Source organism: Lactuca sativa, chromosome 6 (assembly GCF_002870075.4).
Source record: "Lactuca sativa cultivar Salinas chromosome 6, Lsat_Salinas_v11, whole genome shotgun sequence".
Lineage (NCBI taxonomy): Eukaryota > Viridiplantae > Streptophyta > Magnoliopsida > Asterales > Asteraceae > Lactuca > Lactuca sativa.
The window spans coordinates 168123454-168195542 of NC_056628.2; the positions used below are offsets into that span (position 1 = coordinate 168123454).

A 72089-nucleotide genomic window follows, 5' to 3' on the forward strand; every position below is an offset into this window, starting at 1 on the left:
TGAAAAGGTTAAATTAAATTAAGTAGGATTCAAAACATCAAAAACTTACGAAATTCATAAACAAATGGTTGAATCAAGGGTTACCTGCTCCTACCCATGAGACTATCTACAACAGGAAAACATGCCAAGTATAAAATTAAAAATTATAAAGATATGATGTTTCTGTGAATTTAGATACACACACAGACATACCTTCTGTTTGACTACCCCATAACTTGGAAGATGAATGTGAGAGGTAATTTATATAAGCTTGAGCTACATGCCCAAATAGAGATACCCTTCTCTCAAACACCACCAAACATCAACCAACTTGTTAAAAACACACTTCCCTCAACATCAATATTGGCAAAAAGAAAGAATTTCTGCAACTTGGAAGCAACAACAATAGAAAGGCATTCAAGTTCTCCAGCTGCAGCTTCTATTATATTCACTACTTGCTGCACCACCGCATGAACATTGTTGTTATCTAAGTCTTTAACATCTGTTTCTTTCCGAAGAAGCTCTGAAACAACATGTTTGACTCTTGAGACCTCTTCTTCAGTTAACCTAAACCTATCTGGTACAAGTTCTGAATCAAGAATTGGAGAAAACGAGCAGGATTTAAATAGAAATGTGCTAAAAAAGAATATATACACAAGAAAATTAGTTAATTTATAAACTCAGCCTTATTTAATTCAAGAAAAACAAAGAAACTTACTCATACAGCTTCAAAATGCTTTTCAAGCATACCCAGTTCCTCCTCGTGCTTTGATTCCCACCCTCAGTGCTAGCTCAAGCATCCGATTTCTGATTCAAATTTAAAAAAAAAATCAAAATATTAGAAAAAGAAAAAGATGAGAAGGCGTTGGATTTACTGTAGTTTCTGCCTTGGTTAGAAGTACTGGTAACATAATCGAGACCCAAAAGACATCAGCATCAGAACTAAAAGACATTAGTACGATCGAGAAAACCCTTTTCCCAATTCTAGGGCTTCACATTTTCAAAGGATCCTTGACCAAATAACAAATAAATGAATTCTAAAATCAAGCATGTAATAAAAAAGATAGAAAAGGGGAATCAGATTCACATACGGCGGAAGAATGACCGGCGGCTCCAAGGGTACAATCGACAAATCTGAAGTTTGCGGGAATCAATAACCTCCAATACCTCACCGAGCATCACCGGAATATGACTCTCGGTGTCACCAAATTGACGAAAGCTCTCCTCATCGAACTTTTTATCCGATCGAGTCCTCCTCTTCACTACAAAATCTATTAGAACTCGACGACTATTAGCAATAATGGAATTATCTTTTCAGTTTAGCTTTTTCTTGTTACGAGTAGAAGCAGATAAGGTAGTGGAATAACTAGCAACTGCGAGAAGGGAAGAGGAAATTTGGCGGCGATAGCAATGCAACGACGATAATGTGAATGAAGGATGAAATAACAGTTGCTTAAGGCGATAAGCTGAATACATATGCAAGGTTTTGACTCTCGATTCACTATAGGGAATGAACCAAACAAGAGCCATCAAATAACCCTAGGAGTGAAATTAAAGAACCCGTGAAGATTTTAGTTGTGTGAGAAAAGAGAGCGGTGAAGATATTAGGGTTTTTTTGGGTATTGATGAGTGAGAGAGAACAGCGATGGAAACAAGGTAGAGGATAAAATGGTGGACTTTCAAACTTTTGTGATTTTCATTTCCCCCCAAGTTGCAAAAGAAGAAAACGCGTGTTTCATTAAATAAAATATAAAGCGACATCTCTACACGACACCCATATTAACATAGGTGCCCTCCGTGTTTTTTTTTATTTTTTTTATTGGACATTAATTTTAGGGCACGCAAAAAATGCGTGACCTCTATCTTTCATTATTTTTAAAAACGGACGTTATTTTTAGGATGCCCACAAATGCGTATCGTAAATCACTGCGTGTCATTGTTTGCGTGTCATTAAAGGGCAGTTTTCTAGTAGTGTTTCTTTATATTTAGTTTATCATTTAATCGTTATATGTGATTTGTATGTATTATTCAATATTGAATGTGACTCTCCAAACATCAATGTTTTGCTTGGTATATCTTTCTGATTCTTCTTTTTCAAGAAAAATATTTTGATTGCAGGTTAGTGAAGAATTGTCATCAAGTTTCTATGGTTGAATGATGTTAAATGAAGAAAGAAGATTCAGAAAACGGATATAGGTTTTTTTTGTTTGAGCAAAGTTGATGCATATTAGTTTTGTCTTTTGATTTAAATGTATGTTTATATAACATCTTTATTTATATATTCAACCACCCAATGCTCTTATTTATTTGATTGTAGTTTTTCTATTTTGATTATGTTTATTCTATTATTTTTTTGTTAGGTTATCCTACATAACATATTTAAAAGATAATATTTAAAAGATAACATAATTTTTAACATTTAATATGTAATTATGATGGACTTATCATGATATGTTCTTCATATGAAAGTAATTTATCCATATTACTACGACAATAATTACATATGACATTTACGAATATATATATATATATATATATATATATATATATATATATATATATATATATATATATATATATATATATTATGTGATTTGTTTAATATGTATATACACCTATGGATGTTATAAATTTATAATTAAATATTTTTATGATTAATAATTGAAGGGATTAAAATGATGCATCAAAACTGATTATTTAGACGAATATAATAATAATAATAATAATAATAATAATAATAATAATAATAATAATAATAAATACACATTTCCAAGTACCCAATTCATTTGAAACTCACACTACAACTCAAAAATTTTCTAATTTATGTATGTTTATTAGTTACAACTCAAGAGTTTTTAATTTATGATTATTAGTTAGTAATCACTAATAGGGTTGGCAATTGTTGACACGACACGACAAAAATACACGACACGAAACGAAATTGGGACGAAATTGAAATTTAAATTCGTGTTCGTGTCAAGTGTAAAAAACACGATGTCATGTCGTGTTCGTGTTCAAAAATCGACACGATTTAACATTTATTTGTCGTGTTTTCGTGTTTGCCGTGTTATGTGTGATTAAATATTAATTAAATAAACTAATTGTTATATTATGTTATCTTTGTCGTTTCGTGTCGTGTTTTTTGTTTTATTATTGGTTCGTTTTCGTGTTAGCTAAAAAAAACACGACATCGTGTCGTGTCATATTCGTGTTACAAAAAAATTTTGTTGTGTAGTGTTGTGTCAGACAGAAACACGACACGATGACTCGATTTGCAACCCCTAATCACTAATAACTTTTTATTTTCTTTTCTTTTATAAGGTTGTAAAGTTTTGCTCATTAAAAACATTAATGTATTTGAAGAGATTTGTGATTTAAATATGAAAATTTAATATAAATATTATAATAGATCTTTTTGTGTTTTTATGTTATTAAAAATTATAGTGTTTATTTATCATATTTTTTATTATTCGTTGTATATATATATATATATATATATATATATATATATATATATACATACATATATATATATATATATATATATATATATATATATATATATATATATATATATATATATATATATATATATATATGTTTTTTAATACAAATGTTATAATATATGTTTTTCTATTTTTATGTTTTTAAAAGTTGCAGTTCATATTTTTGTTCATACGTTTTGTTACTCGTTATATTATCATTCATTTGATATATAATTAAACAATTTTAAACGGTTTATAAAATTATCAAATAGTTGTATATATTACAATGACTTAAAAAAATTAAACTATAATGTTTAATAAAACTAATATGGTAACTATATGTTTGCTTTACTACTAACATTTTGTTTCAAAGTAGAAATATTAAATAATAATTTGGTAAAAGTTATTATTTTAACTATATAATTCTATTCTCGCGCAACGCGCGAGGATTCGCCTAGTATCTTATAAAGCTAACATTTTTTCTTTCACCACATTCATTTGAAACTCTCATGCATTTTTCCTTACACTACATTCATTTGAAACTCCCATGACTTTTCAATTTCTTCCTAATAATGGTTATAAGTTGGTTAATAAGATTAAATAAATATCAAACATAAAGTATAATCATATACAAACTAAATTTCAATATTAAAAGAATATCTTTACTTCTACTTATAAAGTTATATTTTTTAACTGTTAACATATTATACTTAATTTAGTAGTTTTAATATATTGTTTGGTGTAAACCATTATTATTTTAAAGCTACAACTTTTGAACAATTTGTATAATATACTTAAATTATAAATTTAAATATAACAATACATGATCAATTTAAATATAAATTTTAGTTTAACTTAAATAACCCAAATAACATTTTGTAAATAGTTAAAACTAATAAATTGTAGTGTCTTTCTAATAATTATTATAAGTTGGTTAATAGGTTAAATAAATATCAAACCTAAAATGTAATCATAAATAAACTAAATTTCAATATTAAAATAACATCTTTACTTCTACTTATAAAGTTATGTATTTAATTTTTAACAAATTATACTTAATTTATTAGATTAAGATGTTGTTGTATGTAAACCATTATCAATTTAAGGCTACAACTTTTGAACATTTTGGACAATATACTTAAATTATTAATTTATAATATAACATTATAGTGTCAACTTAAATAAAAATTTTAGTTCCACTTAAAAAACTCAATGAATATTTTGTGAATAGTTAATAGTGATAAATTGTAGTGCTAAATGTACAAACTGAATTATAATCTCAATTTAACTAAAATATTTCCTAAAGATATTTGTATAATCGTTAAAAGTTTTCAAATAAGTAGCTTAAATTAACTTACAATAACAATAGTTAAATATAACTCTATATAAACGATTATATTGTTACCTTTAAAAAAAAAATGTCTCATGTTTTAAATAATATTAACTAGGAAAGAGCCCATGCGTTGCATGGGTTAGAAATAATTTAGTGTTTTCTAAAAATAAAATTGGCCAAAAAGCGACAGTTTCAAAGTTTTCAAAAACATGTAATAGCGAAGACTAACTCTAAAAGTGTATAGTAGGGTTTACTATTCATTGACCGAGGAATGAACAAATTTGTAATAACGCGAAAAAAAGTATTGAAATAGAACAATGTAACAAAAGCCAGAGATCAATTTGACAAATGGATATACTTCTAGTGGAGACTGCACAATTGGATATACTTTTGGGTGGAGATTGCATGGTTAAAATATTGAAGGGACCAAAATTATGAAACCCCCATAGAATGGTGTCAAAAACCTAAAGTTCTAAACATTCCTATTGTTACATCCCATGCGCTTTAATATATATATATATATATATATATATATATATATATATATATATATATAATGATAGAAATTAAAACGTTAAATAAATAAATTTCAAAAAATTAATTAAGAATAACAACAACTATAAATAAACATTAAACCATGTATTATATTTAGTTTTATTCATGAGTAACTCGCGGGTGGAAGTCACTTGTTAGGCGAGTCAAACCCAACAACTAAAAGGGTACAACTGACTCCAAATACACTGCTTTAATGCACTAAAAAGTAGTACAAGGCAAGCAGGATCGAACCACAGAGACACATGACAAAAGTCTATACCTCTTTACGCAAGGTACTTTGGTCACAAAGGGGGATTTTTTTTTGCAAAAGTAAATAACTAAATAACAATCTACTTTAAAAGCATGCACAAAATGAAATAGATTTGTAAACAAATTGATTAAATGGTTCTAGTTCTAGTTCTCTATGTTGTTGTTCAACTTGATTATGACTTGATGTAATTCAAGATTGCTATTCTAGGTTGGTACTGAAAGATATTAACACGCTCTAATAACTCTCGCTTGCCAAATTATCTAACCAAAACACGCTCTTTGATTAGACCTAGCTTTACTAATTCAACCTAAACACGCTCTTAGATTGTATTGAAAAACTGCATTAAGTTTTGTACAAGCTTCCCAACAATGTTCATTTCTTCTCATACGCTCGGAAGTGTGAAAACATGTGATATATGTTTTACAATAAGAAAACTTATTGCTTGTTACCAATTATTAACTCAATAGAACGATTAGGTGTCCTAAAAGTTAATTAACTGCACAAAAATTCAATTCATGAAAGTGGCCAATCAAACACAAATCAAATTCAAGGATTCTAGTTTAAACAAAAACATAATCACTAGAATAGAATCACAAATCAAACATCAAATCATATGCTTCAAGCCAAGCAATCAACATTTTTTGAACAAGAACTAGAAACTAAGGTTTCTTAGCCACACATGGCTATGAACAAATCAAACAAGAATAAAGATGGAATTGGAATGTTTAATCCTTACAAAAATGAAATCCAAATGTTTGCAATGATTAAGTCTTCTCAAAAGCTCCAAGAATTCTCCCAAAATTGCCCTGGATCGCCAGAAACTGCTCCCAAAACCGTTCTCTCTTCAAATGACGTTCTTCTGCTCTTTTAATTAAAGTTCACGTGACTTGCCATAAGGCCATGCATTTTTAGCATGGCCATGCCTTTTGCCCATGTGTTTTTGGCATGGCCATTTGTCATGACCATGTGTTTTTGGCATGGCCCATGCTTTTTGCTAAAAATCAAATACATATTCACTGTGGCTCCCTCTTCAGTCTAGCTTCACCACGCGTCATGTTGCTCAAATATGAGATGATAAAGGACAAACACGACCCGTGTCAATGTGACAAGAACCGCATTTCAAACGTAAACCTTTGCTATGATGACAATGCAACAATGACTCGAGTTAATGCTTTCATGTATTCTGCCATGGAATGACCGGTTCATCTTCTCTTCATGTTCCAAAGCTCCAAGCATCCATGCTCCACGTTCTATGCTCCATAATGCCTGCAAAATAAATCAAAAATAGTGAAGTACCAGGCATTCTTAATGAAATATGCAATTGCCCTAATAATCAACTAAATGCAAGAATTATGAAGTAGAATGCTATAAAAAGACAGAAATAAACATGCAAAATAGGTGCATAAAATGCACCTATCATCACTCGCGGGTAGAAGTCATTCAAACGGTTGAGATTATGCAGTTATAATAGATGTATATATTATCATATAATTCAAAATAATCAATATATTATATCAATTTAGTATACGAATTATTATATCAAATTTAACAACAACGTTATTGTTATATATAAAAAAAACATATATTTGTAAAAATTTCAACTATATAGGTGTTTCTACGCAACGCACGAGCATTCGCTTAGTTATATTATAAAGGAAACATTTTTCCTTCCATCACATTCATTTGAAACTCCTTTGACTTTTCAATTTCTTTCTAATAATAATTATAAGTTGGATAATAAGGTTAAATAAATATCAAACCTTAAGTGTAATCATATATAAACTAAATTTCAATATTAAAATAATATATTTATTTCTACTTATAAAGTTATGTTTTTTAACTTTTAACATACATAAGCAAACTCAGGAAAGTAAAAGAATAAGAAAAACTTAGATTTTGTCATCTTGCTCCACATTTTATTTCAAAAAGAAGTTCGTAGTAGATGCAAAATGAGAAAGTACAAAAATGAGCAAATGGTTTTTTTAAGAGAAAATGACATACCAATGTAATTTTTTTTTTATTTTGTTCATATTTAGGTAATTTATTATTATTTTTTTGGTGTATATTTGAACATTTAACTTGTTAAATGTGTTTACATATTACAATTGTCACCTCCATATAAAGATAACAATGGTTATATGTGAACATATTTAACAAGTTAAATGGTTAATTGTATACAAAAAAAGTTGTCTAAAGATTAACAATTTGTTTTTTACAAATTTCTTAATACCTTTTATAAATTTTTACAACATTTATATGATATATTTTTTCCTATAGTTTTTTCTAATACAATATCGATCAGTTCTAAACTCTATGTTTTAATTAATAAATGATATTTTGTAAAATATTTTATATATCTTCTTAGATTTTTTTCTTTTGTTTTTAAGCATATGCCATATTTTTAAAGTAAATAGTATCTAACAATAAAATTAAATATGTAATAATAAGTATGTATGATCTTTTAAAAAAAATAAAAAGAAAATATAACATAGCAAATAAAAAAACTATATAATGTAAATGTTTTAAAATTATTACAACTTTTTATACATTTTAATTAGAAGTTTATAAACTTTTTAATTGTTTAATACAATGTTTTAAACTGGTATTTAACAAAAGTGTTCTAAATGTTATAAAAAAAAGGTATTAAATTGTCATATGAAATCTATGAAAGGCTTTAAAAATGTTGTAAAAGAAAGTTTAGAAATAGTTGTAGGAAAGTTATAAAAAAATTATATGAAAATGTAAAAAAAAAATTAAAAACTTGTAAATTTTTTTAAAAATATTTGTATGAAAATTTTATGAAAGTATAAAAAATGTTAAAAAAAATTATAAGCAAAGTTTAAAATATTGTATCAAAAAAAACTATAGAAAAAAAAATCATAAAACTGTTGTAAGAAATTATAAAAATTGTTAAGAAATTAAAAAAAAAAAATTGTTTATATTTAGATAATTTTTTTTATACATTTAACCTGATGATAATGATAATATGTGAATACATTTAACAAATTAAATAGCAGTTATTTAATTTGTTAAATGCATTCACATATTATCATTATCATTTGCTATAGCAGATGACAATGATAATATGTGAATACATTTAACAAGTTAAATAATCAAATATGTAAAAACAAATTATCTAAACATGAACAAAACGAAAAAAATAATTTCTCTCATAAATTATTTTCTATTTTTTTACCCGATAACCTATTCTTTGCCTATTTTCCGGCCTATTTCGCATCCCACTTTATCCATCAAGCCGAAGCCAACTTCTTACCCATTGCAATCTTTGGAGCTCATTTACCGATTTCGAAGATGACAACTATTTTGGTGATTTGATTAACGTTACTATTTTTTTAAAAATAACAAATAAGATTATCTTTTTCTTATATAATTATATATGCCTAAAAACATTTCAGTTCTAGAAAAAATAGAATTAATCATCTTGTTTAATTCAACCTTTGACAACTTTACGTCAAATATGATCAAAGGTATATTCTCATTTGTTCGAAGAAAATCAACAGACTTCTACTTCCACCATTACAACTTTTCAGCATCACGTGCTACTCACGTGATTCACACCCACCTCTAAATCCAGATAAATGCAAATTGAGGCTTCTTTCTCTTCTCACTTCTCACCGCGTCTTTTCTCTCTTTTCTCACTCTGTGTGTGTAGACAAAGCTGCGGAAAATCTTTAGAGCTTTCCTCGATCAAATCCCTTTAGATTCAATCGCAATCGACATACACTATAAACCACTTCGTAATCTCCAAAAAACTCTGTGTATTACAGCTCCCTGCATCTGCAAAATTCATCTCTCTCCGATGGGGTGGATCTTCTCCTTCCTCTGGTATGCAATCTCTAGATTTCAGTTTAGTATGATCAAATTGAGTATGCGGTTGATTATTCATGTTTATTTAGGGAATTATTGTATTTTTCATTTTTTTTATTTGGAAGAGGATTTAAACTTGAAGGGGTTGGTGGGGAGAGTACAAGTGATGTTTTTGAACTGGATTTGTCTTCAAATTCGGTGTTGATCATTTTTGTATGATTTTTTAGCATTTGTTTCCTTGATTTTTTAATAATATGTGAATTTTTCGGGCCGGGTGCTTTAGCCTTGGTAGCTCCGAGTAGAAACTGTCCGAGGTTAATTTTCAGATCTAGGGTTTTGTTAGCTTGTTCTATTGAAGTATATAAACTCTAATCTCTATTTATTTTTTGTTATAGCATGATTGAAAGAGATAAATGGGAGTTCATCTTCATTTTATACTATTACTTGTTCTGAATTTGGGAATGAAATGGCTCATATTGCCCTAGATGAAAATATCCTAAACCAGTCATTATACTGTAGTAATGATAACAGTAAAATTAAAAATGATCGATTATGTGACGCATGTTATTAACAACCTATGGAATTCTGATATACATATACTCCTCTTTTAGCTCCCATTCTGTTGATTTTCGTATTGATGCTTATTGAAAGTAGTTCAATTCTCTCAAGAAAATCTATCTGTTTGTAATACATATTATTGTAGCGAATTGGTTTATAAACTCTTTAACTCTTATGATTTGTAAAGGTGGTGTTTTTTTCTTCTTCTGTTTTTTATATTAACTGATTAGTTTTTGGGTTTACAATTATGTCAGTCAAGGCTGAGATGGTTTCCTCTCCTGTCTAAATGGGCTGCTTTCATTCTACTGTAAGAAAACCGGTTCCTGGGCATGAAAATCCAACTATTCTTGCTTCTCAAACAGCTTGTAAGTTGATCTTTCTTTCATCAATCATGTCATTATTGTAGCAAAATTTCATCCATTTTAATTGGTGGATTGTGCTTTTATTACCTTTCATAGTCATCTTTTTTTGGCTTTTTTATCTCTTTAGTCAGTGTTAGTGAAGTTGAAGCACTATTTGAGCTCTTCAAGAGCATAAGCAGTTCTGTAATCGATGATGGATTAATCAACAAGGTAACCCGTATTTCCTTTAATAGCCTCTTCTGAACATGAAACTAATTAAATATTTACTTTTCCTACCCTTCACTCTTATTTCTTAGCTTATCATTATGAGTTCTAGTTTTGATTTTTTTACTCATTCACTCTTAACAGGAAGAATTTCAGTTAGCACTGTTCAAAAACAGGAAGAAAGAGAATCTTTTTGCGAACAGGGTATGATTTATGATTTTCAGTTTCTGTGAATATTTTGTTATTATGAAGAAATGATTAGTGTGATGCTTATCTCTAACTCCATGCAATTACTTTTGGCAACTTAATGAATCAGATTTTCCATTTTAGACAGAGTTTCATGTAAAACTTCACTATGAATAACTGCATGCTTGTATTATATATTTGATTTGTCCTTTATCTGATACTTTGTAGTCACACATGATTTTTCTATTTGCCAAGTGTTGTGTCTTTCATGCTGTCTGATAAGTGATAACACCTGAAAACTGTTTTTAATATCAGTGATAAAGACATATTTAACCTAGGCATATAACTTTTGTTTAATTTATTAATATTCAAAAAGGCACATCAATAAATAATCAAACATGCAACCTTTTGTTTTTAACCTATTAAGACTACGTCATTGTCCACATGCTAATCACTTAAATTGGATACAAATTAAGATTTAGACTGATATGCACGCGATTAGTAGCTATATACTAATTGCTTTTGTCTTTTCCAATAAATGATCTCTATTAGATTTCCAAATTAGGTTTCTTCTAAAAGAAAAGAGTTTTCCTGTTTTGGTAATTTATAGAACACAAATTCAATTTTCTTGTTATATGTAGATGTATATACAAAATGACAATTTTTTTTTATATATAATTTCAGATATTTGATCTTTTTGACGTGAAGCAGAAGGGCGTTATTGATTTTGGTGACTTTGTTAGAGCACTTAATGTTTTCCATCCTAATGCCCCTCAAGAAGACAAAATCAGTTGTAAGTTAATTTATAATGATTAATAATGTCCAAAAAGTATAATATTTATAAATTTCCCATAAATTATTATTATGATTACTAATTTTTTCTTGTTTCAGTTTGTTTCAAGCTTTATGACATGGATGGAACAGGATTCATAGAGCGCCAGGAGGTACTATTCTACTAATTTTATGCACTAATATAAAAATTACAACATTTATTTTGTAATTTATATTTTTCATGTATATTTTTTATAGGTTAAGCAAATGTTGATTGCACTTTTATGTGAGTCTGAGTTGAAGCTGGCTGATGATACCATTGAGGTTATACTTGATAAGGTAATAAATTACAAAAATGGTCCCTGTGCTTTCTGAACTTTACTATTATTGGTAAAAAACTAAAACCTTTTTCAAATTTGGTCCCTGGAATCTTGAAATAAGGATGGGGATCATTTTTTTTGTTAATTATGACATGAGTATTTACTTGAGTGGTAAAAGGGTATAATTGGTATTTCCATATTTTTGAGCACAGACGTTTTCGGAAGCGGATGTAGACCAGGATGGGAAGATAGACAAATCAGAATGGCATAATTTTGTGACTAAAAACCCGTCTTTGTTAAAGATCATGACTCTTCCATATCTAAGGTAAATATTATATCTAGACATTTTGGTATATTTTTTAAAGAAAAGGAAATATATAATATATAATGAACAAATAAATGAAATATATATTGATGAAAGAAAGTGATGTTAAAAATGTAGGGACATTACAACAACTTTTCCAAGTTTTGTGTTCAATTCAGAAGTTGAAGAGATTGCTACATGAATGAAATGAAGTAAAAATGTTTGTTTGTTATTATTTTGATATTCATCTTTTGAAGGAAGACTAGAATTTTACTTACTTGTGCCTTCTTATGATTGCCTGGTTTTGGTATATTGGCTTTTTGAGGAGAAAAACATTGTTTGTTAGGTTTAACACTTTACAATGGTTGGAGTATTTTCTTTTTTTCTTTTTTTTTTAATATAAGAAGAAATCATGATCATTGTTACTGAAGATATAGATCTGATTTGATATGATATGATCTGATCCGTTCTATTTAGATGTCAGTCATTGACTCAAAAAATGTAAAAAATGTAAATGTCGTTGGATCGATCTCTTATAAATGTATGTTGATTTTTATTTCCTTGTGATTTTCTTATAAAAAATATATTTTTATATCTTTTATTTTTGTTTTTGAAAATATGATAAACATGTTTTGTTTTAAAAAACTATGGCCACAATGGAATATATTTTATATATATACCTTCTACAATCCAATACATTGCGTTTTATTCATCATTTGCAATCTTTTATACTTTTACTTAATTTCTTGGTGAATATTATTACATTACATTCCAAACAAAATACATCAAGCTATCAACTTTTATGTAGTTTCTTGGTGAATAATACATTTCAAACAAGAGTCAAAAGCCATCAATAACATTAATTCATTACATTACATACTAAATCAAAACATTAGAGTCCATACTAGAACCTAATATATTCAAGGTTGAAAGACCATACAATACATACAAGATGGATGCATCATCCTATCAATGACCCTAATAGCCAGTCTAACTCCACCTTCCTTCTTAACATCTATATCTTTAGTTGTTTGGTCCCTCCCAAGCAAAGCTTATGTAGTTTATGAAATTGTCTTTCTTTGTACCATTGGTTGGATAATATTTGCAATCTTTTGATTTGTCATGTAGGTACTCAGAATAAAAGATATAAAACTATACCTGACAATGAAGCGGGTTATGACCATGATACGATCCAAACCCGTAAGACTTACATGAGTTTAGAACATAGTTTTTTATTCGTTTGCATTTTAACAATCCATATCTGCTAACTATTTTATTATAAGGGTCGGGTATGGATCATCACTTACCCGTTCTGTTTTTAACATGTCCCTTATAAATTTTAAAATTATACATTTATAATTTATACTACTTAACGTTTAATTTTAATTCCAATCGAACATCCAAAGGGCAAAGGCCAAAGGAAAAACAACTTTTACCTAGGACTCGAGAAATCGACTTTTACCAAGAATCATGATGTCATTCAATTTATATTCATCAAGAAATCGTCAATTCCATTTATAAATCAATAAAATCATTTATTAAAAGGAGCAAAGTTTGTAACTCTTATTCGATATCACTACAATTGATAGTCATAAATCAATCGAGTGTTGCGATAATGATTTTTAGTTCCAATCGAAAATCCTGTCTTTTTCAAATAAACTTGTGATTTATTTAAAACATATTATTTTAAGTATTAAGCTATAATATACATATATTTTTTTTTATTTAAGAAATGTTATTTTAAGAATTAAGTAAATGTGTTTGATTATTCAAAAAACCTATAGGTTATGGGGCATGTTTGGATATCCGTTGGTTCGGTGGATAAGAGTATGAGTTTGATTATTTTAACTTTGTGGGTTACGACACATGTTTCGACCGGATTTTGAAATTTGTTAAAAGGGTTTGGATTAATGTTAATTCGCTCCAAACCCTCTCCATTGTCAGGTCTATATAAAACATATGGTTGCGTTTTTTGTGGAAAATTCTCTAGTTTTTCAAGAAAAGTGGAAGTTTTGAAAACGTGTTTCGTTTGATGGCTTTTCCAAAATTTTCTCGTGTTATCCAAATTACAAAAAACTTCGAAAACTGATAATTATTATTTTCCATAATTTTCTTATGTTTTCCAAAATTACAAAAAACTTGAAAACTCCCACCCCACGCTCCAACTCCCACCCACACCCCATGGCCCATTCTCTCTCAAACTCTCTCCCAAACCTTTGTGATCCAACTTCTAAGTCTCGAGCATTTTAGTGAGGTGTTGCGGCATTGGAAATCCCGACAAAAAAATATTCATAGTCGAAGTCTTGTCCGCGAATTTTCGACTTTTTGTTAGAAACTTTGTTGTTTAAATATATGTTGGAGAGCTAGCTTTCATATGGATCTGCAATCTTAATCAAGTGAGTGCATAGTTACTTTCATGAACATGATTTTAATACAAGTATTTATTAGAAGTATTAAATATATGTTGAAAGTTTATACGTGAATTAAATGCTTATTATCGGGAATATGTGTTAAATGTTTATTTGATAACATATGTTGTGCATACTTAGATATGGTCAAATATGTATTAAATAGTATGTATTGTAATATTGTCTAGTTTTACTCTAAGGCCCAAATGAAATGCTTAGTTCAATTAAGTTTGGATAATGAGTAGCATCATATTAATGATATGTGCGAGATGAGAATGGAAAGTAGAACTTTGTTCGGTGACACTGATGATTGGTGGGGTACGTTTTACATACATGAATACTATATTAGTGTTCCTCCTTCTTTTAGACAACCAGAAATGGTGTGTCTCTTTTAGACAGCCATAAATGATGTGTTTTAGACATACAAATAGGGTGTGTATGTAGCAAACCACTTCTAGGTATGTCTGAGTCATCTAGCGCAGTATAAATGATCACCCATGACTAAACTCATTCTTATGGTGTTAATGAATTATACTAATTAAAATAAATAGGATTAGATGTTCATTCGAGTACTCCATCCCCTTATGGTTGTCCTTATTGACTAACGTCTGATACAAAGGAATCCTCGAAGCAGTATAGTCGACTTGTTGCTTACAGTGATCCATTATGATAGATTTTTTAAGATCACTGTTATAGGATCAATACGTGAGGATCAAAGAGATGAGTAACTAAGGGTAAAGTGTCTTTTATACTTTTAGTTAGTTTCTTGGTCGGTGAATATTACATCACGTTTCAAGGAAAATACATCAAAACTATTCTAATAACATTAATTTATTGTTAAACATTACATTCTAAACAAGAAAAGAATCAAAAGCCGTCAATTAACATTAATTTATTACACTACGTACTAAATCAAAACATCAGAGTCCGTACTAGTACCTAACATATTCAAGAGTCAAAGGCATACATATAAGATACATTATGCTATCAGTAACATAAGAGTCAACGTTACAATCAAACATTAAACATACCAAGCCTACAATGAAATGGCCTTAATAGCCGATCTAACTCCACCTTCCTTCTTAACATCTACATCTCCCTAGAAAGCTTGTGTAGTTTATGAATTTGTCTTTGTATCATTGTGGGTTGATTAAAGAAAAATATTTGCAATCCTTTGATTTGTTGTCATGTAGGTATGTAATAAAAAAAATATAAAAACTGTGGTTTTGATTTGTCATCATATAGGTATGTAATAAAAAAAAAATATAAGAATTGTGGTTATATTTGGTTGTGAAAATTTTCTAGTTTTCCGAAAAAAAAATAACAATAATGTGTTTGGTTTGATGACTTTTTCCAAAAATTTCTCGGATTTTTTTTTCCTTTTTCTAGAATTACAAACAACTTAGGAAACCCAAATTATAACTATTATTTTCCGTACTTATCATTTCAAAACTTTTAAAAATATATAAACACACACCCAACACTACTTTGGTAGTAAAGTTAGGTAGGTAAGGGCATATGTGCAACCGAAAACCGGTTCACCATGAACCGATGAATTGAACTGTTGATTTGCATCGATTCAAAATTATTATCATTGGGACCGGTCTGGACCGATTTAATCAGAACCAATTTTTCTAGAGATGAATATTATCGTTTTTTGTTTTTTCGAACGACTATATAGCCGTTTGGGCTGTTAGAGGCTCGTTTTTTGGTTCCTTTTGAGTTTTGTCCATATTAATCCCTCCTTGATAGTGTATGTAGATATTATATGTTGATGGTTAATAAAACTACTAAAAAACTCTCTTAGATAAAAATAAAAAACGCTTTGAAGTCAAGCAATGAATCCAACTTCCGTTGGTGTTGGACATTCATCAAATCAATATTACCGTTGTTGCCATCAAAGAAACAAATAAAAACCTAGAGATTTGGTGCAAATATGATTAGTGTATATTGTTGGGCGATCGAAATAAAGCGCGATGCAAGAAATGTGGTGTTTTTTCAAGAAAGAAAAGAATTCAACATTGAAAACTCATATGAACAAGAGATGCCCATCAATGAAATTTAGGCTGGGGCATTATCAACAACAATGACGAAAGATACTACATTGTGGAATTACGAAAAGGCTAAAGTTTGGAATAGGATTGTAAAGTTCGTGATTCAAAAATGCTTGTCTTTTGACCACTTCAACAATAGGCGATTAACTTTACTTATTCAAGATAATCCAACTGAGATATTGACATGTAAGCGTGATTGTATTGAAATGTGGCAACCGACAAAAATTGAAATAATTTTAGGATTTCAAGTTCTAGAAAACGTTGTAAATTTAACTTCGTGTTTGTCATTTGTACTGCGTAGAAACGTACATTGTGGCCAAACAATTCAACGGCAATAAGAACCAAGTTTGTGAATGAGCCGCAATCAAAATCCCAAGTAGGTCCCAATCCAAATTATGTGTTTTGGGTTACTGAGAAACGTAATTGGGCCTTATACAGGCCCAATAAAGAAACACGTGCGAATCACATGATAAACATGACTCCTTGACCTTTGCACATTAAGTGCAAATCCGCCCTGGCTCACAAAACAAAATCACACCCAAAATTGTTACACTCTTTTCCCCCTTTTCTCTCTTCCCTCTGACATTACTTCACAAATCAAACTTTCCAATTCACAGCACTCAACCCAACAAAGATCGAACAACACTTACAGAACAATCTGTAAATTCTGACGCCTCCCATTCATGGATTTATCGGAGCAAGAGGTAGACTTGTTCGGTGATTTAGAATTCGAAAACGAAGACACCCATAAAAAGGAAGAAGATAGCCAACAATCCTCGTCGTCTTCTTCATCATCGTCATCTGGAGGGTCATCTTCCTCATATTCATCTTCCAATCGGAGCAGTAGCGGAGGAGCGGGAAGTGGCAGTGGTAGTGATAGCAGCGGCGGTGGTTCTGTCAGCGGTGGCGCTGCTGGCGGCGATGGTGGTGGTAGGGCTGTGGCTGGGGCTGAAGAAGTGGAGGAAGAGGAGGATAATGGTGAAGTGAAGTCAGGTTATTATAATCAACAGTATGGTTATGATGATGATTATAATGTTGTTGAAGAAGATAAAGATTTGTTTGGGTCTGACAATGAAGAATATATTAAAACCCAAATTGCTAGCCCTTTTCCTGTTCCTGGTAATCAATTTATTTTGTGTATTCGTTTATTCCAATTCAAACTTTTCATTTTGGAGAATGTAAAGAGGAAATATAATCATTACTTGGAAACTTACCTATGCATCTTTACACAACTTTTTCCAAAGGGTTTGTTTTTCTGAAACGATTTTACTCATTCTGTACTGAAAAACATTTGATTTTGAAGCATGTAACTTGAAAATTTTCAAGTTTTGAGGATCATCCATGTGGTTGAAGATGCTCTTTTGCTAAGGTAGCATGAATTTTACGCAAACAAAGGAAAAATGATTGATTTTTGTTGTTCCTTTAGCCAAATTGTTGTTAGTGATGGAACTTTAAGCTTTAAGGCTATTCCCAGAGTTCTCATTATGAGTACTAAATTTGGTAGTATGTTGTATCTGTATATATGGCTTTAAGACAATCTTGATTTGGTATAGTTTGATTTCAAGTTGTCAATACCATACTACTTACTACAATTTCATGATTTGAATATCAACTTCCATGATTTGATAAAGAATTGAAAAAGTTTTCTACTTTATGAAATTCGATAGACATATATAAATTCCCATTTCTTTTCATATCCATATGGAATATGCATACACACCTTCATCCACTTTACCTAATCTTTACATTTTAAACCATGTGAATTTACAGTTTTACCCCAACCCCCACCTCGTAACACAAACAACCCAAGCAGAGGTGGTTTTGGGCGTGGTGGTAGGTGGCAAAATGACAGAGGAGGAGCTGGCATCCTTCCTAGGCCTGGAGGCCCTGGACCTTTTGCACAGAGGCAAAATTACGGATATGGGTCTAAGTTTTATGCCCCTCGTAATGATGAACGCTTTGTTTCTGAACTCAAATTTTCAAAGAGTGAAGAAACATTATCAAGGAAAGTCATAGCATTTCAAGAGGTAATACATATCTCATCACATGTTTCTTTTTAGGTTATATACATTCATGAATGTTGCTAGGTTTTTATTGTATTTGTGTCAATTCTGAAATAGTTGTAATATAAATTGTTATACTTTCCAATTTAAGGATTTTTTGGATGGTTTCCCTTTCATGTAGCCCTCTGAACTTGGTTGCTATAGCCGTGTGGAAAGTGGAGAAGTTTACTTTGATGATAGTAGTTTGGTGAGTCTTGTGTATATCTTAATTTTGATGACTATATGATATATTAAAAAGATAAAAGTTTACTTCAAAATTTATAAGTTTACATTTTGTTCTACACTCTCAGAGGCTTTTCAAGAGACTTATTACCGAAGATGTAGGGGCTGATTTGAACCAAGGTTTTGATACTTTTATTGAGAAGAAAGGTAATTAAATTAAAAATAGAAACTTTTTGTTGCATATAGATATATATATAGTAATGATTTTAAGTTTTCCATAGCTATAGCCTATAGGGTTTTTATGTAAAGGTATTTACTTTGCAGCCGATCTTTTGTTGTTTTTCTTATATTGGCTCTAGATTTGGGATCCCAGGGCTTTGGTGATCTTCTTGCTTGCATTCGAAGCAAAAATATTCCCTTACAAAATATGCACTTTGTGGTGAGTATATCTTTATTTGCCTCACATTATCTTTCAAGAAACTAACTTTTTATGTATTTGTTTCTTTACAGACTTATCGAAACAACCTCAATAAGGTAAAATTTCTTTCCTTTAGCATAACTTTTAGTCAAACATTATGATTCATTAACATACGCGTAGAGATTTGTTTCCTTATGGAAAAAGAAAAGATTTATTTTGTTGTGAAATAAATCAAGTGTACAAAGTGTTTATTTGCAGATATTGGCAACTGCTTATTTGAGGCATGAGCCATGGGAAATGGGAGTTCATAAAAGGAAAGGTGTTGTGTATCTTGATGTACATAAATTGCCTGAAAGGCCAAAAAGTGAGCTTGATCGTAGGAGGTATTGGATTTTTATAAAATGAATGTTACTAAAAAATATAACATTCTTTTTTAGTTGAGTTGAGTAATGTTGTGATATTGAATTTAGGTGTTATTGGGGATATTGTTTTGAGACACTTGCTACTGAAGATCCAACAAGAGATGATGGAGAAGGGATACATGATGTTAATGCAAATGTTGAATATTGTTCTGTGATTAAAACCAAATTAGGTGCACACCGGATTTTAATGGGTGCTGAAATGGATTGCTGTGATTCAACTGATGAAGGAAGGAGATTCTATGTGGAATTGAAAACAAGTCGTGAGGTTAGTGATTTTTTTTTTTTTTTAAAATAAAAATTTAATCATCCCCCGATTGCCCAAAATGATAAAAAAAAAAAGATATTAAGACTTTTTTTTGGTATAAATTTGCAGTTGGATTACCACACTGAAGAAAGATTTGAGAGGGAAAAGTTACTCAAGTTTTGGGTATATTATTCTATTTCTAGCTCTAATACATTATAAAAATTTAAGGGTATATTTTGAAAGTTTCGAGGGTATTTATAATATCTTTGTTTGGGAATATTTATTTATTTATAAAATTACAGATCCAATCTTTTCTTGCTGGTGTTCCTTATATCGTCATTGGATATAGGTATGTATGTCCCATTAATTAATAATAATAAAAATATATATTATATTTTTAGCAAACAAGATTTAAATAAATCATTTCTTTCTTGCAGGGATGATTCTGGTAGGCTTGTACGTACAGAGAGATTAAGAACAAAAGATATAACTCATAGGGTCAAAATGAAAAATTATTGGCAGGTAATCTTAAATTACCTATTTACCCCTCCTCCTAAGTCCTAAAACATGAAATGTGATTTATGTGTCTTGAATCTGATTGATGAACAGGGAGGGGTATGCTTAGCGTTTGCTGATGAGGTTTTATGCTGGCTTTATGGCACTGTTAAAGAGAGTAAGATTTTTGCATTTTTGTATTTTCTATCAAGGGGTATTTTAGTCTTTTTTATTAACCTATTGTTTTGGCATATAATAGATGAAGACTACATATTGCAATTTGCTGCACCGTTTACTCGTTTGGAGCTTCTACAGGCACAATCTTGCCCACAAGAAATAACTGATCATGTTCAACAACTATGAAATATGAAACACTCTTTGTTGAACAAATCATGAAAAAAGAGTAAGTTTAAGACCATATGCAAAGTCTTATTATATATAGATGGAAGAATGCCCTGAGGCCAAAAATGCCTCTTTTGAATTCTGGGCATGTTGATTTTCAGCAGGATATATAATATAATATATTTATAATAGGCATAGCTCAACAGATGAGGGAAATTGAATGTTCAAATTTGAATATGTGATAATAACATATTATTATTATGTACTTGTAATGAATTGAATGATCTAACTTTTGTTTCTAAGGTTTTTGCTACTAGTATTTGTTGTGGAAAGTGTATCAATTCAATTGCTGCTTCTTCGACAATCAATAACTTGCATCTTCATTTTCATCCATCATAAATACATCATAATAACTAAATGTTTCAATCTGTAAATTCCATTGGTTGTTCAACGTACACTTCTTCATCAAGGTCTCCATGTGAAGGTGATATCTTTTGGTATCACTAAACTTGCTTTTTGGTTCTCCAACTCCCCATGCTCACTAAGAATGGTTTTATAAACCAACAGAATTTCATGTGTGTTTTTCGTCTCAATCGACCTCAATTTGTTTTGTTTTCTAAAGGCACTATTGAATGCCTCTCTTTCCCTACTTCAAAATCAACATGATCAAAAGATACATCATTACAAATTTGCAACAAGTTCGTTTTCAATGTTATCCATGTCTCCACCACTCATATAGACATCCGTCCATCTTGGAAATTTTGTGATTCTTATGTTTCTTGTATCACTACTACAACGTGCTTCATAAATTTTGGTTAAGAAGGGTTAAAGATATGTTTTTGTAATGAGATATGACTGTCTCTGAAACTTATTAGTATTAGATTTTGAAGGCTTAAAAAGGGAGATAATCTCTTACACCTTGTTCTTGACTTCAACTCATGGGATAGCCAGAACATCAGTCCCAATTAGTCTTGTATTTCTGTTAATGCTCACTAGCATCGTGCTTCTGTTGCTTTAATAAATTTCTTACTGTTCAAAAAAAGTTATACTGTCGGAGAGAGAGAGAGAGAGAGAGAGAGAGAGAGAGATAAAAAGATTTTTCAGACAATGACACAATTTGTAAAGGATATAGGATACATGATATAGGATACATGAAGAACATCTTCAACCAATGATTTTTGTTGCATCTGCTTCACTTACACACCTCTTAAAACCCGACAAGGGAATGCGACCTAGTGCAGTAGGCACTATATGAAGACGTTTGGTTTCCAAGCTGGCTATGAAATGTGATGGTAAAGAAATAACCAAGTATCTCAATGATTTTCAGTTCGGGGTCGGGGTGTCTGGCGGCGCTGAAACCGTATTACATAGCGCTAACAGGGTGTTGAGTGAGCACCACAATGACGGATCTCTTTCCATGCTTACAATGGATTTCTCCAATGCTTTTAACCGTGTTGACAGATCCGCTTTACTTCATGAGGTCAGATTGAGGTGCCCGTCTATATCTTTGTGGGTAGAATTCCTATATGGTCAAGCAACAAGGTTGTATCTAAGAGGCACACATATTTGGTCTTCTACTGGAGTTCAGCAAGGAGACCCCTTGGGACCACTTCTCTTTGCTCTTGTGTTGCACCTGCTCTTGCATAATATTAGAGACAATTGCAAACTTTTTCTCCATGCATAATACCTTGATGATGACACACTTATTGGAGATTCTGAGGAGGTGGCCAAAGCGTTAGACATTATTAAGGTTGTGGGCCCAAAATTGGGCCTTCAGTTGAATATCAAGAAAACCGAGCTCTATTGGCCCTCGTGTGATGGTAGGAAGCTGCGTGAGGGGTTATTTCCGGTTAGCATCAGGAGGCCGCCATTAGGGGTGAAACTTCTCGGGGGAGCTGTTAGTAGAGATGCTAATTTCATTAGCAGCTTAGCCATAAAGAGAGCTGAAAACGCTGTGAATTTGATGCGCCTTCTTCCATAATTGTCTGACTTGCAGAGTGAGCTCCTTCTACTTCGGTCTTGTATGGGTATTGCGAAACTTTTCTTTGGGTTGAGGACGTGCCAACCCATTCACATGGAGCAGGAGGCTTTGTTCTTCGATCATGGGTTGTGCGTGGCGACTGAGGACATTGTGGTTTGTGGTGACCCTTTCTTTGGCGGCATACAGTGGCGACTTGCTTCCTTACCCATTCGGTTTGGTGGTTTGGGTTTATATTCTGAAGTAGAGGCTACCTTATATGTTTTTGTTGCCTTAAGGGCCCAATCTTGGGTATTGCAAGACCACATCTTACGAGATAGCGACATTCAGGGCATGAATTCTGATTATGCTTGTGCCTTAGCCTCTCTTCGTAACAAGCTTTCGGACATTGACCTTAGCAATTTTACTACTATGGACACCCCCCCCCCCCCAAATCACAGAATACACTGGCGGGTGTCCTTTTTAGTAAAATTGCTCAAGATATGGAAGTGTCTTTCAACATGACGGCTTGGCAAAAAATAGTTTTCCAGTGTTTATGTGCACCATATGCTCAAGATTTTCTTCTAGCTATCCCTATAGATAGGCGTGGCCAACATATGTCTCCTGTGGAGTATCATACCATCCTCAAATATCGACTCATCAAACATGAGAAATCGTGCACGGAAAATCAACATGTGTTCATACTATTTGCATTTGATACTTTTGGTTTTCTTGCGTCGGATATAGTGGAACTTCTTAGTAGAGTACAACGGATCATGCATAAAATTGTTATATCTCCTAGATCTGTGAATATAGTCTTCAAGATAATTGAGTTTGTCATACAAAAAGGCTTAGCGGCGCAACTTTTTGCTCGTTTGCCTTCTCATTTGTTGTACGATGATAACTAAGATGTTTTCTATATAATATTATGTGAGTTAATATGGAATATATATATATATATATATATATATATATATATATATATATATATATATATATATATATATATAATCAACCTCATAAAGTGTTTTTTTAAGTGAATAACTTTTTGTGTCAATAATATCAGATCATTTTTATTTTACTATTTTTTTGAGTTTCATGTTTTGTATAATTGACCCTTGACTTAGTAATGTTCCATTTTGCTCCCTATTATATAGAGGTGACAATTGATGACACGATACGACAAAAATACACGACAAAACGAAATTGGGATGAAACTGAAATTTGAATTAGTGTTTGTGTTGTGTTCATGTCAAGTGTAACAAACACGATGTCGTGTCGTGTTCAAATTTCGACACGAAATTGACACGATTTATCATTTGTTTGTCGTGTTTTTCGTGTTATGTATGATTAAATGTTAATTAAATAAACTAATTTCAAAACTACACATGCTCTTTTAAAAAACCAATGTGGTGTTTATAGTCTTGATCCTTTTGACCCATTGTGGCTTCCCCTGAATCTCATCATTCGGTTTTCATCTTTAAATTGGGGTTCAGTTTTGTCATCTACACAAAATATAGAGGAGTTGTTTTGATCAATGCACTCAACATCTTTCTAAAACACCATTTGTGAAAGTGTTGGACTCCACTGCTCGGTTATCTTTGATCAAGAATTATCTTGACCTTATTGACCAATTTTAGTGAAAATAATTCTTCTTTTTCAAAACTTTATTGTATTTTGCTAAAAATGATATGTTATGAATGTTTGAATTATCCTCAACGGTTAAACGAACAAAAGCTTATGTACAGAATACAATTCTAGATGGTTATCTAAAAAAATTGGCTTCCATTATTATTTATTAGTACATTCTATTATTTATTTGCATTCCTTACAAAATAGCTATAAATATATCTACAAGTCAGTAATTGAAAAAATAAATTGTATGAACCTATTTTCTTCTTTAAGGCTAGGGATGGTAATCAGATTCATTTTATTTATGAATATAGCAAAACATGAAATTGGTCAAATAAATTAAGATCAGAAGTCACTGAGATTATGTTTTTGATACTTATCATTTCTTTCCTAATTTTTTAAATTATTATTTGTTTATTATATATATATCATACTAAATATTTATAAAATAATGATACATTCTAGAGAAAATAGACAAAATGTATAAATTTCATTAGAGTTTTTCAAAGGATTTAGGCAAAAATTAAAAGATGAACGCTATCAATTTCTCAGGTAGAGAATATCTAATCGTTAAATGGGTTGTGAAATCATTAAATGGGCTTAGAAATCGCTAAACGGACTGTGAAATTAGGTAAACTTTTTGCAAAATGGCCATAAATTTTCGTTAAAAAAAACTCTCTAGAAAACTTCAAAAAAAAAAACCTTTTTTACACCATCAAAACTCTCTTTTGCTAGGAAAATAACCTTTGAAAATCCATAACAGAAAAAAAAGATTTTTTTTCCGAATAAAAACCTAAATTTATTATTTTGTAGATTTGTTTGTCATTTTCGTAGATTAAAATCATAATATAATTTTTTTATTATGAATTATTTTTTGAAGATTTTTAACATAAAAAAACTTTTAAAAAATTATTATATTTAAACATTTTAGATTTTTTTTAAAAAATATTGTTTTGGCTATCTTAAAAAAAATCTTAAATTGCTTTTCCTAAATCTTAAAAAAAAACCTTATTAGAGTCTAATGATTTTCTACGACTCCTACGTCAGTCAACTAATTTAGATCAAGAAATTACTCGTTTTGCCCAAACCGACTTCCATAATCTATTTCTACGATTCTACGGCGGAGCAAGGTTAATTGCAGATGGAGGAGACCGGTGTGGCCATGTCGGAGAAGACAGATACTACTAGTAGCGGAGACAGCGCTTCAATGGAATCGACGATGGAGAGATTGTCTCATTTAGAGAACCTCTACTTTCCTAGGGCTCAACAATCCTCCGCTCTCCTTCCTTCACAACGTAAATCTATCCTCCAAGATCTTTACTCCCGCGACGTCCCTGTGTTTTTAGGTAATTTCAATTTCCTATTACCCATCTCTAATTCTTTCTTCAAATTTATATTTCAGTATTACCCGATCAATTGTTTTTCTTCTCTACTTTTAATTGCTTGATCAATATCGAATTAGAGTTTACATTCGTTACCTTTACGAATTCACTTCTGTAGACACAAAACCCTGAAGTTTGTTCACTTCATATAATATGTTCGATATGTTACAGTTGTTAGCTTAAGGCATTGGTTATCAATATAACCTAACTTAGTTATGAAATTTGCTCATGCTTTAAAGTTTGCTATTGTTAATTTACATTCATCCTGTATGCATATTCAGAGCGCTATGGATCACTACTAACATTGGAAGAGCTTAAGGAATTCGATACATTAAGTGATGATTATGAAATCAATTGGCATCTAAATCATCTCCGAAGCTTGATTAATCCTACATCCGAGGATTTGAAATCAAGATCTGCAAAGATAAAGAATCGGAGGCGTGCATACATGGATAAATTGATGTTTGATGGGAAATTCTTCTCTGAGGATGCAATGAGGGATAGAGAACCTTATCTACACCATGAATTTGTGGGGAAATTTCAAGATCAAAGTGGAAGACGCATGGCTAGGCCTGGGGAAAGGTGGTCAGAGACATTGATTAGGAGGGCTGAGGAAGCACTTTTGGTGGAGAAAATTAGGCGGGAACAGCAGAGATTGGGTGTTGATGAAAGAGAGTGGGTGGGGAATGAGAGACAACAAGAAGAACAAGAGGAAGAAGAAGAGGAAGAGGAAGAGGAAATAGAGGAAGGAAATGATGGTGATGATAATGTTAATGGAAAGATGCATCAACATGAGGTAATTCTTTTCTTTATGTTTATTGAAATATCTTGTGATTTGTTGTTTCTTAAAGAATATGATGATAATCTTGAAAGTTGTATTTGATTATGATGTAAAATGATTCTTGAACATGGTTGGTGTTTGTTCTTTTTAGGTTCTCCCAGATGACAAGGGTAATTTAGTCAATGCAGAAGCATCAGAAGCTACAAGTATATTATCAACCGAAGAGATGGAAGATCGAATGGATCAGTTTACACATGTGATGCAACAAAAGTTTCTTGCAGGTGAAGATGATGAACATTTTAATTACTTGAGTATAGATGAAGATGAGACATTGGATGATCATTGGATGAAGGAAGCTAATTATGATGCTGAAGAGAAATACTTTGCTGATGTTTGAAAAGTCAAAGCTCCTCCCTACTTTTTTTTTCTTTCAAATTTGATAGATTTCTGCCTTTTTGGGGTGTGTTTTTTTAATCTGTAATGATGTGTAAATTAGATTGTTATTTTAGTAATATGGCTTTATATTCATATCGATTTTGGTTCATCCACCATTTTGTCTTTTATCTCATTTATCCATTAATGCTTCTTCTATGTACTCAACTAGGAGTTGCGAACTTTGCACAATTTTGCAGAAAGCCTGGATTAAATAAAAAAATAGCAACATACTTTTGGATTAATATTATAAAATACAGTTAAAACATATTTGATTGGAGGCAGATTTGTAGATATAAGATTATTTTATTAGTTTATTTGAAGTTGTTAACTCTTTTATATGTATAAATAAGAAATTGTTCGAATTCCGTATTTTGGTGAATAAGGCGATAGTTAGAGTATCAGATTCAATTGAAAACGAAAACACAATTTATTAAATTTTTGTGTATTCAAACGTCCTTAAAGCTTCATATTTCAGCAACATGTACAAAAAAACGTACTTTATAATGATAATGAAAAAACAGTGCTTCATAACGATATATAAAAACAGATTTTGAAAGGTTGGGTTGGGTTATCAACAGGTCAACTGGTTTAACCCATATAATTAATAGGTTGGATAGGGAAATATATAAATAAGTCAGTCTTATGACAATGTGAAAATGTTAGGTTTGATTCAAAATATCCAAAAATTTAAATAAACCAGTTGGATTGGGTTGAAATATTTAACCCGATTATTAAATGGGTTGGAACTCAAACTCAATTCAGATCGACCCATTACCAACTCTAATTTTCTTGGCATTTCGTAAAATTACATTAGTTATTCGTGAAATCACGTATCCCAAGAATAAATGCATTAATATGTGAAGTTGTTTTGCAAAATTAATAAAATTCAGAAAATATTCATGAAATTATTTTTGTCAAGAAAAAACTATCTTTCATTTTTTTGAACGGTGGATGTATTAGAAACTAGCAAGACACTAACACAAAAGAGAGTTACAGATTACAAGCATATAAATGAGAAATACACCAATTAGTCCACATGATAAAGTTAAATTTTGATCTATTATTTACCCAATTGAACGCAAGCATTTGAATATCATCCGCCGCCTTGAGAGGGGGGCATCTCTTCTTCTTAAAAAACAATTCATTATGAGTTCTACAAATACGCCACAATACCGAGTATATTAATAGCAATCTAAGATTCAATCTCTTCTTATTAATGCCCAAGGTAATCAAAACCATTTTGAACTCATCACAATTATTGAGAATGGAAGGCAATAAGTCACCCTAATTACTAAACCAAGACCATATAATTGCAGAAAAATATGTTCAACACATTCATCTTTTTCCCCATAGAAGTGACAAGTAACAAAATCCAATCGAACTCCTTTTTTCACAAGCTTGCAAGCCATCAGAATTCGATTACAAAGCATACTCCAAACAAAACAATTCACTTTAATTGGAACCCATTTCACCCAATTAAAGTCGCACATATGGTTATTGACATCCAAATTATTATCCATTAATTCTCTAAGAGATTTAACAGAGAAAGACAAGCCAACCTTCTACTCCCACGAATCTCTATTCTAGACAAAATTGTACCCGCCACCATACCTGACAGTTTCTCCAACTCATCCGACTCTTACCACTTCTCGGACATCTCTTTTGTTGGTGATTTGTATCATCAATGTGTATTTAAGTGTAATTGATTGACTTGTTGGCCAAAATCAATCTTGATGAATATTAAACAAGTAAGGAAGGTGTGGAGGCATGAAGTGCACACTTGTTTAACTTTACTCAAGATTCAAAGCAGATTGTCATTAAACTATTTTAGTGACAATTTTTCAAACATAAAACTGTCTTATGACAGTTTTCTGATGGAAATGGTACTTAAGCAATTTTGGACTTCATTTTATGGTACTTACGAAAATCATATCGATTCATTCTTTGTTTTGTCTCTATTTTCCGAGTCTTATCCGTTTGAAGATTGAAAGTACCATTCAAATACTTCAATCTGAAAGTGATTACACAATTCTCAGAATTTCTAAGTATTGTTTCTAATCTAACATCATCCACACGCCTTGAAAAACAACACCATTGCCAATATTAATCCTATCCGAGACGTTGCAATTCTTATCACTTTCAATCATATACAACTTCGGGAACTCGATTCTTAAAATTTTATCACCACACCATTTATCCTTCCAAAAATGAGTATGCTTCCCATATCCTAATTTCCTGCAAAAAAATATATATCAAGACAAATACTCCATTCATCAAGCTCCCATTTTATTTGACAAATGTCCAGCTAAGCCCCCGGTATCCTACATCTTGCAAAAGACAATTCAAATTTGATCCGATCCGATCCGATCCAATTACAATTCGGTTGGATCGGTTTTTATAATTCGGTTTTCAAAAACCGAAACATTTTAAAACAACATATAGTTATAATATTACTCAATTTTACACAAGAAGCGAGAAAAATTATTTAGTTGTGATTTGAAATTTATAAACAACTACTAAGTAAATATTATAGTTAGATATTTAATAGATAGAAAACTTTTGAGAGATAAGACATATTAATGTTTTTTTTTATCGGGTGAAATGTTTTGAACCTATTTGGAAAAAAAAATTACAAAATTAATAGATAACTATAGATATATATTATAAATAAATAAAAGTTTATTCGGTTTTTTTGGACTATTCGGTTCTTATTTTATAAACCAAAACCAATCCAAAATCCAAAATAATAATTTGGTTTTGTTGAAAACCAATCCAAAAGTCCGAATATTCGAACCAAATTGTCCAATTGGACAATTCGGTTTTATCCAAACAGTAAACAGCCCTAAAAGACATCCCATCAATTCCCCTTGTATTATGTAATGTCATAATACAAGAGGACCAAAGCAAATTATGTTCAACTCTAAATCTCCACCACCATTTTGCAAGGAGTGCAATGTTCATCAATCTAAGATCACCAACACCAAAGCCACCCAACTTTTTTCGTCAAGTAATTGTCTCCCAAACGACCCAATGAATCTTCCTACAATTATCAACACCTCCCCAGGGAAATCCCCATCTAATGCCTTCCAAAACTCTAATAACTTTTTTTTAGGAGCTTTAAAAAGAGAAAAATAGAAAAGAGAAAGACTACCCAACACGGACTTGACAATAGTAAATCTACCTCCAAACGAAAGATTTTTAGCCTTCCATATAGTCAACTTAATCTTGAAATTCTCAATAATGGGATTCCAATTTTTAGCAACCTTTAGATTTGCACCAATGGAAAGATCAAGATATTTAAAAGGAAAGTAAGCGGGCTCATATTGTAAAATACTAACAAGATGACCAATTTCCAAGATTAACTTTAAGAATGGAGGCAAGATTAAAACATCTAAGCATCCTATTTAATTTGATAAAATTCCACTCCCCCACAAACATAACATCATCCGCATACATAAGATGAGACAAAATAGGATCATTATTAGGCAATGAAATACCTCGAAAGATAAGACAATCACAAGCTTCCTTTAAACATACACTTACACCTTCCATGACAATGATAAAAGAAAAGGATCACATTGTCTAACATACACTTAGACCTTCCTTTAAACATACACTTAGACATTCCATAAGATGCGACAAAATACGATCACATTGTCTAACACCTCTCCTAATCTTGAACTCTTTTGTGGGCGAACCATTAACCAAAATTGAAGCTTTTCCGGACGATAAACACCCTCTAATCCAACTTCATCCATTTGTCTCCAAATTTCATTTGCTCCAAGATAGAATCCAAATAATTCTAATTAAGAGAATCAAACGCTTTATCAAAATCAACTTTAAAAATAAAAATTTGCTTAATTTTTTTTTTGTTATCCTAAAAATACAACTCATTTATAACAAACGGACCATCAAGAATACTTCTTCCTTACACGTAAAATTGTTCCAATCCAATTATCTTTTCCGTAATCTTTTGTGAGGCCACTTTTATAAAACTGAAAGTTAATTTTTGATACATTTAAAATAAATAAATAAATAAATAGTTTAGTTTTAGTGTGTTAGGTTTCCATTTTTAGTAATTTTGTGATTAGAAATCACTAACGATAATCAATGACTTCTTGACTTACCCAACGACTGTTTTCTTAATGTCCATGAATTTGCAAGAATCCTCCTAGGGCGAACTTCGCACACGATACGATTTCTCCCTACCTCTTCTGTGCTCCCGCCGGCATAATCCCTCCGCCGACGCCATCATATACATATAAACGCACTTGTTAAACTCAATCCCTCAAACGTCAATTTCCGAGTGAGACAATGAATTTTACTTCCTTTCTTTTCCATCACGAATTACACCCAAAACCCTAATTTCTCCATCTCAAAATCATATTTCCTGCTGAAGGATTAGGCTTTGTTTTTTCAACGAGATAGAGACAGGGAAGAAGGATAAAATGTACAGGGAGAGAGGTGGAGGAGGATCGAAGGCGAAAACAGAAACGGCCATGGCTTCGATTGGAGGCGAAGGGGGATCACGTATGGATGGAAAAGATCGTAACAAAGACCGTTTATCAGCTGGGAACTCCAGGCTCTCTGTGTCATCTTATCCCGATAAGAAACCGACTAAAGGTTTTTCTTTTCTCCCTCTCTCTCGAGATTCGTGCAATATCATTGTTAAAAAAGCCGATTTCGTAGGTTATACTTATGATTTTAGCCATTTATCTGTTTTCGTACGATTGTATGGTTTTGGTAACCAAATGAGCTCATTGAAATGCATCAAATATTGGTAATATCAATATGAGGCAGTTTTCTTCATGTGAAATTGCAGTCTTTTGTTTGGATGATAGAATATGAAGAACGAGATGAATCTATTTGTTATGTTGTGAACATGAGAAGTAGATTAAGCAGCTCTTCCATTTGATTTTTGTTGCAGACCTGTTATGGGAATGGTTGACATACTTGATTTTCATCCTTTAATAACAATTTTTTATGGATATGTAGGAGAGGAAAAAGTGGTAGAGGAATCTGAAACAGACAGTGAGGAGGAGGAATCAGATGTTAGTGGTTCAGATGGGGAGGAAACATCTTGGATTTCCTGGTTTTGCAGTCTACGTGGCAATGAATTCTTCTGTGAAGTTGATGATGACTATATTCAAGATGACTTTAATCTATGTGGATTAAGCAACCAAGTTCCATTTTACGATCATGCCCTTGATCTCATCTTGGACTCTGAATCCTCTCATGGTGATTCCTTTTCAGAGGAACAAATTGAACAGATTGAATCAGCAGCAGAGACTCTATATGGTCTCATACATGTCAGATTTATCTTGACAACAAAAGGATTAGCTGCTATGGTAAAAACTATTTAAAATTCTTTATTTTTCTTCAAAATTAATACAGTAAATAATAATAATCTTTGATGATAGCTTGAGAAATACAAGAACACAGAATTCGGAAGATGTCCAAGAGTCTTCTGTTCTGGTCAACCATGTCTTCCTGTTGGTCAATCTGACATTTCACGCCAGACAAGTGTCAAAATTTACTGCCCAAAATGTCAAGACATTTTTACCCCTCAGTTCAGGTTTCAAGATAGTATCCTTTTTTAACTTTTTTTTTTTTTTTTTTTTTTTTTTTTTTTTTTAAATATTTTATGTTTGTGGAAATGTTTTTCTTTAACAAGATGTAAAATAATAAGACCTTGATGGAGCTTTTTTTGGGACAACATTTCCTCACTTGTTCTTTTTAACGTATGGACACTTGAAGCCACAAAAGACAACGTTGCAGGAATATGTTCCAAGAGTATTCGGTTACAAAGTCCACAAGCCATGAATCAAATCACATCATATTCATACAATAACACCATAATAAGATTTTATTTTATTTTTTTCTATCATATGTAACGAAAAAAATTAAATTAAGTTCTGTTGTTATTGATTATATTATTGTTGATTTTGATTCTGTGATATTTTAGTTAGGGTTGATGTCACTAAACTTCTAAGTATACATCATAGACTTGCTCAACTTTCTAATTTTGTATTTTATTTTAAAATTAAGGTTATTAAATGGCAACGAGCTTTAATATCTATGTAAATGATATGTAAACATGCTCATGAGTCATGCCACGACTTGACCTTTTTCTTTTAAAAAAATAAAATGATGGAAGAGGATTCGCAGTCAAAATGTGGAAGTGGTTCAGATTTTTTTCCCCTTCCTGTTGAGTGATTTCAAATTTAAATAAACATGGGGTTGATCATAAACGTGATATTCTTTTATAACTCGAAATAAATGTGTTTTGTAACAACTCTTGTGCATCTTGTTATGTAAGATTTATTGCAAATTACTTCCATAATTCCAGCATAACAATGAGTTTTACAATAATCTAGATTTATCAAAAAGAAACATAAAGTATAATACCAAAACAAAATATAATGTAATATAAATGTATCATATAATCAAACCAAATTATGGGTTTTGATCAAACCAAATTATGGGTTTTGAGACATTAGAGTGTTAAATGTATCAATCTCACAATTGTTTAGTATGTGAATTTTAGTATCAACTTCATCCTAATAAAAGACATTGCCGCTTGCTCATCAAAACCAATTCAATAAGGTTTTTTAATGATTCAGTATAGCCGGTTCAACGAGGTTTTTGTAAATCTACATGGTTTGTTTCGGCTCATAAATAAGCTTAAAACCATTATTAGTTGAACCACTATATTCCTCGGGCCTGGTCTAACCGGCCGATTCGACCTGGTTTTTAAAACATTAGTTTTTAAACATCGTCTTCATTTCATCTTTTAAAGGATGACCATCTTTGTGATGATTAAAAAAATATTGTATGTAAAACCTTCGATATTCTCTACCTAATTTAGAGTTAAAGACTTAAAAGGGTAACCGAATGTTTTTCATGTACATATTTAGTCACTTTTTTATTATTATTATTATTATTATTATTATTATTATTATTATTATTATTATTCTTATTATTATTATTAAATTGACAAATATGTTCAATAAACATTTTTTTACATGTAAGAGCTACATTTTTTTTATTATTTTTTTGTACCCTACAAGTCCTCAAACTCAACTTGTTTATCAAAAAGACATCTTCATCATGACTATTGTCTATACCCTACTTGTTTGGATAGAATCTTCAATTATTCTTTTCAACCCATGTCAACAATATGATACCATGCGATCGAAGGATGAAATACCGACTATGTCTTCCCCCTCTTACCTATCCAACTCAGATATGGAGGTGTACTCTCGATCATTGTGTGCCCTAATTCTATGATAGATGTTTATTTCTCGAATTAGTTCAAAGTAGGAAGCTTTGAACAAATGATTGTAGCTTTTGAAAGTGTCATGGACGTGTACAAAACCAAACTTCCTGAAATGTTTAGTTCAAAACCTCATGGCTTCCATTTCATCTTGTTTCATCCTCTTCAACTTCAAATGAAATTTAAGTACAGTTGTATGATATATTTCAAAGTTTGAGATCAATTCATTCCCCAAAATAACAATTTTTCCTTGGATCATACATAATGATTAACAAACAAAAGGATACATATAAAACATAATGATTATCAGACAATTTTACCAAATGAAAATTTTCATCAGCTAACAACCAGTATTTTAGCTAGTCCAACAAACATAACTTTAGATAGTTTGAAAATGTAATTATTGGTCTCTTTATGATTTCTTAGCCAAGATGTTATATTTTATTAAAAAGTTTACTAACTATTTGTACTTAGAAACTCATCAAAGTACATGAATTGACACATATTCTGTTTTTCTTAGAAATGTATTCTTTCTCATAAAAAAAGGACATTTATTTGATGAGGATAATAAGTATATATTATTTAGATAAATACATATGAAGAATCTAACTTTTACAGAAGAGGATATCTACTCAGCTTCCATGCAGAAGTATGAGAGAAAATAATTCAAATTCTGTTTTGAGTTGTCAATTTCATGATTTCTGATTTTGTTTCAGAAAAGGAAAAACATTCCAATTGTCATTCATTGCATATCAATAATTGATTCCATAATATAATCATTTGTTCCGATAACATTTACATACTTTTACCTAGGCAAAAAAAAACATTTAATCATAAGAAACAATTATTTTGTGTTCTTATACTTTACTATTTTTAGAGAATGATAGATTAAAAATAGATATGAATCAAGTCACTTTTTACATGATATAGTTATATTATGTGCGGATTATTATCACCACTATCTTGTGAAGCTCAACTTTTTTTTTTTTTTTTTTTTTTTTTTTTTTTTTTTGTTTTTTTAAGTTTTAATGTTCAAAGCTTTAAGCATTGATAGAGTTCAATAGTTGGATATGAATCATAGAATTAATTCCCAACACAACAAATAAACCAAATATAAAATGTTAAGTTCATAGTTTGTAAGGTTAAACATTTTGTAACTCGAGATATATCACAAAAAGAGCATTTATAAACAAAAAGAACAAACAACAAAAAGTAGTTTTATTCGTTTAATGACCTTATCTTAAAAAGCGTTCGGCCTAGCCGTAAGTCAATTGAGAGATTCTAGGTTCAAGACTTGTTGGATCAGGTGATTTAAAAAGTAGATTAGTTTGTTGTTCAAAAAAATATAAAATAATTAAGATTTACATTTTCCTTTTTCCACATCACATTAATACTTGTTAAACTTGGTGCATCTAGATGGTTTAATTTGACAGTTTTATGTATGATTTGTAAACTCTTGATATTGAATTTTATACTTATATTTATCAATAACACGTCAATCAATGGGCATAATAACAAAACGTGATGACTAAAATAATGTGACTAATGCATATGAGCATTGAGGCCCATATGACCATAATTAGAGACGATGTATTGTGGCTTCTGTACATGTCTGTTTGGCTTCTTCTTCAAAAGGCCATATAACCAAACTAGTCTCCCATAAAACAAGGATATTCCCTAAAATTCAATATATTTATCAACTAATAAAAGAAATCATTTGTATTATTCAAGATGTGAGGGTGTCATTTTTGTTAGGGTCGGAAGGATAAAAATGTTTCTGAAATCGATATGAATTTTGGATATGTTTGAAAGCTCGTGTGACCACTTTCCAAATATGATATTTTGACATTGTGTTTGGGCTACCCGAAATCCAAATTATATACATAATCCTTCAAGGAACAATTATGTATCAACACATAGACATGAGCCCACAAATTAGGGTTTGTAGAAATCAGATTTTGATTACCAAAGATAAGATAATTTGACATGAAATGTTGATTTTATCCCATAAATAAGGGATGATGGTTTCAAGTTAATTATCAAAAATACTATCTGAAAATAATAATTTTCATACTACTTTCCTAAATGAAATAAATTTCTGGACTGGGAGTTGCTCTCTCGACCCCTGCCATTTGGTCAAACCGAGATCAAACTCGTTTTGAAAAAACGTGCACTCTCCACCTCCTAATTTGTAAATAAAATAAAAAATTAAACTTTATTGGTAATCTATAAATTTTATTATACCAAAATAAAAAATTAAATTTTATTGGTGACACTAAAATCACCAATTGTTAAAATAAAAATGTAACTAAAACATACCAAATAATATGAGTTCGTTTTGGTTTCGCATAAACTATGTACATTGTTCTCAGTTTTGATTTTTAATAAGTTTAATTGCTCTAAAATAACATTTCGATTATGACTAGTGTCTAAAGGCATTTGGTATTTATCTTGATCTATATACGAAGTAGGCCAAGCGTTATAAAAACAAAAAATAAAAAAATAAAAAACCTTTGACCGAGAAACTGAAAGGGCAAATCATTACATCTCTTTAACTCACGGCATGATCAAGCATGTAACATGTTTCGAAGAATTCTATTCGTATTTACCAAGTTATTTTGGGTTAAAATTACCTTTCAAAAATGTCAAATTTGTTGAAGTGTGAAGTGTTTGGGGCTGTTTTTACAGAAATCGGACATACTGGAGTCATCTCCAGCCACTGCCAACCCACCCTCCGCACCACCGCCGTGGCCAGCCCTAGCAGCACCGATCAGCACCATTTTTACTCTTATTTTCCCTCCCTCCCTCACTCACTTAAACACACACACTTCTGAATTTCCCCTACCTCTTCGTAATAAGATATAGGCAGTTTTGACTTTTTAGCCACTAAAATCAGCCATTATTGTTTTTAATTTATTCAGCTTGTATTGTTTTTGGGCTAATAAAATTTTGGTTTATATTATTGTTTTTAAAGCCCAAATATCAATTAACTTAGTTGTAAAATTCTTTTCAGCCCAACGTGGTTATTTCTTCCGAAAGTACTTGAAACGACATACCTATTTCCTTTTATTTTTCTCTATTAAATAACGATAAAAAAATCCAGTTGCATCTTTTGAAACTTGACTCACTATCCAGTTATTGGGATGTTCCAAGGACTATGAGCACATAATTGTTGAGTGTTGACATATTGTGACGGTGGAATTTTGGAGAAGTCTAAATGATTTAGATGTCTGAATGGTTGAGATGCTCTGAATAAATATGTTTTTGAATGAAAAACTCGATATATCTTGTAAAGAGTTGGCTAGACATCAATAGTGTGTTGGATTGGGAAATGGACCCCAGACCGTGGTGCCAACCTTTTGCATTGGTGTCAACGGGGTGGTTGAGGGTTTACAAGATGTCATCTAGTCATGTTCCATAATTAACTTGACATGTTAGAGTTGGTGAATGCTTACCTTTATTTGTTTTAACAGTAATTCCCAAAATATAACTAAGACAAATGAAATCTTTCATGGAAAATTCTATTTCAAACATTAACATTAGGGAATGTCATAAGGAATGGGAAGAGGTGGTAAGGTTTACGTTAAACATTAACATTAGGGAATGTCGTAAGCAACCTCATGTTCGTTGTGGTATATGAAAAGCGAGCAATCTCAAGTACTGTGAGTGAATGTGATAGAAGTAACAAAATAAGCGAACCACGGGTATGCGTGAGGTGCTTGTTTGAGGCTGTATATGTATTTTTATACTAGACATATGTAGTCAGGACAAATAGTGTCTTGAAAACCAAGGGTTGGTGCATGTACATTATTTCGTTTAAATAACTATGAAGGAATGCCTTTGGACATCAATTTGATGAATAGGCCATGCTTTGGAGAGAGAAAGAGAGTAAAAACCATGTGGATAGTAAAGGGTTTTACTATTAGACTAGATGTTTCATGGGAATCAATTCTCGGTGGAAATTTATAATCAAACAAAATAAGAAGTGTGAATATTGGGATCCTTAATATAAAGATAAGAAACTCTACCCTTTTGAACCAGGATTGAGGTAATATATTTCCACCGAGAATGGAGTCAAGTTTCATTAAAAAGTATCTTTCTTTCCACGCACCATCGTTATGATTGGATTTCAATACAAGAGGTAAACTATCGGTTTTGAATTTCAACAGGAAACGAGAATTCCCAAAGGTCGAAAGGTCATGAACATAAGCTAACTTGCTTAGACCTATGTTGAGGCCCATAGAGCGGTTCAGATGATCAATTCAATACAGGATCCTCAAACCGTTGGCATGGCTTGGATACATGAAATCTTAGTAATTTCGAAAAATTCAGAGATGATTCCGGGAAAAGGATAAGTAAGGCCTAAGGTAAAAGGATACTCAGGAAAACAAACCCAAGCGGGAAAAATAAAATCCGGTTGGATCCTGACATCAAAAGGTTTGAAAACAAGACCAGTGGAAAAGGTTCCAATTGAATTCAAAGCTTCGATAAAATCATCGTTGAAGGTACAAGTTTCCTCGTAGGAAAGGATTTTCCGATTCGCGAAATCATCATTGGGTATAGCAATGATGTTTACGCGAGAGCGAGCTCCTTTTTTTTTACCATATTTAAAAGAAAACAATAAAGGAGAAAAAGAGACAAAGATAGTACCTTCTATGATATTCAGTGAACGTCTAAGCTAAAAGAGTGAGACGAAATTAAAAGACTGAATACCCTATTTATACAAGAGTCGTTGAAAGGTAGAAGGGTGATTTGACATATTCCAACGGCTAGAAATCTATCCATTGAAGTTTGAATTACCATATTCGTTAAAACATTTTTACTTTAATATTTCGTAGGTATAATTTGCGGGTAGGATCCCAGAATCATATTCAGGATCCTTAATATCCCTAAAGTTACATGATCCTTAAATATATCGCAAGATCCTGATTATTATTATTATTATTATTATTATTATTATTATTATTATTATTATTATTATTATTATTATTATTATTTTCGAAGACTTATAATAGCTGTGTTTTTCTCTCTTTTTCTCACATGTGCAGAATTATTCAACGTGAGAATCATTCTCAATGGAGAGTCATCTTAACCAGGTAAAACACCTGGAATACCAAGTCAAACAACGTTCATATGCTTGATTCCAGAGGATCCCATAATTATCAAACTTCTAGTTACTTGCATTAGACTATAAATAACACATGTATTTAGCACACCACACACACGATTAGTTGGGTACTACACTTGTACTCGTATTACCTTCAACATCTTTGTAATCTCATATTTAAATAAAAAAACACATCAAGATAGGTGATCATTATCACCTCCCAAAGTTTTATGTCGGAGATCCTGTATAGGATCAAGGGTTTTCCTTATAACTCACTTGTCTCACTTTGAACATTATTATATACTTACATTATACTAACACCACAACCTTTCATGCAACTTGGTCTAATTGCACTTGTTCAATTTTTGACAAAAACACTAATTACATAATAAGTCCCTTAAGAAAGATCTACTATACTCAAGAATCATATTAGAGTGATATTGCTAATTAACATATGATACTAAAGGGTCACACTAACAACAACTTGATATAATTGATTATTTATTATAAATTGATTTTAATAAATATTCAATAAACTCTTATAATTAAATTGAAAATTATTTATTTCTAGAAAATAATAGTCTTCATTAGCAAGTAACATTATATATAATTCATATGGTATGAATGAATAAGACACAACATTATGGACTAGATAAATTCTTTTGTCTTTTTCCAAAAAGTTAAAATTTATAATTTATAAACTTGGTTTATAAAATATAAAAGGCTTTTGTCTTCTTTTGCCTTCATATTTTAGATATATGGCTAGACAAAAGAAAGTATGGGCTTTTCATTTGTTTAATGAAAAGAACACTCATCTAAATGGACAAGCATTGACAATATGATTAAAATAAGGAGTGATTGTCTTTTGATTAATTTATTCAAAAGAAAGGCATGGTTTGAAGCATGGGGAACACATAGGCTTTAGGAGCATGGGTTCTTAAAGTGTTAAAAGCTTATGGACCAAAGGTTTTCTATATAAAGTAAGGCTTTCATATCTCTTTCACTACTCATGCAAAAAATCATAACTATGTATGTATGTGTGTTTCTCTCAAGTTTTAGTTGAAGACTTGAAGACCACACTCTTGCTTATGCTCTCTTTATGTTCTTATTTTGATAAGAACATAAAGCTGAAGATTCTTAAGAGTTTTATACAAAAGAACTAGCATTCTACTTCAAGTTGATTCATTGTTGGTGTCTCTAAAGTTCTACATTCTTCATCAACTTCCAAGCCTCCCAAGAGGATCCAGAGAACTACAAAGGTTGTAATTTTCTCCATATTCTTCTTTGGTGCTTGTTTTCTTTCCAAACTTTGCAAGAAGATCCTTGGAGGGTTATAAACTTGTTTTATGTTATTCAAATTATCAAGTCTTCCGTTGCCTAAATTGTATGTTTCTGAAACTAGTTTGGTTAAATTTTTTGATTTTTGGAAATCTTAGTTTTTCTAGAATATGGATAACTTGGATTTTTATAAAAACAAGTTCATACATATTTTTTATGATAACTTTATAATTGTTATTTTATGTGACAAAAGTTTTCATGCATTTTTTGTCATTTAAAGTTATCTTAGAAAAACAAAGGTTGTTTGATATTTATGTTGATATGTATGATGTGCATAAACTAGCCAAAGACCTTTGTGTTTGTTGTGTTGCTTGTTTTTATTATAAAATGGTTGAAAAAATTTATTTATTCATAATGTATGTAATAAATTAAATAGGGTAGTTTTCTTGGTTTGTTTTTATAAATAATAGATAAGTTGTTAGAAATAATTTATTTGTACAAAATGTAACAAGAGATGAAGTTGGAGCCATTTTTTGAAGACAAAAGAGCCATTTTCGAAGTTAAAATGTGTGCAGGATTTTCAGTGACAACTTCTTAAAACTATCGCTAAAGTTGTTTCCTAAAGGGTTGTTGGACTTTTAGCGACAGTTGCTGAATTTTAGTTTTCAAGAATTTTTTTCAAATCTTTTGCAAGCAAATGATGTTTTATTAAGTGGGAGCTTCTACAAATACATTACAAGAAGATTTTTGGTACTTTAAAATATCCATTTAGGTATTGACTTGACATTTTTGTGTTGGCTCACAAAATTGTTACTAGTTGGTTATGTTTATGTACCTATAATTTTATGCATGTTTGTGTTGTTTAGTTTATGCAATTATTATTTGTGGTTGATAAATTAGTTTTTCACATGCTAAATTAATTTTGGACGAAATAAACATCACATGGAGTTTGGTTTTCAAAATTTATAATGTGGACAAAGATGTAACAAGTTATGGTTTTAAAATAAAATTCGGTTTTATAAAAACTTTAATAACATCAAATTTTGAAATACTCAAATATAAGTTTTAAAATTGTGATTTTTTATAACTTATACAAACTTCAAATATATAGGTAATAAAATGAAGTTTTATTAAAGATATAAAAGGTTCAAATACACTTAAACTTAATACTGGTTATTAAAATTAAACAACGTTAAATTATATAAAAAAAGGTTTTTATATAGAACCTTTAATGATGATATTCTTTTGAAAATTGGTACTATGGTTTATTCTATGCATGTAATACCTATGGTATCATGGGTGTGTTCGACAAAATTAGATGGTAGTGGGTGGCTTGTAGCCGGTATCGGGTAGTTTGTAGCGTTTTGTTTGGATTTGGAGCGTTTTGTTTAAACTAAACGCTAGAATCTTGTAACAACGAACATAGGATCTGAATCTCTCTCTTGAATTGATTAACAATGCCATGTTTATATAAGGATAAATACAAACAGATCCCCAAATATAGTGGGGGTATACTAGGAAATAATAGCAGAAAATATGGACAACAATACAATATTGAAATATATAATATCCTAAAAATATAATCGACTAATATTCCCCCGCAGTTTGAGCCGGGGAAGGAAAAACGCTCAAACTGGATCGAAAATGCTGATATAAGAAACGTGGTAGCCCTTTTGCGAAGATATCTGCATACTGCAAGGAGGCCGGAATGTGAAGAACCCGAACATAGCCAAGACGAACTTTTTCTCGCACAAAGTGTATGTCTATCTCCACATGTTTTGTGCGCTGTAACGCCCGTAGATCCGGGCTAGTCAAATTAGATGCAATAACTGTCGAAAATGACTTTTCGGCAAAATATTATTTAGAATAAATAATCTTCACCAAGTTGTAGTATATTTTACAAGGTTTCCGTACATATAAAGAACGCCGAAATCCGAGTTATAACGAAGAAGTTATGACCCGTCGAAGTTTCGCGACAAAACCGGCACTATACCGGGAAGCGTAAATAGTGAATTTACGATAGAGATACTTTTAGCCTTAGCAATCTAAACGAAAGTCATAGAATATGTTAAACCGAGAGTGTCCATAAAAAGAACGCCCAAATCTGACTTCGTATAAGGAAGTTATGATTTTTTGAAGTTTCAGCTTAGCTGTGTACAATCCGAAATTTGAATATTAGATCGAGCGGTTTTTAGTCGACACGACCTAAACGAGAATCTAATATCTCGTTAAGAGTAGCGTAACAAGAAAAAGATGGGCGAAAATGGATGTCGGATGAAGAAGTTATGAATTTAATAGACCAATCATGTCCCAACCTATTAAAAATATAAAAATTAAAATAAAGTCAAAATTAGCCAAAGGAGTCTAAACGAAAGTTGTAGAGTATATTCCTGCCTTCGCGTGGATATAAAAAACGTCAAAAACGGAGCTCATATGCTAGAGTTATGATTTTCAGAAGTCGGAGTGTGAATTTACGAAGCTGATTGCGAAGTTGCATGGTCCCTTTCATCTTACACATAGATATGAAGTATTCTATATAAATTATGTGTTATGTGTGCGTATCATCTGAGTACTTGCTGTCTATGCTAGTTGAATGATTTTATACACGTTTTAAAGGATTTAAAATATATATATATATATGTATTTTATATCTACAAAAATGTTGCGGTAAAACATGGGTAGATGTAATAGATAGAATATAAGTTGGACAATGAGTTGAGAGGTGTTATACACCACGAGGTGAGGGAGAAAAGTGAACGATGTGAGAAGCCTTTTCCCAAACGATGACCCTGTCATTCAACAGAGTATGGATGACAACCACAGACTATTCTAGACAGTCCAGTGGAACACTAGCATGCTCGCAACCTGTAAGTGTTGTGAACGATGTGTTCACTCGGTGTACTCTAAACCTTGGTGATCATGCAGACTTGATGCCTAAACCCTGGCGATCATGCAGACTTGATGCCTAAACCCTGGTGATCATGCAGACTTGGTGCCAAAACTCTGGCGACTATGCAGACTTAGTGCCTGTTGTATAAATTCTGGCGACTATGCAGACTTAGTTCCTAAACCCCTGTGACGATGGACTTCGTGCTGATTCTTTAGGATGATCCTTAGGAATGTATGAACGAGGAATGGTTGATTCTTAGGGTAGATCCTTAAGACTAAAGAAGATAATGGGGATGGGTAATTGGGTTGATTGTTTGAACATAATAATTATATTATTGTGGGTTGAAAACCCTATGTACTCACCAGGTTTCCCAACCTGACCCACTCAGTTTATTTATGTCACAGGTGTTGTTATGAAGTCACATTACACTGAGAGATTAAAGAGATGTAGATCACTAGTAAGTTCTATTTATGCTTATGTTTCTGTATTGACGATGACATCCCAAACGTTTTAAAATAAATAAAATACGTTTCTTCGAAAATGTTTTGATAACGTATTTATCATGTTTTTCTGGGAACAAATTCCGCAACATTTTTATGAAAAGAAGTACTCTGATTTTTATAAAGCATAAACAAAATCGGTCTTTTCTGGCCGTGGAAATAGGGATGTCACATGCGCTGGTGTTGGACTGGATTCTGAGATAGGTAGACAACAAATACATTATCGCAATAAACAACTGTAGCCTTGTGAAGGGGAACACAAAGCTCGAGAAGGAGATTTCGTAACCAAGTGGTCTCATACACTGCATCCTCAACACCATGATATTTGGCCTCGGCGCTGGAATGAGAGATAGTGGGTTGGCACTTTGAAGACCAGGAAACAAGATTATTGCCAAGAAACACACAGTATCCAGAAGTAGATCGTCGCGAGTCGGTACATCTGCCCCAGTTAGCATCGGAGTAGGTAATTAGCGAGTTGGATGAAGATGCAACTATCTGTAGACCATAGTCAATCGTACCCTGTAAATAACGAAAAATCTTCTTCATGAACTGAAAATGTGGCTCACGTGGGGCATGCATGAAGAGGAAAACTTGTTGAACAACATATGCAATGTCTAGTCGAGTAATGGTCAGATACTAGAGTGCACCTGCAAGAGTGCGGTAGAGAGTGCCATCAGCAAGAGGTTCACCATCAGTAGCACTAAGTTTGGTGGACGTATCCACTGGTGTAGCGCATGGTTTACAAGAGGCCATAGTAGCTTGTTGAAGGATATCACGAGTATAAGAGGCTTGTGACAGAAAAATACCATGTTCATTGCGAGTAGCCGTGATACCCAGAAAATGGTGAAGTGGACCTAGATCAGTCATAGCAAATTCCTGAGACAAAGAGGTGATAATGTTGCGGAGAACAGCAGGGTCAGAAGCAATCAATATTATATCATCGACATATAGTAATAAGTAAGCATAATGGCGACCATTTTGATAAATAAATAACGATGAATCACAAATACTACTTCTGAAACCCCGAGATGTGATAAATGAAGAAAAACAAGTATACCATGCACGCGGGGCTTGCTTAAGCCCATACAAAGATTTCCGTAGATAACAAACATGGGATGGAGACCGAGCATCAACAAATCTTGGGGGTTGGTGCATGAAGACAGTCTCATGGAGATCGCCATGGAGAAATGCGTTTTTGACGTCTAACTGATGTATCGGCCATGCCTGCGAGACTGCAAGACTCAGAACATTTCGTATAGTAGCTGGTTTCACAACCGGACTAAACGTCTCGAGGCAATCAATACCCTATATTTGTGATTTCCCATTAACCATAAGGCATGCTTTATAGCGGTCAAACGATCCATCCGCTTTAAACTTGTGGCGAAACAGCCACATACACCAAATGACTAGGTGTCGATCGGTCGAGGAACGAGTTCCCTTGTTTTATTTACTTGTAAAGCTCAAAATTCATCTTCCATGGCTTGTAACCAATTAGGGTCAGACATGGCGGCAAAAATTGACTTAGGAATTGGAGAGATGGGTGGAGTAGATAAGGTATGAAGGTTTAAACGGATGATCGATTTGATAACACCTGCTCGTGCACGAGTAGTCATAGGATGAGTAGGAGGAGGGGCAGGGTTGAGGTGAGGTGGATTGAGGTGGGGTGGATGGCGGAAGGTGTTTCGGAAGGGAGATAGCTTGATTGAGCAGGTGGATGGGTGGTTGTTGGTTTTGAGCGACGTGAGTAGGTCAAGATAGGTGGTTGAGGGGTGTATGTGGTATGGGATGGTGTTGTTGATGGTTGAGTAGGGGTAGTAGATGGTGTAGGAGTGGAGTATGGAAAAATATGAAGTGGTTGGTCATCGAAAATGTCGAAGGAGGTGGATGGGGAAGGGCTATTGGAAAATGGAAAAGAGGTTGCGTCAAATGTAACATGACGGGACAGATAAACTTTGCCGGTGGAAGGATCAAAGCACTGATAACCCCGAAAGTTTTCCAGATATCCAAGGAAAACACATGTAACGGAACATGGTTGAAGTTTGTTAGATTGTGTGGCAGAGATGTTGGGATAGAAAGTGCACCCGAAGGTGCGAAGATGATCATATGATGGTTGGCGACCGTAAAGAGAGAAGGCAGGAGTAAAAAAGTTGAGGCGTTTGGTTGGAAGGATGTTATGTAGGTATGTAGCGGTGTGAAGAGCTTCAACCCAAAAGGATTGGGGAAGAGAGGCGTGAGTGAGAAAGGTCCGGATAATGTCATTGAGGCGATGAATCATCCTTTCGGCTCGTCCGTTTTGTTGGGATGTTTGAGGGCAAGAGAAACGAAAGACAAGATTGGGCAAAAGACTTAAATTCATTATTGTCAAATTCACCACCGATATCGCATTGGAAAGAATTAATGGTTCGGTTAAATTGAGTTTGGATGAGTTTATGAAATTTTTTAAAATTGAGAAAGGTGTCAAATTTGTATTTGAGAGGGTAGACCCACACATAATGAGTGAAATTATCGATGAGGACCATATAATATTTGTAGCCAGATTTGCTTAAGATTGGAGATGTCCAAAGATCACAATGTATAATATCAAAGGGTGCATAATTAGCCCAATGACTTGCATGTTGGGTCGGACCATGTGAGGGGTATGGAGATGGGGGTGGATTCCATGGCCGTGAGTTGTTCCAATGTCGTTGACGCCAGTGATTTCCTTGATTCCAATTTGGTTGGCCTCAACCTCCACGACCCTAGAAACTTCTAGCACGACCACAACCAGGTGGACCTCGACCGCGGCTGCCTGTACCTCTACCTGAGTTGTTGGAGGTGTGAGTCTGACCATGTTGACTGGGTGTGGAGTTTTGAGATGATCGGTCATCAGAAGATGCAGCGAGGACTGTGTGAGTTTGATTTTGCCGAGCTATTTTTCGGTGTTCTTCCAATTGCAGCATGCTACGAGCTGTCTCCCATGATGGAGAGCTTTGGTTGATATACGCCCCGATGACATCAAATTCTGGTGGTAACCCGCGAACCATCTGCAAAACAAGTCTTGCTTCAGTGACAGGATTATCAACATCTTCCAATTGGTCTGCTAGATCTTTTAATTTTTGATAGTTGGCTTCCATCGATGAACATGCAGCCAAGGTGAGATTAGAAAATTCTTGTTTAAGGGCAGCAACACGTGATCCCTTATTGTTAAGAAAGTTTATTTTAAGTTTGTTCCATGCATCTTGAGCAGTAGTGTCGTTTTCTAGAATTCGAACCATGTGTTCGTCGGATAACTTATTGTAAATCCATTGCAAGACAAGGGCATCAATTTCCATCCATTGAAGATAAGTGGGATCAGTTTCCTTTGGTGCTGGGGTGCCATTGATATGATCAAGAACTTTGTAAGCTTTGGCATGAAGACGTAACAGTTTTATCCATGAAGAGTACGTGACCTTGACACCATCTAGAGTTCGTATCTTGGTTTGGATGTTTGTTACAGTGTATGCGGGATGTAACACTGTGACCTTTACTTCACTTGAACAAGCATCATCTTTGGCCATGACGATGACAGAGAAGGACTCTTGATAGTTAACAGTGAAACAAATGAGAAAAAGTCGTAGTTTGGGATGAAAGGGTAGCAACCAATATTTAGGGTTTATAGCTCTGATACCATAACAACGAACATAGGATATGAATATATCTCTTGAATTGATTAACAATGCCCTGTTTATATAGGGATAAATACAAACGATGAAACGGATCACCAAATATAGTGGGGGTATAATAGGAAATAATACCAGAAAATATGGACAACAATACAATATTGAAATATATAATATCCTAAAAATATAATCGACTAATAGCTTGTAGTGCCGAACGTGACTTTCTGTTCAAAACGGAACGTATTATCAAATGCTAGAAGCTAGAAGCTCTCAAACACTCCGTGCCGAACACGCCATTTATCTTTGTTTTAAGAAAAATATTATAATATGGATAAAAATTGTAAAAACCACTTTTATTTAAGAAACAACAATATTCATTCTAAGGGCAAACGGTGTCATCCCGTGAAGAAGCACCGCATGCATGTAGTTAGGGATGAGCATATGGACCGGGGAACCGGTATCGACACCAGAACCGGAACCTGATAGAACTGGTCGGGCTGGGACCGGGACGTTATTTTTGTGGATTTTTAGAACCGGGAACCGGAACCGATATAACCGGAACTGGTAGAACCAGCAAAAACCGGAACCGTATGATGCTATTTTTCGAGGACCGGTTCCAACATTCGAAGACACGACAAGAACCGGTAGGAACCGAAACCGGTAGAACCGTCAGGCCGGTTCGGTTCTTGATTTTGGCCGAAGCCGGTTCCCGGTTCCGGTCCAATTCGGTCCTTTCGCTCATCCCTACATGTAGTGAACCGGGTGATGTTCCTGCATTTTCCACATTTTTACCTTTTTCCTTCTTTGCTCCCAAATTGGGATAGCCATCCCAAAAAACATTTATTTCCCTCCATCTCTTCACCAATAGACTCATTTCACTCTAATTCTCACAATCATGTCCCGCATGGTCTTTTACACATACAATATTTCCTAATTTGAACAAGGATAAAAGGTGCTACGAAAACCTCACCGAAAACAAAATATACAAAAGAATTTTTGGGATCAAAATTACAAATATACACTATATTTAGGTACCAAATTAATATGTAAATACAAGTTAAAGCTAGCCCCTTGGCTACCAAAGTATTTACGTCTTGGGTTCAATCACATACATATATTTGAAAAATCCATTGTTGCCTTGTAATCATTTGATATTCACTAACTTTTTAATATATAATCATTGGATTATTAAATAAAACTGAAAGCCTAATCGGTTACTGATGTTTGTCTTTAAAATACAGTTATTTTTTATTTCACATTACAACGATTTTTTAAAGCCTAAAGCTACATTTGTGAGCATTAGTTATTTTTATTTCACATTACAACGATTTTGACAAAAATGCAAAAATGGTCCCCGTGGTTTGTCATTTTTTGTGGATATGGTCCAAACCTTTTAAAAATTGGATTTCTGGTCCTTATGGAGATGTTTGTTTGTGGAACAAGCCCTTGGGGTTAACAGCCGTTTGTTTGTGGCTGTTAAACCCCTCACGTGCATTGCACATGAGGGCATAAATGTCATTTTACTTGAGGACCATTTTTACAATTCCAGAAATAAACTCGCCTGTTACCGTCTTAGCGCCATATTACACACAAAATCACAAAATATTTAGTTATCTCTTCCACTTCCATCTAATTCGTCATTCGTTTTTAACGCAAAAACCCTAATCAAGATTTGGTCCAAGGTGTTTACTTGTTTTTGCTTTTCAACTGTAAATGGTGTTCGTAATGTGGGCGATTAGGCCAAAAGGCGAGACGTATGACATCACAAATGAATATGGTTAGTTTCAGTTATCCTCTGTTTACGAAATTTTGTTAGGTTTCTTGATGATCTGAAGAATTAAGCCAAAAATGCAAACATCTGATAATTTGTTACTTAATGTTTTTTGTATCTTGTAGAGCGTGTACCAACAATGTTCAGCATAAAGCTACACCATGGTGGAAATTTTACGAAGCTTCCAAACACGAAATATGTTAAAGGTGAAGTGAGATATATTGATTTAGTAGACATTGATGAGTTCTCAGTTCATGAACTAGACGCAATGATGGTTGAGCTAGGTTACTCTGTACCCCCAGTAATATATTACCATTTTAGGATTCCTCATGAAGACTTGGATTTTGGCCTCAGAGCTTTAGGGAATGATGATGATGTCTTGAATTTGGCTCAGTATATTGGAGATAACAAGGTCATTGAAGTGTATACAGAACATGGACAAACTAATTTGCTGACCTATTTTATGTCTCCAAAAGGAAAGCAAAAAGTTATTATTAAGGAGCTCTGTGATGGTGATCTTCCAAAAGAAGCAAATGTACCTCAAATACCAGCAAAGCATAAAACCCCAATGATAGATGAAGCTGATGATCAAACGCAGTTGGCAGGGTATATGTCCTTGATACTCTATGACAAAGTCCCTACAGAAGTTTCACCACAGTATAGAAGAAATGTAAGGGTGAACTCAATAGTTGGTCAAAGTTCTTGTGCCAAAAATGAAACGACCCAAAAATACGACCCAAAAATTTCGTTTTTAATACCATCAAAACTATAATCAGAGTATCATATAGATAAACCATGCGTGATATGTCCCAAAAGATAATAAAGTACTGTGCGGAAAATGTAACATGCTATATCCAAAACAACAACTAAATCAAATCCAAACTAAAGCTGAAACGGTGGTGTGTGCGATGCCGTCATCCAGAGCTCTTCCCTTTGCTTGCGGAAGTACCTGAAACCAAAACTGAAACTGTAAGCACGAAGCTTAGTGAGCTCCCCCAACTTACCACATACCATACAACAACATATAAACACATATTGGGCCTTGCCCACTGCATCGGGTCGGGACCCGGAAAACTGCATCGGACCGAAGTCCGGAACTGACTGGGACCTTGTCCCCTGCATCGGACCGAAGTCCGGAACTAACTGCATCGGACCGAAGTCCGGAACTGACTGCATCGGACCGAAGTCCGGAACTAACTGCATCGGACCGAAGTCCGGAACTGACTGCATCGGACCGAAGTCCGGAACTAACTGGGACCGTGTCCCCTGCATCGGACCGAGGTCCGGGACTGACTGCACATAGCATAGCATATCATAACAATTTATACTGCATACTGCATCGGGCCGTGGCCCGGAACATAAACACATACACATAGCACATAAAACATGTCTGAACCACGAAGGCATCAAACATACTAACTACTACATCGGACCGAAGTCCGGAAACTACTATTAACTGGACGGGCCGGCATTGTGGCCTTAGACCCGCCCCTACGGGAAGGAAACTCACCTCGTAAGCTAGCGGATGAGAGTGCGGCTCGGAAAGCTAACGGCTGCTGCTCCTGAATCTCCTCGGCTACAAATCCATAACACACTCAATCAATCACTAGCACTACACTCAGGGTAAAATGACTCTTTTACCCTTGGTCAAAGTTGACTTACTCAGGGCTGACTCGCCAAGTCGGGATACCCGACTCGCCGAGTCCTAGACTCTCCGTTCAACTCTTACCTGCTGTTACTCGTCGAGTGTGGCATCGACTCGACGAGTACCCTCTGGATCCAAGGACTCAGATGATCTTCATCCGACTCGCCGAGTCAGATGAACAGACTCGACGAGTTGTTCTTAATCCCCAAGGAGATTGCCTTGGACTCGCCGAGTTGTATGAACAAACTCGCCGAGTCCCTCCATTACTGAGTCTACTCTTAACTCGCTGAGTCCACTCCCTAACTCACCTCGTACACTCGACACTGAAGAAACTGAAGAACTCGGGACTCGCGACCTGACTCGTCGAGTCGTTCCTCCGACTCGCCGAGTCGCCGCCATGCAACATATTTTTACTCGATTTCTCTTGAATCCAACACATGCAAATGATAGATCTAGGTCCATTAAGCTGTTTTACCACGTAAAGTTTCCAACTTTACGTGCACAACCACATGAATGAGGGAAATAAGACTAAATTATGCACAATAAGGGTAGATCCATGGCTAATAAGCAATGTAACTCCAAAAAGACAGTGGATCTGGACTCTTCAACACCCCAACACTCAGATCCAAAGGTATTTCGGCTCAATAACACAATCAAGCAAGCATAAAGCTTGGAACAAGCATCAAATAGCCCTTAAAAGAGCTCTAATGGAAGTTTAAGCATGAAACCAGAAGAGAACTCCGAAAATACCTCAATAAGTTCACACTTGATCTTGGATCTTGGCACTAGAACTCGTTTCCTTGCTTCCTTCTTCTTCTCCTTCTTCACCCCTTCACAAAATGGAACAAGATCACTTATAAGCTCACAAGAGGAAGGTTTAGGGTTTCTCACAGTGCTCTCAGGGGGGAAAGTGACGAGATGGAGGCTATAATGGGGTTTAAATAGTGAGCAAACCCGGGGAGTTAGGGTTTCACCCAGACGGACGGACTCGCCGAGTCCAGGATATGGACTCGCCGAGTCGCCGGCTCCCGCGTGCACAAGATGCGCGACCCGACTCGGCGAGTCAGGCTAGAACTCGCCGAGTCCCTCTTGAAAACTTAGCCCAAATCAAATTAATTAACATACCGGAAACGGGTCGTTACAATTCTCCCCCACTTGTTTCAGACTTCGTCCTCGAAGTCTGCTACGGCTGGATCTGCGAATAACTCTGGGTAGTGCGTTCTCATTTCTTCTTCAGCCTCGCATGTCCACTCAGACCCCTTCCGATGCTGCCACTGCACCTTTACCAGCTGAATTACCTTGTTCCTCAAGGTCTTGGTCTTCCGTTCCAAAATTGCTATCGGCTTCTCGATATAATTCAAGCCGCTATCGACCTGGATATCCTCCAAGGGAACGACCGCTGTCTCGTCCACTAGACACTTCCTCAACTGCGACACGTGGAAGGTGTTGTGTATCAAACTGAGCTCCTCAGGAAGATCTAACCGGTAAGCAACCCGACCCACCCGGGCCAAAACCCTGAAAGGACCAATAAATCTGGGGCCCAATTTGCCCCTCTTCCGGAACCTGATGACACCTTTCCAAGGTGAGACTTTCAGAAGAACCATGTCTCCTACCTGGAACTCCAAGTCTGAACGCCTCTTGTCGGCGTAGCTCTTCTGCCGACTCTGCGCAGTCTGCAGTCTACTACGGACCTGCTGGATCAGTTCCGTCGTCTTGAGCACCACTTCAGTGCTCCCCATAACCCGCTGACCGACCTCGCCCCAACAAATCGGGGTCCTGCACTTCCTGCCATATAACATCTCAAAAGGAGGTCGATCAATGCTCGCATGATAGCTGTTGTTATACGAGAATTCCGCTAAGGGAAGATACGTATCCCAACAGCCCCCAAAATCCAGAACGCATGCCCTAAGCATGTCCTCGAGAGTCTGAATCGTCCTCTCGCTCTGCCCGTCAGTCTGAGGATGAAAAGCGGTGCTGAAATGGAGACGAGTACCCATCTCGTCGTGAAACCGCTTCCAGAATCTGGACGTGAAGCGAACATCTCGGTCCGACACTACCGATACCGGCACTCCATGACGTGCCACAATCTCTCGCACATAGATATCGGCTAACCTTTCCGCCGATATACTCTCCTGGATCGGAATAAAATGGGCACTCTTCGTCAACCGATCCACCACTACCCATATCGAATCTACTCCACGTGCGGTCCTGGGAAGTTTGGTGATAAAATCCATGGTGATGTCCTCCCATTTCCACACGGGAATATCCAACGGCTGCATCTTGCCGGGAGGTCTCTGGTGCTCCGCCTTGACCTTTCGGCAGGTCAGGCACCTCTCAACGTACCAAGCGACGTCCCGCTTCATGCAGGGCCACCAATAATCAGGTCGAAGATCCCGATACATCTTCGTCGCCCCTGGATGGATAGAAAATCGAGACTTATGAGCCTCGTCCATCAATACCTGCCGTACCCCACCCCAGTACGGTACCCACACCCTACCATGAAGCGTCATCAAACCCCGACTGTCGTAGTTGAACGAAGCTACTCGACCCACTATCCTCTCGCACTTCTGCCTCTCCTCCTTGAGACCCTCCATCTGAGCCTCCTTGATCCACTCCAACAAAGGAGTGATTACCGTCATCCTCATACACAAATCCCTGATAGGGGCCGCCGACACCTTGCGGCTCAGGGCATCGGCCACCACGTTGGCCTTCCCTGGATGATACAGGATCTCACAGTCATAGTCCTTCAGCACGTCCAACCATCTCCTTTGTCTCATATTCAAACTCGGCTGATCCATAAGGTATCGTAAACTCTTGTGGTCCGTGTAGATAGTACAGCGGACCCCATACAGGTAATGCCTCCAAATCTTGAGGGCAAATACAACTGCCCCCAGCTCCAAGTCGTGGGTAAGATAATTAGCCTCGTGAGGCTTCAACTGTCTCGAAGCATAAGCCACCACATGGCCTCGCTGCATCAACACTGCTCCCATACCTGTGATCGAAGCATCACAATAGACCACGAAATCCTCAACACCCTCTGGTAAGGTAAGGATCGGAGCCTCGCACAATCTCTGCCTGAGAGTCTCGAACGCCGCCTGCTGCTCAGGCCCCCAACGAAAAACTACCGACTTCTTGGTTAGTCGGGTGAGCGGCACTGCTATCTTGGAGAAATCCTGAATAAACCTCCGATAATACCCTGCCAATCCTAGGAAGCTCCGAATCTCAGATGGAGACCTCGGGACCTCCCATTGCATCACGGCCTCAATCTTGGCCGGGTCAACCAAAATACCCTTCTGATTAACGAGATGCCCAAGAAACTGCACCTCGCGTAACCAGAACTCGCACTTGGAGAACTTAGCGAACAGTCTCTCCCTCCTCAAAGTCTCCAACACCTCCCGCAGGTGCTCCTCGTGCTGTCCCTGCGTCTTGGAATACACCAAGATGTCATCGATGAACACTATCACTGACCGATCCAGCATCGGTCTACACACGCGGTTCATGAGATCCATGAACGCGGCTGGGGCATTGGTGAGCCCAAATGGCATCACCACAAACTCATAATGACCATACCGGGTCCTGAAAGCAGTCTTCTGTACATCCTCATCCCTGACCCTCATCTGGTGGTAACCGGAGCGTAGGTCGATCTTGGAGAACCAAGACGCTCCCTGGAGCTGATCAAACAAGTCATCTATCCTCGGAAGTGGGTAACGGTTCTTCACCGTTACCTTGTTCAACTCCCGGTAATCAATACACATCCGATGCGACCCGTCTTTCTTCCTCACAAATAAGATCGGCGCTCCCCAAGGCGAACTGCTTGGTCGAATGAAACCCTTGTCTAACAGCTCCTGAAGCTGTGTAGACAACTCCTGCATCTCAGGGGGAGCAAGTCGATATGGTGCTTTGGCTATCGGAGCCGCACCAGGAACCAGATCGATCCTGAACTCAACCTGCCTCTCAGGAGGTATCCCCGGCAAATCCTCGGGAAACACATCCGGGTAATCTCGAACAATAGGAACATCATCGATCGTCGTCTTGCCCTTATCCCGGGCATCCAAGACGTAGGCTACATAACCGGCGCAACCCTGCTGAACGTAGCGCCTCGCCCTAGCGGCAGAGCAGAAGGTCAATCCTCGCTGGGGCCTCTCGCCCTGAACCACTATCTCTCCCCCACTGGGAGTGCGAACCCTCACTAGCCGAAGCTCACAATCAATCACCGCCCCATTGGGGCTTAGCCAATCCATTCCCACAATAACTTTATTCCCGCGCAGGGGAATCGGAACCAAATCCACTGAAAACTGCTCCTCAAATATCTGAAGGGAACACCCTCTATATACTTTGTCGACCCTCACGGTCCTATCATCTGCTATCTCAACCTCTAACGGACAATCCAGTTCCCCCGGAGCTCTGCTAAATCTCTTGCTAAGCGCAAGCGATACAAATGATCGGGTGGCCCCCGAGTCAAACAATACCAAAGCAGGGATGCCGTTCACCGAGAACGACCCCGTCACCACATCAGGAGTCGCTCGCGCCTCCTCTGCTGTCATCTGAAATGCCCTGCTCTTCGCCACCGGCGCATCAGCTCGGCCCTGACGGCCATCTGTGATCCTCAAAGTAGCAGGGGCGGGTGCATGCACCTTCCCTGCTGCAGCTAAACTGGGACACTGGGACCTTTTGTGTCCCCTCTGATTGCACTGAAAGCAAATCAGATCCGATGCTGTAACCGTAGTGGCAGGGGCCGTGCAATCCCTACTCATATGCCCGGTCCGACCGCACTTGTAGCAGCCGGAACTCCCTGCCTTGCACGCCCCCTCGTGCAACCTCCCACACTTGCCACATCGACCGTGGCTCTGCTGACCCCTGGACCTGTGATCTGAAACCTTGGGCTTTTTGCCCACACTGCCTGCACCCGAAACCGCCTCCGGTTTCCTCTTCCTCTCCATCTCGAGATCAATCTCCCTCTCTCTGGCTCTAGCAATCATGTCGTCCAGTGTTTTGCAACTGGACCGGCTCACAAACATACGAATGTCGCTCCGCAACATCTCGTGATAACGGGCCTTCTTCATCTCCTCGTCTGCTGCATACTGAGGAACAAGAAGGGCCCGCTCCCTGAACTTGGCGGTGATCTCCGCCACTGTCTCGGTAGTCTGGGTAAGATCCTGGAACTCCCTGGCTAACTGTTGCACCTCAATGACCGGTGCGAACTCCGCTCTGAACCTGGTAGAGAAATCAGCCCAGGTCATGGCATCCAATGCCGCATCATCCCCGATGGTATGTCCTACCTCCTCCCACCAGTCACGTGCCCTGTCCTTCAGGAGACAGGACGCCAATCTGACCTTGTCCCCCTCGGGACATCTGCTAGTGCGGAATGCGTTGGCCACATCCGCCAACCACCTGGTACTCGCTATGGGGTCCCGTGCCCCGTGATAGTCAGGAGCCCCGCATGCCCTGAACTCCCTGAAAGTGAGTGTGCGCGACCCCATCACGGCCGCCATCTCAGTACGGAAGGTACTCAGTCTCTCATCCATCATCTCCAAAATGCCCTCCTTGATCGAACCGAAGATCACAGGAGTCTGCTCAAGTATGATGCGGGTAATCTCAGAAGAAAGGAACTCTCTGGTCTGCTCATCGATCTGTCCGACCTCCGGGTCGGATCCCGATCCTGATCCTCCTCCGGCATCTGAACTGCCGGCTGCTGGCCTCGGACGCAAAACTACCATTCTGAAACATAACAACATCAGAACATTGAAACATTTCAAGGGATCATGATACGACTACTAGCTTCCTGGTCTAATCTTGGCCTTCCTTGATTCGAATACGGATCCTCTGCTTCCAGTAGTATGGGCCCCTACTACCTTCCACATCTATCCATACTTTCCTCAAGAACTGCCTCGACTTCCCCAAGTCACTTCTACCGCTGCTATTCCCTGCTACTCTCACCCTAGGCTTGCCCTAGAGAAAACTCGAGCTCAATACGACTGGTCCTCAGCTGCTGTAGGTCTCCTTGCACTGCCAGTTAGCCATCACCTGAACACCATCACATGTGATGAGGATCGGATAATCCTTCAAGTAAAAGATCCGTCCCTACAACGGTTGGACTCAAACAAGAGCTGCGCAGTAGGGCCAGTTCCAGCACTCTGGGATTATTCAAACCTGATTACATGTGGTGTGACGCGTCCACCTAATGGCTAACTCCCATTACTCGGAATCCCACTAAGCACAAAGCAAGCAGCATTCGGACAAGGGAAACAGACTCACGCAAGCTATTCTTATAACAAGAAACTGCACTAGCATAGGATGCTAAGCTCATACGATCAGGCGTAACCTAAACAGGCTATCCTACTGCTGTCTACTCAATTCTAGCATGCAATATTCATAGAGTTGTAACACATAAGCAGGCACATAAGGCGTTCTCCTACACCCTTAGTCCTATTCTAGCATGCTGTTCTACTAAACTGAAATTGAACAAATAACTTGTATGGGTAATTTGGGAGTACTTACTTGAGCTCGGTTGACCGCATGCACACACCTTTTTCTTAAAACAATTCTTTTCCTTCTAAGTGTTTTCAAAATTCTTTTGTAAAAACATTTTATTAAAAATCTTTTATTTCCCTTTAGTTTGAGTTCAGATACACCCGAGAGTGTATCCGAATCCCTCAAACCAGGGCTCTGATACCAACTTGAAACGACCCAAAAATACGACCCAAAAATTTCGTTTTTAATACCATCAAAACTATAATCAGAGTATCATATAGATAAACCATGCGTGATATGTCCCAAAAGATAATAAAGTACTGTGCGGAAAATGTAACATGCTATATCCAAAACAACAACTAAATCAAATCCAAACTAAAGCTGAAACGGTGGTGTGTGCGATGCCGTCATCCAGAGCTCTTCCCTTTGCTTGCGGAAGTACCTGAAACCAAAACTGAAACTGTAAGCACGAAGCTTAGTGAGCTCCCCCAACTTACCACATACCATACAACAACATATAAACACATATTGGGCCTTGCCCACTGCATCGGGTCGGGACCCGGAAAACTGCATCGGACCGAAGTCCGGAACTGACTGGGACCTTGTCCCCTGCATCGGACCGAAGTCCGGAACTAACTGCATCGGACCGAAGTCCGGAACTAACTGCATCGGACCGAAGTCCGGAACTGACTGCATCGGACCGAAGTCCGGAACTAACTGGGACCGTGTCCCCTGCATCGGACCGAGGTCCGGGACTGACTGCACATAGCATAGCATATCATAACAATTTATACTGCATACTGCATCGGGCCGTGGCCCGGAACATAAACACATACACATAGCACATAAAACATGTCTGAACCACGAAGGCATCAAACATACTAACTACTACATCGGACCGAAGTCCGGAAACTACTATTAACTGGACGGGCCGGCATTGTGGCCTTAGACCCGCCCCTACGGGAAGGAAACTCACCTCGTAAGCTAGCGGATGAGAGTGCGGCTCGGAAAGCTAACGGCTGCTGCTCCTGAATCTCCTCGGCTACAAATCCATAACACACTCAATCAATCACTAGCACTACACTCAGGGTAAAATGACTCTTTTACCCTTGGTCAAAGTTGACTTACTCAGGGCTGACTCGTCGAGTCGGGATACCCGACTCGCCGAGTCCTAGACTCTCCGTTCAACTCTTACCTGCTGTTACTCGTCGAGTGTGGCATCGACTCGACGAGTACCCTCTGGATCCAAGGACTCAGATGATCTTCATCCGACTCGCCGAGTCAGATGAACAGACTCGACGAGTTGTTCTTAATCCCCAAGGAGATTGCCTTGGACTCGCCGAGTTGTATGAACAAACTCGCCGAGTCCCTCCATTACTGAGTCTACTCTTAACTCGCTGAGTCCACTCCCTAACTCACCTCGTACACTCGACACTGAAGAAACTGAAGAACTCGGGACTCGCGACCTGACTCGTCGAGTCGTTCCTCCGACTCGCCGAGTCGCCGCCATGCAACATATTTTTACTCGATTTCTCTTGAATCCAACACATGCAAATGATAGATCTAGGTCCATTAAGCTGTTTTACCACGTAAAGTTTCCAACTTTACGTGCACAACCACATGAATGAGGGAAATAAGACTAAATTATGCACAATAAGGGTAGATCCATGGCTAATAAGCAATGTAACTCCAAAAAGACAGTGGATCTGGACTCTTCAACACCCCAACACTCAGATCCAAAGGTATTTCGGCTCAATAACACAATCAAGCAAGCATAAAGCTTGGAACAAGCATCAAATAGCCCTTAAAAGAGCTCTAATGGAAGTTTAAGCATGAAACCAGAAGAGAACTCCGAAAATACCTCAATAAGTTCACACTTGATCTTGGATCTTGGCACTAGAACTCGTTTCCTTGCTTCCTTCTTCTTCTCCTTCTTCACCCCTTCACAAAATGGAACAAGATCACTTATAAGCTCACAAGAGGAAGGTTTAGGGTTTCTCACAGTGCTCTCAGGGGGGAAAGTGACGAGATGGAGGCTATAATGGGGTTTAAATAGTGAGCAAACCCGGGGAGTTAGGGTTTCACCCAGACGGACGGACTCGCCGAGTCCAGGATATGGACTCGCCGAGTCGCCGGCTCCCACGTGCACAAGATGCGCGACCCGACTCGGCGAGTCAGGCTAGAACTCGCCGAGTCCCTCTTGAAAACTTAGCCCAAATCAAATTAATTAACATACCGGAAACGGGTCGTTACAAAAAAACTTTGTTTAGTTGAATTGGATGATGTAGTAGAAGATCAAGGTGGTGATCATGCTAAATTGGATGATGTTGTACAAGATCAAGGTAGTGAGAATCCTAAATTAGATGATATGGTACAAGATCAAGCTGGTGAGCATGCTAACATGGATGATGTGGTTCAAGATCAAGAGGTTGAGCATGCTAACATGGATGATGTGGTTCAAGATCAAGAGGTTGAGCATGCTAACATGGATGATGTGGTACAAGATCAAGGTGGTGACCATGATAACTTTGATTATGATGACTTTCATTATGAGAACTTTTCTCATGATCACTTTGATCCTTTTGATGGAGAACATTATCAACCACCAGAAGATGAGAATGTTGAAGACCATCAGTCTGAACATGAAAAGTCTGCTGACAGTGATGATCTTGGGCAACAATCAGAAGAACAATATGATGAACTTGTTGATGATGAAAACAATGTATCAGAAGTGGAGGTGGATATGACTGACTTTAACCTCAATCTTGATAAGGATTATGGTTGTGTTCAAATGGATGGGTTTCATAACGGGGTTGGGACAAATGATGAACATGAGGACATAGAAGTCATTGACAATGATAGATGGTATTATTTAGATGAAGGGTCAGAAGATGAAAGGAAAAGAAGATGTGTTCTTAAAAATCTGGCTAAGGAGAAAAGATGCAGTCTTGGCAATATCCATAAGGCCAGTTTTTATGTTGGGCAAAAGTTTAAATCAAAGAAAGAATTGAAAGAAAAAATTGACATGCACGCACTAGAAACTAGGAGGAATTTATATTATAAAAAGAATGACAAGCTTAGACTTCGGGCATTGTGTAGAGGTGTAGTCCCTGTCATCAATGCAAGTGGGGTGGTGGGCCTTAATACCAAAAATAAAAGCAAGGGCAAAGAGGTCAATTCAGAAAAAGTAAACTGTAGTTGGTTCCTTCATGCTTCTAGGTCAAACACAGAATCTCCTTGGTTTGTAAGGACATTAAATGACAACCATACTTGCCTTCAAAGTAGGAAGATTAGAGCTTGCACTGCTACTTTTATATCCAAGCGAATCATGGACCAAATTGACACGAATCCAGGGATTCCTCTTCGAGCTTTGCAGGAACAACTTCAAAAGGACTTTGAGGTTGGTGTTTCTATTGACAAAGTATTCAGGGCCAAGGCTATTGCAACTAAGATCGTGGAGGGTGACTATACGAAACAATATGAGATCTTGAGGGACTATGTCCTTGAATTGCAAGCAACCAATCTTGACACAACTGTCAAGATTGATGTTTACAGTGAACAAAACCCATCAAACCCAACGAGGAGGTTTAAAAGAATCTACATTTGCTTAGGTCCTCTGAAAAAAGGTTTTAAGGCTGGCCTCAGGGATCTTTTGGGTTTCGATGGTGCGCATATGAAAGGACCATTTCCTGGGCAGGTTCTAACAGCAGTTGGGTTGGACTCTAACAATGGTATTTACCCCCTTGCTTATGCCATTGTTGAGACAGAGAACAAAAGTAGTTGGGTATGGTTCTTGCAGTGTTTAGGAGAAGACTTGGATCTTGGTTCAAACTCTAACTTTACCTTTATCACAGATCGACAAAAGGTATCTCTTTCTAACTTGTATTATTAATTACTTATTATTATATAAACTAAATACTTAATTATTGTTATTGTTATAGGGTTTAATACCAGCAATAGCCCAACTATTCCCATGTGCTGAGCACAGGTATTGTCTCAGGCACATACATCAGAACATGAGAGTGAAATGGAAATTGAAAGAGTACAAGGATCATTTATGGAGATGTGCAACTGCAACCACTGTACCTGAATTTGAACATTGCATGAAAGAATTTAGCAACTATGACAAGGAGGCATGTGAATGGCTTAGAAAGATTCCTCCAAAACACTGGGCAAGAAGCCATTTTACAGGTACATAAATTACCATAAATTACTATATGTTAAATGTGTACTTGTACTTAAAACAATATGTTAATTTTTTTAACAGGCAGAGCAATCTCTGATATACTGTTAAACAACCTTTGTGAGGTATTTAACAGCAAGATAATAGAGGGAAGAGATAAGCCTATCATAGGTTGTTTGGAGTATATTAGACAATACCTGATGAAGAGAATATGTAATGTTATGAAGGTGATGGACAAGGCAAAAGGGCCTTTAACACCCACTGCAACAACCATATTGGATGTAAACAAGTCTCATGCATCACATTACATTGCTAGGTGGAATGGGGGTGACAAATACCAAGTCACTGGGGCATGGCAAGACCAACATGTTGTAGATGTTAGGAACAACACATGTACTTGCAGAAAGTGGGAGCTAATAGGCATCCCATGTAAACATGCCATTGCAACCCTTTATGAAATGACCAAGAACTCAGAGGATGTTGGTGACATTTACAGGTGGGTCAATAAGGTATACTGGTTGGATACATGGAAGAATGCATATTCCTATAAGGTAGAGCCCATAAAAGGAAGAATAATGTGGCCTAAAAGTTTGTGTCCCACCACACTTGTCCCTCCAATACATCACAAGCAACCAGGTAGGCCTACAAAGAAGAGGAAGAAAAGTGAGGATGAAAAATTGAGTCAGAGTCAAAGAGGGAGTCAAAGTCAGACTGGTACTCATGGTGTAAGTCAGGAAGAAGGCTGTAAAGTGGGTCCTGATGGAGTTCAAAAATTAACAAGGAAATATGTCAGTGTAACATGTGCAAAATGCAAAAACAAAGGTCACAACTCAAGGACATGCAAAGGTCAAGGAGGTGGAAGTTAGGTGGAAGTTGAAGATCAAGGTTGTGTTTGTTTTGGCAGATGTTATTTGCTACTTTTGGAAGTGTTTTGATGTTAAACAACTTATGACTTATGGTTCTTTTGGTTTTCATTAGTATGATAAGTATTAGAACATATATATATGGTTGCATATTTTGGGATAATGTAATTGCACTATATGCTTGTAGTCTATTATGTAATTGCAGCCTTGGTTATTATGGTTTTTTGTTATTGTTGTTTATTATAACCATTATAGTCAATTATTCACATTAACCTTTCTTTCACCTTACAAAAACTACAAAGAACCTTACAAACAACATAAGCAATTCCATAAAATTCATATTTATACCAGGAAGTCATTTACTACATACACAACTTACTTTGACCTTACAAACAACTACAAAGAACCTAGGTCAAAGTACCAAAAACCATTAATTCACCAAAAAACCACACTTTTATCGATCTTCAACAAATAAAAACCCACCCCATTGACCTATTACCTAAACCTAAACAGACCTTATGAACAAAATCACAAAAAACACCCAACTAGCCAGCAACATGATCTTCAGAGCTGTGCACCAAGCTTGCATTCGGTTAATATTTCTCAATAGTCCAGGAATAATGACTTTAGACCTTTCACATATGGGGGGATCAACCCATCCGATGAAGCGACAAGCAGAATCCTTCAAAAAGGGGAAAATAACAAATGTTATTTGATTACAAATCAAAATGGGTGCAAACGAATTTCTTTACCTTTTGAGGGCAAGCATAGAAACGTCTGCCTGGGTTCTTTGGTGTCCATGAGCATTTAACAACAGCAAACTTACCACAAAAACAGAGAACCATCGTGTGATTAACTGACACCCCGACTGTTAACAAAGAGAGATGAGAGAAGGAAGAGAGAAGGAAGAACAACTTCGAAGTTGCAGAACAACGTTTGGGGAAGAACTTGAACGTTGGGGAAGTCTTATATGTTATTTCTGGAATTGTAAAAATGGTCCCTCAAGTAAAATGACATTTATGCCCTCATGTGCAATGCACGTGAGGGGTTTAACAGCCACAAACAAACGGCTGTTAACCCCAAGGGCTTGTTCCACAAACAAACCTCTCCATAAGGACCAGAAATCCAATTTTTAAAAGGTTTGGACCATATCCACAAAAAATGACAAACCACAGGGACCATTTTTGCATTTTTGTCACGATTTTTTTAAGCCTAAAGCTACATTTGTGAGATTTAGTTACTTATAGATCTCAACCACTTCGAATAATTTATATTTGTTACATACTTGTTTAAATATACTATGAGATTTTCATTTTCTTTTCAATTTGGATGGTGTAAAATCCAATTTTCGGCCTTTTTATGATTTCTTACTAAAAGGTTATATTTTCAAAAAATATTTACTACTATTTGTACTTTGAAGCTCATTAAAGTACATGAATTGACACATATTCTGTTTTCTTAGAAGTGTGTCCTTTTTCTCATAAAAGTAAAAAAAAAACGCCCTTTATTTTATGAGAATAACAATTATTTATTATTTAAAATAAATACAACAGAAGAATCCAACTTTTATGGGAAGAGGATATCTACTCAGCTTTGATGTAGAAGTATGAGAGAAAAAATAATTCCAATTCGGTTTTGAGTTGTCAATTTCATGATTTCATCATTTTGTTTCAGAAAAGGAAAAACATTCCAAATGCCATTCATTGCGTATCATAATTAATTTCATAATATAAACAAGATATCAACAATTACATGATTTATGCAGGATAAAATACAAAAATATACACTGGAGTTCTATTACTTTATTGATTTGTTTTCTTATTGATTAAATAATTTTACCAACATAACCATTAGTCCCAATAACATTAACATATTTTAAGAATTGCAAAAAAAATAAAAATGCCATCAATTAGTACGAAACAAAATGATAGCAGTAAGTTATGTCTGTGTTCTTTTGAACGACTTAATTTTACTTAAACAACTAATAACCAGACATAAAAAACAACGTTTACAAAAATCCGCTTCTTTCGAATCTTAAAAGAACCAAACACCATTGCATTAACCACAAAGCCCATTCAATTTCCATAAATATAACCTCCAAAATTTGCACGATTCATCTGAGAAATAGGCCAAGAACCTAACCAAGAAGACGCATATGTGATCAAACCAACCACAGGAAACAAAATATCCACTCATCACAATCAAAAATAAATATTTGTGTCTTTTACATGAAAAGCGCAACACAGACATAACATGGACTCCAAATCAATACCCAACATTTATACCTATTAATTATATAGAATGATAGATTAAAAAAAGATATACATAAGTCTTAGCAGAACAAAATTAAGGAAGTTGGTGTCGAGTGTGATATATTGTCAAAAGGCATCGACATGCACACTACATTCACTTCATCATTCCAGCATATCCATCTTTTATCATCTTCCTCTTGTATAATGTGTGACTATTATCAACACTATTTTGTGAAAGCTCAACTTGTTTTCTTTTGTTTTTTTTTTCTTTCAATTTTGATGTTGGAAGCATTGATAAAAGTTAATAGCTGAAAATTATCTATAATGATGGAATCTCTTACTGTAATTTTTAGTGTTATAATTATAAATGGTGGTAACATACGAAACACAAAGAGATAAAGCCAAGCATACAATTAATCAGGCACAAAGTAAAACAAAAAGCAAATTACGTACATTGAAAATAAGGGATATAACAACAAATAATAGTTTTTTTAAGCTAAAATAAATTGCAAAGTACAAATTTGTTAAATTGCTCTATCGACATAGGTTGAAAAAAGCCTAACATTTTGACACCCGTGATATATCACAAAAGGAACATTTAAAAATAGAAAGATCAAACGACAAAAAGTAGTTTTATTCCACTAAAGATTACCCTACTTGAGTACTAGTTAAGCCCATAAAAAATAATTTAACTTTAGATTTTACTTTTTTCTACATTGCATTAATACTTGTTAAACTACGTGTACCCAGATATCTTTGAGCTTTTTTCTACACTGCATATTTGCATTAATACTTGTTAAACTACGTGTATCTAGATATCTTTGAGAAAATTTTATGTGATTTTTTTAATCTTGATTTTGGATTGTATGCTTATATATCAGAATATAATATGATAAATTATCAATAATACCTCAATCCATATAAAAAAAACATGATGTCTTAAAATAATGTGGTGTTCATGAGGCCCCATATGACCATAATTAGAGACACAATGTATTGTGACTTCTATCCATGTCTATTTGGCTTCTTCTACAAAAGGCAACATACCTAAACTAGTGTCCCATAAAACAAGGCTTTTCCCCTAAGTTCGATATCATCATCAACCATTAAAAGAAATCAAATTCTGGTATTCAAGACGTGATGGTGCCATTTTTTTTTGAATAATAAACCTATCCAAAACATACCAAATGCATGAGTTTGATTTGGTTTTGAATATCCTATGTACACCGTTTTAATTTCGATTTTGAACAACCTACTTCAGGCCATTTTTTACTATTGATTCATTTTATTTTGTAACTTTTGACTTAAATGACCATACAACTCTCGATTTTAACTCAATTTAGCAATAAACATTTGATCACGTTAAATTAGACTATGAATCTAAAATTTTGTTTGTTTTATCCATTACGACCTCCTCCTGCACCCGGTTAGCTAGTTTTCATGCCTACGTTGCATCCTATGCAGCCTAAGTGGGCTCTCACTTAATGTTGATAAAATGATAACGACTAGATGTTAAAACGTTGTCGTCGACATTTTAAACTAATAAAATATCATTGCTCGAATGCACTAAAAGATAACACAAGCAGTATTGAATCAACAGGGATACATCCTAAAAGTTAATGTCTCTATGGCACATACTAGTCAAAAACTTAAAATAATAAAAATTGGGGGGGGGGGGGGGGGGGTGTTGTAGAATTTAAAACTAAAAATAAATTCAATAATAAAAAGTGTTTTAGTTCTACTACGATTTTTCTAATTATGCAATCAATACATACATGATTATTTAAGATGCATTCTATCTAAAATAGCACTGAAAAATATTAGCTCTAGTAAGTTTTCTTTTACCTAATTAATTAGCCAAAATAAGCTCTTCAATTAATCTTAACTTTTTACTAACCTTATTAAACAAGTTTTTATTCAAGTCAGAAACACAACATTATGATCTGTATAAAATTCTCAACAATATTCAATACTTTTTATAAACTCAGAAGTATAAAAATATGATATTTCAGTTTATAACATAATCAAATCCCAACACAGAACCGATCTATTACTTGTTACTCATTACCAACTTAGTAAAACAATTATGGATTTTAACAACCGATTCACTGGAATGATTGAATCCTAATCAGGTGACCGGTCTAGAAAGAACTAAAAATCAAACATCCATTAAGCATAAATGTAACATCCGTCTATCGAGGTATTAATTAATCAATTATGCAACTTAAAAAGATATTGGACTATGGTTGGACTTGGCATTTTGGATTGGACTTTAGGAATCTTGGGCCGAGATGTAGGCTGCCCATAAGCCTTACGCGGGGCGTAACTCGACGTACGCGGCGCGTAGTGTCATTGGATGCGCGGGACATGAGAAGCGTATGCGCAACGTACCATAAGGTACGCCCAACGTACGCGGACAGACACTAAACCCTAATTTCAATGTTTAAGAGGTATATAAACCCCATTATAACCCCTTTAGTTTCTTATCAGCCTCCTCACCCACAAGAAAACCCAAATACGTTCTTACCCTCTTTATTGTGTGAAATTGATTTTTGTGAGTGCATTTAGTGAAAGAAAGTTGTGAAGAAGGAAAAGAAAGGTTGGAGAAGAAGCTTGAGCTCAAGGATCTAGACTAAACTCACCCTTTGTCATTTTTGACATGATCTTGACATCAGTTTCGATATGAGACATATTTTATGACATTTTGAGACACCCGGCTTATGGTTTTCTTATATGATATTTGGATATTATTAATGTTTTCAAACGAAATTTTTGGCTTGTATTTTTGGGATGTTTCAATAATATCACAAATTGAAAACCAAATCTAATGATTAATCATATAAAAAGTATTGATCTTTGCAGAACTGAAAACTAAGGTTGTAGCCGGATATGGATAACATCAGATCTAGAACAATAAAAAAGTCAATTAAATAATAAAAGTAAACTAATTGGACTAACTCGTCGGATCGCAATCTTTAGATCTTCGTAGCTTGTCGGTAAATGTCAAATTCACCTGAAATCGTCAAAAATTGTCTGATTTTGCTCTGATCGAAGTCTCCTCTGATCTATAAGTCAGGAAGGGTATTTGTAGGTAGTAGGTATTGTCAAATAAGAATCTTAGGGCCTATAGGGTTGAATTTCAAAAACGACGAAATATTTTGGAAATGTTCCAGATTGACTTTTAATGAAGTTGGATGCCATTTTATGACTTTTGGGCAACACAAGAATGTGTTTTTATGAGAAACATGACCATTTTGATCATGTTTTGACTACGAGGTCTCAAAAATCGATTTTGGCTCGGAAAAGTTACGTTAGAGAAACACGATTGTGGTTTTGCGTATATGATTGTGTTCTGTAGTCGAGAGGCTAAAATGGTGTCCAGAGTGGTCCAAAATGTTGCAAAGTGAAAACACGATCATGGACTGAAAAACAAGATCGTGTAAATCCGTAAATGAGTGTTTCAGACTCGAATTCTCAATTTCAGCAAATTAAGCCTAGATTCCAGCTTCAGGTTTTTTAGTTGTATTATGCTACAAATACGCATCCAAGTTGCTTCTATAATAATGCTCCACTTGAAATACCTGAAAATGCATAAAAACATGAGCATAATGGGATTTCTGATGAAAAACATGAGTTGTACATTATTTAAACTAATGCAGACACAAATGCATAAAATATGATGCAAAAAATGAGAAAAAAAATAATATAAAAGATGCATAAAATAACATATAACACTAGAAAAAAATGGAAAAGTGGTTCTTTTTTTTTACACATTGGTAATCGGAAACGGTGTCTAATAAAGATTACGAACATTCCCTTCTTTTGCTTGACATTCTCCCTTACTTGCAGACATCCCCCTTCTCCCTCTTCTTTTACAAACCACTCCAAACAAAAGAACTGTAAAATCAAATACTACTTCAAAGAGCGATGAGTGCTTATGCAAAAAGGAACTCTGAATTCGCCGATCAAATAAACTACAATCGTTTGTTTGTGCCAAATCCTATGAGGCATGAATATGGAGACACAAATACAAATACCACAATTTAACCATGAGACACTTGACTATGACACATTCAAGCTTCGAATGTAGGAAGTTATCAAAGATCGGTGTGATATTTGTTGGATTAGGTGTCTAAGCCCATAACTATAATTTGTATGTATATGACCCGATAGTAGCATGGTCCATTTCGGGTTGCCTTCATCAGAACAATTTGATAGGATGGATATTTCAGAAAGAGGTTATTTATGATTTATTAATATATTATTTAAATTAGTACTGATCAAGAATTAATTTGGAATTAATTTAGTGATCAAAAGAGACTGATTAAATAAATAGGGACTGATTATGTATATCAGTGAAACATATGGTTTGGGCTAATGATCCATGATTGATTTGTGATTAACTAAGCTTATGAGATTTTCCATGAAGTGTTAGTCCAAATCAATTGTTGGATCATAAACCTAAGTGTAAGAATTAGGTTTTACAAATGACTCTTGGAATTCTACACTATAAATGTGTTCCATTAGCTCCAAAATCGGCACCCCTTGCATTTCAAGAAGAAGCTAGCCGATCTTGGTGTCTCCTAAACCTCTTTCATATTCATCTAATTGTTATTGGTGTTTGTGACTTGTTTGATGCATCACACTTGGGGTGCTAAGCTCTTATAAGGCCAAGTTCTACAAGCTACATCAAAAGGTAATCTTCTAACTAGTTTTTATGATACATATATAAAAGTTGCATGCTAGTTAGGCTTCATGCTTTGGATAAATAATATTGCATGTATAATTATATTAAACTTAGATCCAAAGCATTAGGGTTGTATGTGTACCATAGGAATGTTAGAGTAGATAAAAACCCAACAGTGGTATCAGAGTCATGAGTGTTTTCTGTTATATTGATGCAATTGTGTGATTTTCAAAGCTGAAAAATTACAATTTTGGATTCTGCCAGATGAACTCGTTGAGTCCATAAGGGAACTCGATGAGTTGGATCAAATGATGATGAACTCGACGAGTTCATTGCCTGGCTCGACGAGTTGGATCATCTGTTAGTAAAATTTTTGAGTTTTTGGCCTGTTTTGAATTAGGATCATTACCACAAATTGTTTTGGTTCATAAAATTCATTTTTAATGAGATGGTAATGGTTATCCTCATCCAATAACATGACGATTCTCAAATTTTGAGATAATTACTTGATTTTGTGAAAAACTAATTATTTGTAGAATTTGAAATTATCTTGCTATATGAGTAATATTAGGTCAAATTGGTAAATGATAAATTATATGGTTATTTTTATTAGTTAAATTTGATCTAAATGTTTCTTGAAGAGTTTCATAACTTGTCGTCGAGTTATGAAATATGAAAAGTCTCATTCATGAAACTTTAACTCCTTAAGTTATGGAATTCATAAGTCTTGAAAGGTTTCATAATTTGCCCTCAAGTTATGGAAATTGGAAAGTCTCATTTATGTAACATTAAATTCTAAAACACAAGAGTTTTGTTTTAAAGGGTTTCAAAACTTGCCCTCAAGTTTTGAAATTTGAAGAGTCACATTTATGAAACTTTAATTCCAAACCCTAGAATTTTAAATGTTTAAAATTCAACCCTATACTATTATAATATTAAAAGTTTAATACTTATATATATATATATATATATATATATATATATATATATATATATATATATATATATATAAGACAAGTCAGTCTTACCGTTAGTAGGTCTCATTCACGACGCTAGTCTATAAGGGGTGTTTAAGGAAGCGGCCTATAATATGACTGTCATTGGGTATCTACTCTTACCCACCGCACTCTTGACTAGTGGAGGGTCGTTAGCCGAAAGGGTAGGATAGGACATTAATCCTCATTAATAAGTATAATGATATTATAAAGTAAGTAAACTTTTATAAATTCCCAATCTTAGTTACTTTAGGTAAAATGTGAAGTTGGTGCTATTCCATGAAATTGCACTTTTCACCTTGCTAAGTCATTAGTGGAGCGTGTGTGGTTAACCGACACACTAATTTGGGACTGGCAAGAGTGGTAAAGGGTAGCTTGATGTTAATCACGGATCAATGGAGCGTGTGTGGTTAACCGGCACATTGATTAGGTGATAAGTAACATCAAGAGTACTAAGCACATTTGCATGGTTATTTACACCTTGTTTGTGATCCTCGGTATCTCAGTCACAAACTAGAAGGGAATAATCGAGATTTAAACATGCCATTGAAAGGTTTAATGAATCTAAAAAAAATCTAGGATTTTCAATTCATTTAAAACTTAATCTTCATTTTCGCTTTTCATGGTGGAAATTGGTAAATCGTCATTTACCTACCTTCAAATATTTTACAATTGGATTACGGCATCCCTCTTATGAATTGTAAAATATTGTGTTGGGTCCTAGCCTTAATATTTCATTTGGGTGTTATATTAAGGATCCTTATCTAATCTAAACTTTGTCTTTCTTTTCAGATGTCTACTTCGAACACTGCTTCAAACCCAATCCCTTTCGACTCTTTCTCCCTCATGAACTTGTGTGGGATGGGTCATCTTTGATGGATCAAACTTTAATGACTAGATTCGAAACATTTGCATGGCTATTCTCTATGAGGACAAAGAATATGTTCTCGATAAGGAGCTAAATGAGATTGATGAAAACACTGCCACTCCTAAACAGATTGTTGAATATAAGGCTCATAAGAGAGATGCGACAAAGGTGTCGTGTATCATGATTTCTACCACGACTGTCGAGCTTCAAAAGTCCTATGAGTACTTTTAGCCCTATGAGATGCACCAAGATTTGATGGAAAAGTACCATCAAAGTGCTCGGCGGGAAAGGTATGAAATCATAGCCTCCATGATCACAACAAAAATGAAGGATAGAGAGTCCATCACAACCCACTTGCAAAAGATGCAAAGGTTTGTGGACCGCTTGTTGAAGTTGAATGCCAACTTCGATGAAGAGACATTATCATACACTCTTTACCTCCTTGTTATGATCAGTTCAAAATGACCTATCATATGAACAAGGAGGAAGTCACTCTAAGCAAACTTCAAGGCCTTTTGAGAACTACTGAAACCAGTTTAAAAGGAAAATCTATTGTGTCTACTCCTACTACTGCCCTTGTCTTGGTAATTGGACATGGGAAGGGAAAGAAGACGAAGGTTCCTTCTAAGAGCTACAAAGGAAATTCCGATGATGGATCCTCTTCTAGTGGGACCAAAGTTGGTTCTGCTAAAACCTCTTTCAATCCAAAGGAAGTCGAATGCTTCCATTGTCATG

The 72089-nt window shown here is 35.1% G+C and overlaps 4 protein-coding genes and 1 long non-coding RNA gene across 5 annotated transcripts; 3 read left to right on the top strand and 2 right to left on the bottom strand.

Moving 5' to 3' along the window:
* Positions 1–9218: 9218 nt before the first annotated feature.
* On the top strand, positions 9219–12697 carry LOC111911411 (calcineurin B-like protein 9). Its single transcript, XM_023907192.3, has 9 exons — positions 9219–9448; positions 10243–10353; positions 10478–10560; positions 10699–10758; positions 11425–11533; positions 11632–11684; positions 11770–11850; positions 12044–12156; positions 12274–12697. Exons 2-9 carry the CDS (start codon positions 10275–10277, stop codon positions 12335–12337), a joined length of 642 nt encoding a protein of 213 aa, XP_023762960.1. The 5' UTR covers positions 9219–9448; positions 10243–10274; the 3' UTR covers positions 12338–12697.
* A 4410-nt stretch (positions 12698–17107) lies between these two features.
* On the top strand, positions 17108–21062 carry LOC111911413 (NAD-capped RNA hydrolase DXO1). Its single transcript, XM_023907193.3, has 13 exons — positions 17108–17716; positions 18368–18624; positions 18782–18847; positions 18951–19029; positions 19182–19261; positions 19333–19356; positions 19499–19623; positions 19711–19927; positions 20036–20089; positions 20209–20255; positions 20344–20428; positions 20516–20579; positions 20661–21062. The coding sequence occupies exons 1-13, from the start codon at positions 17281–17283 to the stop codon at positions 20762–20764; spliced, it is 1638 nt and encodes a 545-aa protein (XP_023762961.1). The 5' UTR covers positions 17108–17280; the 3' UTR covers positions 20765–21062.
* Positions 21063–25380: 4318 nt separating this feature from the next.
* LOC111911414 (uncharacterized) lies at positions 25381–27170 on the top strand. The gene is made up of 3 exons (XM_023907194.3): positions 25381–25678; positions 25996–26510; positions 26647–27170. Exons 1-3 carry the CDS (start codon positions 25474–25476, stop codon positions 26890–26892), a joined length of 966 nt encoding a protein of 321 aa, XP_023762962.1. The 5' UTR covers positions 25381–25473; the 3' UTR covers positions 26893–27170.
* A 3282-nt stretch (positions 27171–30452) lies between these two features.
* Positions 30453–37041, bottom strand: LOC122194745 (uncharacterized). The gene is made up of 3 exons (XR_006184474.2): positions 36840–37041; positions 31058–36390; positions 30453–30732 (listed from the first exon to the last, which is right to left on the bottom strand). It is a non-coding gene; the product is annotated as an uncharacterized LOC122194745 (long non-coding RNA).
* Positions 37042–46719: 9678 nt separating this feature from the next.
* Positions 46720–47517, bottom strand: LOC111911387 (uncharacterized). Its single transcript, XM_023907171.1, has one exon. It carries the CDS (start codon positions 47515–47517, stop codon positions 46720–46722), a length of 798 nt encoding a protein of 265 aa, XP_023762939.1.
* Between the last annotated feature and the right edge of the window lie 24572 nt (positions 47518–72089).

Excerpts from the sequence above, each read along its gene's own strand:
- LOC111911411 (XM_023907192.3), top strand. The coding sequence starts at position 10,275 with ATGGGCTGCTTTCATTCTACTGTAAGAAAACCGGTTCCTGGGCATGAA. Across the intron at positions 11,685-11,769 it reads GATTCATAGAGCGCCAGGAG|GTTAAGCAAATGTTGATTGC; the intron begins GTACTATTCTAC and ends TATTTTTTATAG. Across the intron at positions 12,157-12,273 it reads ATGACTCTTCCATATCTAAG|GGACATTACAACAACTTTTC; the intron begins GTAAATATTATA and ends TTAAAAATGTAG.
- LOC111911414 (XM_023907194.3), top strand. The coding sequence starts at position 25,474 with ATGGAGGAGACCGGTGTGGCCATGTCGGAGAAGACAGATACTACTAGT. Across the intron at positions 25,679-25,995 it reads CGACGTCCCTGTGTTTTTAG|AGCGCTATGGATCACTACTA; the intron begins GTAATTTCAATT and ends ATGCATATTCAG. Across the intron at positions 26,511-26,646 it reads GAAAGATGCATCAACATGAG|GTTCTCCCAGATGACAAGGG; the intron begins GTAATTCTTTTC and ends TGTTCTTTTTAG.
- LOC111911413 (XM_023907193.3), top strand. The coding sequence starts at position 17,281 with ATGGATTTATCGGAGCAAGAGGTAGACTTGTTCGGTGATTTAGAATTC. Across the intron at positions 18,625-18,781 it reads AAGTCATAGCATTTCAAGAG|CCCTCTGAACTTGGTTGCTA; the intron begins GTAATACATATC and ends CCTTTCATGTAG. Across the intron at positions 20,256-20,343 it reads TATATCGTCATTGGATATAG|GGATGATTCTGGTAGGCTTG; the intron begins GTATGTATGTCC and ends TCTTTCTTGCAG.
- LOC111911387 (XM_023907171.1), bottom strand. The coding sequence starts at position 47,517 with ATGGCCAAAGATGATGCTTGTTCAAGTGAAGTAAAGGTCACAGTGTTA.